General features: G+C 32.5%; 5 protein-coding genes and 2 long non-coding RNA genes across 7 annotated transcripts; 3 read left to right on the top strand and 4 right to left on the bottom strand.

Moving 5' to 3' along the window:
* Positions 1-3,622: 3,622 nt before the first annotated feature.
* LOC131638512 (replication protein A 70 kDa DNA-binding subunit C-like) lies at positions 3,623-6,006 on the bottom strand. The gene is made up of 11 exons (XM_058909073.1): positions 5,866-6,006; positions 5,507-5,774; positions 5,334-5,424; positions 5,123-5,250; positions 4,965-5,037; positions 4,732-4,879; positions 4,476-4,633; positions 4,268-4,388; positions 4,027-4,197; positions 3,884-3,940; positions 3,623-3,796 (listed from the first exon to the last, which is right to left on the bottom strand). Exons 1-11 carry the CDS (start codon positions 6,004-6,006, stop codon positions 3,623-3,625), a joined length of 1,530 nt encoding a protein of 509 aa, XP_058765056.1.
* Positions 6,007-23,327: 17,321 nt separating this feature from the next.
* LOC131638497 (large ribosomal subunit protein uL1y) lies at positions 23,328-25,536 on the bottom strand. Its single transcript, XM_058909057.1, has 5 exons — positions 25,401-25,536; positions 25,083-25,302; positions 24,663-24,828; positions 23,880-24,085; positions 23,328-23,579 (listed from the first exon to the last, which is right to left on the bottom strand). Exons 1-5 carry the CDS (start codon positions 25,403-25,405, stop codon positions 23,526-23,528), a joined length of 651 nt encoding a protein of 216 aa, XP_058765040.1. The 5' UTR covers positions 25,406-25,536; the 3' UTR covers positions 23,328-23,525.
* A 1,200-nt stretch (positions 25,537-26,736) lies between these two features.
* LOC131638504 (uncharacterized) lies at positions 26,737-29,468 on the bottom strand. The gene is made up of 10 exons (XR_009294681.1): positions 28,956-29,468; positions 28,761-28,824; positions 28,606-28,675; positions 28,418-28,480; positions 28,217-28,286; positions 28,077-28,116; positions 27,841-27,912; positions 27,653-27,761; positions 27,401-27,482; positions 26,737-26,907 (listed from the first exon to the last, which is right to left on the bottom strand). It is a non-coding gene; the product is annotated as an uncharacterized LOC131638504 (long non-coding RNA).
* A 9,422-nt stretch (positions 29,469-38,890) lies between these two features.
* On the top strand, positions 38,891-41,494 carry LOC131638514 (uncharacterized). Its single transcript, XM_058909074.1, has 4 exons — positions 38,891-40,065; positions 40,154-40,212; positions 40,270-40,418; positions 40,709-41,494. Exons 1-4 carry the CDS (start codon positions 38,891-38,893, stop codon positions 41,492-41,494), a joined length of 2,169 nt encoding a protein of 722 aa, XP_058765057.1.
* A 2,301-nt stretch (positions 41,495-43,795) lies between these two features.
* On the top strand, positions 43,796-44,283 carry LOC131638494 (uncharacterized). Its single transcript, XR_009294680.1, has 3 exons — positions 43,796-43,935; positions 44,031-44,135; positions 44,221-44,283. It is a non-coding gene; the product is annotated as an uncharacterized LOC131638494 (long non-coding RNA).
* A 1,291-nt stretch (positions 44,284-45,574) lies between these two features.
* On the bottom strand, positions 45,575-46,463 carry LOC131638501 (protein BIC2-like). The gene has a single exon (XM_058909063.1). It carries the CDS (start codon positions 46,233-46,235, stop codon positions 45,816-45,818), a length of 420 nt encoding a protein of 139 aa, XP_058765046.1. The 5' UTR covers positions 46,236-46,463; the 3' UTR covers positions 45,575-45,815.
* Positions 46,464-65,205: 18,742 nt separating this feature from the next.
* On the top strand, positions 65,206-65,835 carry LOC131638515 (uncharacterized). The gene has a single exon (XM_058909075.1). It carries the CDS (start codon positions 65,206-65,208, stop codon positions 65,833-65,835), a length of 630 nt encoding a protein of 209 aa, XP_058765058.1.
* The last annotated feature ends 6,254 nt before the right edge of the window (positions 65,836-72,089 follow it).

Here is a 72,089-nt window from a genome sequence, read left to right on the forward strand (position 1 = left end):
GGTAATCTTTTGTTTGTATTAAGTCTGTGTTTCTATTAAGGATCGTTTTACATATTTGTTTGTTCATATTCTGAATATTTGGTGATTGTTCAACATCATTTCCTGTGAATCATCAGTAATCTTGAATTTGTTCGTATCAAGATAATTTTTATTGAGTAATTCAAATGGCTTAATAATTTCGTTAAATTTATAAGACAAATATTTAACTATTGTTATGATTGTTTTTGGTTGTTAGCGACGAAGGAGCATGGAGGTTGATAGATGGGTTGGTTGTTGAAACGGGGTACAATGCAGATAAGGCAAAAAAAGCTTCGAAGAATGCGCAAAGAGTAAAAGAACATGGGAAAATACATCGGGTTGATCAAATGGCTACGACATCCGCCACTGCAGTTCCTCAACCTTCAAGTCATGAAAATGTTGTGATTCTGATTGTAAAGGAGGAGCCAATGGAAGAAACGATTGAGGATAAAACGATTGACAGTGTTAATGGGGATCCAGGGATGGTTTCAAAGAAAAATATGTGTGGTGAACGAAGTGTAGGAATTAAAGAAAAGGAAAAAAAGTCAGTTCGGGCAGTTTCATCACGGGGAAAAGTCAATCTGCATATATTGAGAAAGGGAAATCAATCAAAGAAAGGGAAAGGGAAGGCGTCTACTGATATTACAGAGGAGTTGTCAAATGGGGCAAAGAAATTCACTTGGAAAACTCGTATTACAAACGGCAAAAAAAGTGCAAAAAATGTGATGGTAAGATAACACAATCTAATGTGATTCGTATTCATTTAATATAGGAACAATATGAAATGTAAGCTAAAATATATGTGTATTTATGCAGCATTTTCCAAAGGAAATAGCTAAGAAATGCCTCCGAGTATATCAGGATGAAATTAAAGTTGTAGACGCGGCGACTCGAAATGTGTTCAACTGCAGGCTTCATAAGGCGAGGAGGAAAGGAGTCCCAAGCACTTATGAAAGGTACATGGCTCAGGGCTGGTATGATATTCATCTATTCTTTGAAGTTGTCCAGATTGTTTGTGCATTATTATGTCCCTCTTCTCAGCAGTGTCGACGTCACCAACAATTAGAGCAGCAACTTCGGAAACAGTTGGTTGATTGTAGATTCTTCCATCGGTTCGTCGCTCAGAAATAAGACGAAGCTTTAGGTCAGAAACATTGCCTTCAGAAAGAATATCCCTTGCCATCTTAAAACTTTGTGCATGAACGTTGTGTTGATATAAAATAGAAGAGAGTTTTTTCACTATGTTAACATCTATTCCGTCTTTTGTTCTGCAAATTATAACAACAAAACATGGAATGTCACTCATATGTCATACAACATATAATATTATTATACATGAATTAGTAAAGAAACATACTTGAATCCTTTTACTCTATGATGTATCTCATGTTCTGTATCAAATATATATAGTTGTGCAAATCGGGGATTTTGTCCTGGTAATGGTAACATGCTACCTATACGATGACATGATTGTCCTTGAATTCTATAATTCGGAGGACTTCTACCATTGTTAAAGAGGTTGTCCATTTTAGCACCCGGAGAAGTAAATGCAAACATCATATTGAAAAGGCGTATTTGCTGTTGAAAATTTTTTGATTCAGGGCTTGTTTGATCAAACAACAATTTTTGCAAAATTTCCGGAGGTTCTCTCAATAGAGGAATTTGAACTTTACCATCTCCGCAACACATTGTGAACTTGGGATTTAGAGATTGTCGATATTTGTTCTTCCTTTCTAAATACCACATTTTTGCACAACATTTTGGACATTCAAACACTGGATCGCCTATGTCGTAACAATCTCCTAAATAAATGCGTATCTAAGTTAACAACTAAAATGATGATTGACAATAAAACTTAACTCAAAATAATTACATAAATGTTACAAAACCTGTTGCTAGGGCATTGACAGATACAATATCAGTGTCCATATCATCTTCATCTTCGTCCATAACCATACTGTGATCTGAGCTCCAACCTTTGTAATACAACACATGCAAAGTTTATTAGAAATATGTAAAGCTTTAAATTCATAAGAATGTATATTACCACAAATAAATCATACTCTCTGAAGAATCATCGTGCATATTATCCTCTTCACTGTCATCTTCAAAAAGTTCATTAATTTGAGGAGTTGGTTCTGTTGAATTTTTTGAAGAAGTAGAACCAAAATCACCAACAACGTTATCAAACCTCCTCTTTAAATTCGTCCCTATATTATTAATGTTCCTGCAAGTAACGACTCTTGATCGTTTTTTATTTGAAGAAGTTGAAAGACCGTTCATCACTGAGGAGGCATGAGTTTTGTGCAAGCTAGTTAAAACCGATTTGCTTGAACTTGGAATGTTTGGAGAGATAGTAGAAAGTGGTATTCTGGTTTGAGGAGTATCGTGTCTACTAATAGAGGCAGTTTTGCCTACGTTCTCTTTCTGCACTCCATTCATCTTCTTTGCTCTCTTGAACTCGAGCTGACGTTTACGATGAAGTCTTGCTTCTGCTGATCTTTTTTTGTTCAACACATTGCTAAACCATTTATCTTCAAGCGCTTTTTGTTTCTGTTCATCCATATTTTTGGTATTTTGATATCTTTAGACAGTATTTGAAACAAATACTTATGATGAATAAAAAGACATGATACACGTATGCTTAAGAGTTCTGCGTATGAAATAATTATAGTAGGAATAGGAGCTGGTTTTCGCAGTCATGTTTCTTCTAAAACATCCTTTCATATGCACGCTTAACAAAGTTAATAATTAATTTTTCTCCTCCACACTTCTATTTATGTAATGGTGATGATTATTATTGCTGGTATTACACGTTAAGTGCTGTTAAAATCTCAAAGCATGATAAAAAGCAATTATGATTGTCTAAAACTTGAAAGAAAGAAAACTCGTGACCAATCGAAAGCATGCAACTTTTGAATTGGGTGAATAAATGTATTTATTAAAAATGAGATGTTTTAAAAAAACAGATCATAAATAATGGTATAGCAAAGTTATATTGCTTTCTGATAAAAAAAAATTGTTGAAATTATTAGTATGAGCCATTATTTAGAAAAATAAATATGTTCAGTGAATATCAGCATCAGAGCTGCGGCATCTCTTTGAAATCATATATTTGAATATAGTTGGAATATGAAATAATATAATTATGAATAGCTATGTGACAATACAGTTTTTGTTGAAATCGTATATTATAATATGTACAGTAGTGTGACAATGTATGTTGTATTAAGCATATAGATCAACCATAAGTTCAAATGTTTCAACTGATTTATTCAAATAAAATCTGGATATGTGATTAAATACAACATGTTTAAAATACTATTAATTTTAACTTGTCAAAAAATGATAAACATTTTTAATCATACAACACAATTAAACACAATAAAACAGTAGTAACAAAAACACAGCATAAGCATTTGACTAAAACATACTTCACTAATTTAAATTTGCAGTTAAATACCATGTGACAGTACAAATAAGCAGTGCTTGTCCAAAAGTCATAACAAAAAATACAACCCAATTAAGTTAAAAAGTCAAAAAAATACAGCATCCAATATTAAACAAAATATAAGTCCCAGCAAATAGTAAGTCTATCAAGTCTTCAAGCATTTGGTTCAATCTTCACTTTTTTGGGTGGTTTGGTTCCTGAGTATTGAGTAAGGCCTAAAACATGACAATCCGAATCTTCGGCATCAACGGCATGGGAGACGCTCTTTGAAGGGGTATTGGCCAAACTCTTGTCTGGATCATTTTCTCCAAATGCAGATAACGACTCCTTCAAATGTAATAAACGTCTTTAGTAAACATGGAGAAAAAAATACTTGATCTCTCGGTGAACATCAAAAAATAAGAAATAACATACCATGGAAGTTTCAACGTGATCAGAAACAGCATTTTGCGTGACAGGAATACTATGAGCCTGGGTTTTAAATTTTAAGAAATTAGTAATACAGTTGGAATTCATTAATTTAAGTTATTCAGGCAGTTTTTACTATACTGTCAAACCTCATTAGCAATATAATCCTTTTCAATTTGGTTGACAAATTCTTCATCGTACGACAACTTCCAAACAGATGCTTGCTCAAAGGTTGGCTGTACCTTAGCTCTCAAAGCCATTTTCTTTTCCAGTAAGATGTCAAGCTCATCAGGATAAACCATGGGATCATCTTCACCATTCTAAAATTGAAATTACATGTTAGATAGATATAATTTTTCTTAATAATGAGTGAATATAATAACAACCTACCTCCAACATTGATTTATGCATGCTATCAGCAGATTGTCCTATTATATGCTCACAGTCGGCATCCCAAAAGACAAATCGGAACTTTGATTCACCGTCATAAACGTATATATCAACTTTGTACCTGTTAGATAATACAGTTGATTAAAATGAGTGATCATAACCATAAAGCATTAAAATGTTACAAATACATAATATTATAACAAAAAACCTTGGTATGGGTTTGTTAACATTTTCGCCACAGACACACTTGTATGGATTGTTCAAATCAGTAGCCTTGACAGAGCACTTTGTACAACCATAGTAGAACCAACCATGCTTGGATACATAAAATTTAACAGTAGTTCCAATGGTCACACATAACATGTCCTAAGTAAAAAAAATAATTAGAATTCCATATAGATAACTGCAAAATTTAATGATCTGAGATTTAGCAAATGATGAAAAACACTTGTTTTGAGATATACTTGTTTGATTTTGGTTAATTCACTCAAAGGAATGCACTTTGCCTTATGAACAAATTTTTCAAGTGTTGTAAACTGAGATCCACCGGACCAAAGAGACATAGATTTGGCAAATTGGGAAGGCTTTTGATTTTGCTCATTTGCAGGCAGCCTAAAATATTAAAATAAAAAGCGTGTCATAAACTGGTAACAACAACAGTAATTAATAGAAATTGAAAACTGCAAAAAATTAATACTTTGATAAAAACTCGGAAATCTCAGGGATGTCTTCATTGATCAGCAGCTTAGAACCACTCCATGCATTGGATACTAATTGCAGGACAATCAAATAACAGTTTAAAACATTGTTAAAAAAATGAGATAGGGGAAAGAAAAGAAGAAAAAACAAACAAACCCTGGGATTCCTTTATCATTGCATGGGTTAGTATGACGACAATAGCACCGCTATTATTTGGGTCATTGTAGTAATCCAAAAACTTAGATCCATAGCTCTCCCATAATGTGCAGCTAACAATGTTACCACTAAGATTTAAAAAAAAGTTAGTTAATAAAATCATACATCGAAACATTCATATCTGAAGGAGTATTTACTGAAGAAAATATACCTCAAATCTTTCAGACTGAAGGCAACAAATGTCTTCTTCCCGGGCGTGTTTGATTGCATATTGTTGATCTCATGCACAACACCTATAATATCTGCAAAGATTTATAATATATTAAAAGTGTTAAAAGTAAATAGATTCCTATAAAAAAAAGTGAGGTTAATACATTTGTCTACCTTCAAGTCTGTTTAGTTGACAATTGCCTCCATTAATTTCAGAAAAGTCTTTGAAATAATACTTTCGAGGAGGAATATTTTGAACATCCATGTGTTTCATGGTCGTACCACCAAGGAAGACAAATTTTTTAGAATGGTCACAAAGCTTCCACTGAAAATCGTTATCAAATACAGTGCCGTTGTTTATTATGCAAGTCATATTTTCTTGAATTCTTGGTTTCCACTTATGTGTGTGATCAGCACGAATCAAAACTTGAATTCGATCACCCTACGAACAACGGTAAAAAATGGTTAACACACAATAACATATTTTTAATGTATAAAACACAAAAGATACAAAAATACTGAAACAAATTTACCGCAGCATCCATGATAACCATCTCCAGATGTTCAGCACCCTTACTGTTAACGACGCTCCATGAATCAATAATACGAACAGCCAGTCTCCACGTCTCCTTCTTGTCGGTAATGTCTTTGATGGAGTCAAATTTTCGACTCATGTTCTGGAAAAAAATGAAAAACAGCAAACTTAATATAAGATTCGTGTAACATGGAGAGGGAAGCACATTAACTCGTGAGAAAAAAAACCTAAAAATCGTGAGGCTGAGAGAATGGGAGATGAGCAAGATGTAATGGGTTGTACTTTAGGGTTTGCAAGCTGATAACAAAATCCATCATATATAGAGATGATTGACATAAGGTTATAGGGTTTTTCAGAAACCAAAGTTAAAAAGCGTGCAACAGGTTTCCCTGTACTCAAGAAAGTTTTCCACAATTCCAATAAAAATCTGTCAAGACATTATTAATTATGTAAGAAAATGGACAATTGAAAACTTATGAAATGATGAAAAAAATCTACTCATTAATAAAAGTATTATAGGAGATACAATGACCGCTATGTCCCCGAAAATCACCTTCAAATTGGTGAATATAGGGATATTGAAAGAATTTCATATGTCATGTACTTTATTATATTAAAAGTAGATTAATACTTTGACTCCGGTGTCGAATGATGTCATATGAATATTCTAAGTTTAAAAGAGTTACTCCAAATTTTAATCCTTGATCTTTAGTAATCTAGTAGTTAATTCATCATTTAATCTAATTATTTTTGGAATATTTTTTTATATAAAAAATTAATTAAAATCGTTAGATTAATGAAGATCAAGGATTGATATTTAAAGTAACTCTTCTAAACTTACTTATTCTTGGAGTAAAAATATCTCTTCTCATATAATGAGGGATATTCTTACTTGAAGAGTAAATTATTATCCGTTACTCTACATCCTCACCATTAATTCTTTTCAATCAAATAATTAAAAATAATAGTGAGGATTAATTCTTTTCAATTCAATGGTTAAAAATAATAAGTAATTGAATGTGGAGAGAGATAACTATTACTAATTATTTGTAATCATTAGGTTGAGAAGAATTAATAGCGAGAATGTGACAACTTACTCTTGGAGTAAGAATATCTCTCCTCATATATATAATTGTTTTAGACCATTGTTATGTTTTATTTCATAGATAAAAAATTCTTGTTTAGTTCAATGAAATTTATGTGGAAAAGTATTGAAATATCATTTTCTTAAGAAAGATCTAATAATCATCATTCACATAAAAAGTTTTTGGTTGTTTTTAAAGCAGCACATGTTTAAAAAAAATATTATTTTTGTTGATGGTCTAGGTCAACAGATGTCTTTAGTAAAATATCGCACCATTCTTAAATATTGATTTATGATCCTGTTATTTGTTGTTGATAATGTTTGTCCTGTTTGTAATAAGGTGTGATTTGAGACATTTGAGGAACACATCATTTATTGTAAGGAGTTTCTAAGATTTAAATACCGATATGAGTTTGTTAGGGATGTCTTATTTGATATATATTTTGGTGTGCCACAATATCTATTAAGAAATATGGGTCTGTGAATTTTTTGAGTGACCCATTTGAGGAGAGATCAACACTTAATCCAAAAGATGTTATGGTATACGAGTGGGTAGAAGAGAAACATGCATGTATAGACTTGAGTGGGTTTTCCCACTAGTGAGGTTGAGAACTTGAGGATTTACTATGGGACATACAACTCTCAAAACTGCTTCAAGTAAAGTGGTCAAGCATTAGAAAGTTTGTTCCGATAATCAACATGCTTTCATACAATTTTCCTTTGACAGTTTTGATTTTCTAACACCAGAAATAGTAAATCTTTTATAGAGAATGTAAAGGTTCATGCATAACAGTGTTGTATCTCCTAGGATAATAAGTGTAGTCTTTAAGATGATTGGTTTTGCTATCTAAAAAGGGTAGCGCAAAATTCATTGCCTAAAAAAATTCCTAAATTTAAGTTAGTATTAAAAGAGCTAGATGTTTTTATGATAACAAGTATCACGAAGACGAAATTGATGGAAAACAAGACATTAACTAGTTATATTTGCAAGAAGAAATTTTCAACATATAATGTTCTATACGGTCACATTAACTTAGAAATTTTCTAACTTCCTTCACAAATGCGGGGCAATAATTTTTCTATTGCTTCCACTTTGATTTTGGTTACCTTTATTCCTCCGTTGAACACTAAATATTTAAGTAATATTTTTTCTCTGATCATAAAATGATATTTTTCCTAGTTCAAAATTAAATTGATTTTTAATACGTTTTCTAGATTGACAAGACAATCATCAAACCTTATTTGTAGACCGATAAATTATTCATAAATTTTTTATTATATCTTCTAAAAAAACCGGAAAATAATTTACATCATACAACACTGAAATGTCATTGATGCATTGTACGACTCAAAGGATATTCGCCTATATGCGTATGTGCCATAAGAGCACATAAACCTTGTTTTCTCTTGAACGTTTAGATGGATTGGGATTTAGAAAATCCCGAATAAATGTTTAAGTAGAAAAAGTGTGAATGCTTTGTTAAACGGTACGATATTTAGTCAATAATGTGAGAAGGAAATGGTCTATCCAAATTACTATATTTAATTTTTGGTAGTCGATATACATCCTTGTCAATTTTTTATAATATTTATTCCCCCATTCTTTAGTACTACTTGCATTGGGCTAACATATTTATTGTTCGTAATAAGATAAATCACCTCAGTTTCAAGTAGTTTCAGCACCTCCTTTTTCACTACTTCTCTCACGTTGGGGTTCAACCTCCCATGTTGTTCTTATGAGGGCTTATAGTCAATTTCTAACATAGTTTTATGCATATTCCTTTTAAGTCTTTAATGGTGTACCCAATGGTTTTAGGGTACCTTTTTTAGCATGACAAATGGTTTTTCTGTTTTAATTTTTCCTAATACTGTGTTAACAATGAGAAGATGATTCCAATTTCCATCTAAAAGTTCGTATGTAAGTTTAAGAGGTAATGGTTTGAGTTCTATTTTCGAATTTTCCTACTGCGTAGATGTTGAACTTTGCGTCATAAGCAATTCAAGGCTTTGGTTTTTAGTAGTTGAATATTTATCCAATAATTTTCTACATGCTTCAGCATTTTCATTTTCAAGGTTAGCGCTATCAATCAGACATGCCTCTAACTCATCAGTCGAAGGTGGGTCAGATGAATACTCTCTAACACAGTCGTAGATAATATCGACTTTGCAATATGAATCTTCAATATAGGGATTTTTCATGAATTTTGACAAAAATAAATCATATCTTCTCATCTCCTACCTCAAAGTTAAGCTTTCCTTTCTTCACATCTATTATAGCTCCAGTGGGGACTATGAAAGGTATACCTAAGAAAATTAGTATTTGAGTGACATCTTTCATCTCCATAATCATGAATTAAGTGGGCATGTAAAGCTGGCCAATGTTTTCAAGATTAAAGATCTGAGTTTAGTAGTATCGAATCAATCCTTGGAAATTCCCTCAAGATTAATGATTTGGGTCAATTGTAGTATATTATTGAATTAGAAGTGGAACATTCCAAATCTTGAGTCACCATATCATAAAAGGAAATAATGGCTAAATTTTATAAAGGACTTGAGGCTTCTTGGCTCAAAATTTTTATTTACTCTTCTTTATACCTCTAGCAAACTGCACAACATGACAAGGAAACCATTTGAAAAAATATCAATTTATAAGAGCATGATTGGAAAGTTGCTTTATTTAAGCACAACTTGTTTTGACATCACTTTTGCCACTCAACAGTTGAGTCAGTTTTTGCATGCGTTTACATCAACAAACTACAAAATAGCTCAAAGAGTAATCGGGTATCTCAAGCAAAATCCAGGTCAATGTATTTTTTATAGAGGTTTTGAGCTGCAAGTTTTAAAATAATCATATGGAGATTGGGAAAATTACTTAGATACAATACACTCTATATTTGGTCACTACTTCTTTATAACTGTATCATCGATTTCTTGGTTTGCAAGATAATTTATTTCAAGCTCATCATCTAAAGCTGAATATAGAGTTATATCATCAGCAGTGCGAACTATAATGAATATTGTATTTACTCAAGGACTTGAACATGGATTGTACAAAAACCTCCACTTTTTACTATGATAAACAGAGTGCAATGCATATATCATTCAATTTTGTATTTCATAAAAAAAACTAAGCATCTTGATATAGAACGTTATCTTGTTGATGAAAAGGTACAAAAAAGGGGCTTGTAAACTCTTATCAATTTCTTCATCTGAACAACTACCAGATTTCCTTACCAAAGATTTTCTACCCCCATTATTCACTACTACATATAAATCATTTTACAACGCCTGGGAAAGGGATACCATCATGCCTTTACCAATATTTGTAAGGTAAAGGTGTTTGTATGTATGATTCTTTCCACCAGGGTCGTGCAATCGTGATTATAAACTAGGTGGCGTACTACCTATCATTACGATTACTTCAAACAACCGTTGTGATATATACACTGAGTTTATTATAAATTATGTGGAATGTTTATTTCGCCAATGCTCACTAAACATATAACCTTTCAATCTGATTTAGAATATTACAATATGACAAATTAAATTATATTAGAAGAACAACTTATATCGTTCAATGCTAAATAAGAATTCTCCAGCCCTTATCCGCATTTTGCTCTTTAATGGTTAGAACTTGATTTAATGGTCCTAGTTATTCAACCTCCTCTTTATTTACCTCTAAATTATTTTGCAAAATATTATTTACTTTGAAAATAAAATTAGAGGTGGAGAAAGTGGCAATTGAAGAACTAATGCATTAAATAAAGTTCTAACAATTAAAGAGCGAAGTGCACACAATAGCTTGGAGAATTCTTGTCTAGCATTGAACGATGTAACTTGTTTTATAATATAACTTTATCTATCATATTATAATTTTTAACGCAATTTGAAAAATTATATATTCGGTAAAGGGTTGGAAAAACACTCAAATCACATAAGATATAATAAACTCGTCTTTTAAACAAACATTAATAGCAACGTTCATCAACAACAAACCTTAAACAACATACATGATTCAACAAACAACTCTTATAAAAAATAACAAAATCATCAAAACATAGCATAAACTACATACAACATACAAATTTTATTAATAACAACTATATATTAACTCATAAAAATTTTAGAAACATACATGTCCCATAATGACATCCACAATGAAAGGATGATGAAGCTCAAGTGAGAGTTGCAAACTTGTGTTAAATTTCAATGAATGTCATTCTGGGTTTTTCACACAAGTCTGCAACATTCGCTTTAGTTTCATCCTCATTAATTTTTTCCATTCACCTTCCCTACCTACAAGTCAAAACAGACATAAAGTTCAAACATTATGAAACAGGTTATTGAAACGTAAACAATTATATATAAACATATTTTGAAACATAAACTATTATAAAGACGGACTTGTAAGATGGCTATTTCCTAAGATTTGATGCAACAATAGTAACCCTTCGAAGAAGACAAGTTCGCTGCATGAGTTTGGGGTTTCCGTATGAGAGAGATGTTTGGGTTTTGTTCTGAGAAAGACGAGTGAGAGTGAAGCGGGAGATAATTTCGCTTATAAATAAATATATAAGATCTTTCACCACAGTTGATAATATGAATTGTGATAAAATAAATGTACCTTACACCACGACTGATTATATGAGTTGTGGTGATATACAAAGACAAACACATTTTATCATGATAAATAGAAAATTGTTGGTACTGAAATTCGAACTCTTTCACTCCATATACATTTTACGATAATTGTTATTTATGATCGTAGTGAAATTTCTTTTAATAAATAAATAAAAATGCCCAAAAAAATAGTTATTACCACAGTTAATATATGAATACAGAGTGGTTTTATAATAATGGTTTTCTTCATTCATTTCCAAAATTAGAATAATTAGCATCTATCATGCTTCAACTTATGAGAGGTTATTGAAGTCACATAAGAAAACTAGAACCACACAAAAACTCTAATTCAATGACCACATTTGATGAAGAATACACTACTCATGGTCTCTTAGATGAGATAGAGAAAAATATTAAGTTAGATTATGTGCTTTCAGATCTTAACTATCACTATAAAAAAGAATTGTAACCTTCAATTCAATCAACCGATTATTTATGTTTTTCATTCAATATCTTTTTCTTCTCGTAATATAGCATAAACTTAACATTTTTCAATTATATATTAATAGATCTAATGGTGGAAAATAATCAATAATAAATGTGAAATTTGGGGTGCAGTTACCGTCTATAGATAAAAATCTATGCATCATGCATAGATTATTATGGAATCTTGGATTAAATTCTAGACATCAATTGTTATTACTCAATACTCAATACTCACCATTCAATATTCAATACTCAATACTGGATTAAAAAAATATGATCCAATTGCTTATGTAGTCTTATGCATGGTGCATAAAGAAAATCCTTATACATATTAGCCAAAGCCGTGAAATTTGTAAAGAAAAAAAAGTCAAAAATTATAAATAAATAAATAAATAAAATAAATTTTTTAAGTAGGAAAAATCCAACTATATTTAGCAATATGCATATAAGTTGGTGGGTAAGTCACTCGTGGATTAGTGGTGCACAGATCAGATTAGTTGCCGAATATTTTGTTTTTTTTAGAAAAATAAGTCTTCAAAAGAAAGGAACATGATTTGCAATCGGGATTCGATTCCTTTTGTTAAATAATGTTTCGTTTCGTGAGTATCGAACTAAAAAAATGATGATTAACACTCAATTGAATCCTGCCTTCTGGAAAAAGCAACCCCATCTCCACTTTCCTAAAGTGGCGTCATTCTCATCATATAAATAACACAACAACAGAAATTATATTCAATCATCCAATCCAATTATGCACTTTTATAATATTGATAGAAACGTTTCTATAAACAAGAAAAACTTTCAAACTTTCTTTACAGTTATATTCTACGAAGAAATTTTCAATGTTTTGATAATATTCTGTCATTTTCTCTACTCTTTTGTACAGCTGTAAAAACTAATTCTTCAATATAATTAAGAAGAAAAAGTTAACATGTCCCAAAGACTAGAAATATTCTCTTAAAATGCATGTATTTAATATTTTTAAAATTTAAATTTGATTTTATTACACTTATTTTTTCTAATTATAATATACCTAACATGTACGGTGTGCTCTAAGGGCACATGTTCGCATGATCCTTCGTATTTACCATTTGTGGCACACCAACAACATGTTGTTAGGGTGCTTGTGTTAAGTGGATTATTATTTCATTTTTTATTTGAGGTGAACCACTAAACATTCATTATATAATACTCCTCTCTCACTTGCAGCTACTACTGGTGCATATAACTCATTGGTCGCCCTCCTCTCAGTATATTTCACTCGCACATGAGATCTAGTTGATATCCAACATAAGGTTTTTGCATTAATGGTTTTATTTTATGTGCATGTTACAGCATAAATTTCATGAGTTGGGAAACAACTATCCATTTGTTACATATGTTTTTTTTTAAGTCCTGGTCTTACATGGACATCGTGGAAAGGAAAAAAAATAGGACCATAGAAAATATATTTCAGTGTTCGATCTTATACACACCGTGTAAAATTTCATTTTTGCCACAGCTTTCGTAGATGCACTTCCGAAAATATTTCATTTATTCAAAAAAAGTTGATTGGTTCCGTAGATACATCTACGAAAGTATAATAAAATACTATATATGGGGAAAAATACAAATAAATTTAGTTCAGAGATAGTTTCGTAGATTCATCTACAGAATGGCTTAGCACCATATTATTCCGTAGATGTACCTACGGAAGCATCTTATATAGTTTGAACCAGTATGATCACTCACATTTCTTCTCCAACACTCACTCTCACCACCCTAAAAAAGCCTACTTCATCAATATCATTTTCTACTTCAAAGTTCCAACTTTTTGGTGCAACATATCAAAGGGAGCAAGAGAAGACTCAATTTCAGGTAAATATCCATCTTCAACCACTACATTGTTCACATTATGCAACTAATTTTCTGCAAAAAAGTTACGCTGCTTCCGTAGATGCATCTACGGAACGTGTTGAGGAAGAACACTTCCGTAGGTGCATCTACGGAACAATCACTGAGTTGTTTTTTTCCAGTAGTTATGTAATTCTGTGTTATTTTGGCAATTGTTTGCAAATAGGTATGGTGCACCCCGATAATCTTCCAAGAGAATTAGCTCCTTTAGTCAATGTTTGTACGAGTGTTGATGGGGTAGTCGCAAAGATGGTAGATGTCGGAGGTGACTTTATTAGCAAGGAAGACTTTGATGATCGTGAAAGCATGCTAACATGGATTCGTAGGATGCGACTAACTTTGATTTTTGTGTGGTAATAGGAAGATCGGATAATGGTACGGCAAGAAGAAACCCGTTTGTAACAATGATGTGCGAAAGAAGTGGGAAATACCATCCTCCTCTAAGGAATTTTAAAAGAGACGACACGGGTACTAGAAAATGCGAGTGTCCATTTAAGATCCGTTGTTACATGTTGGCTAGCAAGAAGTGGATATGCTATGTTATTTGTGGTTTGCATAACCATGATTTGTGCGCAAAATTACAAGGTCATCCTAGTGTTTGTCGGCTCAATCTGGAAGAGAAGACATGTATTAAAGACATGTCCTTGAATCTTGTCCAACCGAAAAATATACTTGCCACATTGAAAAGGAAGGAACCCAACAACGTATCGAATATAAGACAAGTGTATAATCAACGGTACCGCAATAAAAAGGCGAGTAAGAGAGATAGGAGTGAGAAGCAATAATTGTTGAAAATGTTGGATGCTAACAAATACGTGTCGCGGTATAGAACTTGCGATGACAAGGTTATGGTCTGAGATATTTTTTGGACTCATCAAGATTCGATAAAGTTGTTCAACACTTTCCCGACAATGCTCATCCTCGATTCTACCTACAAGACCAACAAGTATCGACTCCCATTAATTGAGATGGTGGGTGTTACATCCACCGAAAAGACATTTGCCGTTGGTTTTGCTTTTTTGGAGTGTGAAAAAGAAGATAATTTTAGGTGGGCATTGGAGGTGTGTCGCTCTTGTTCCTTGGTTGGGCGCTTATGCGGATATTTGAAGATGAAACCAAATTTGAATCGGTCAACGAAGCTCTTATTGCACGCGCATATGACATGGTATGCGTTGACTTAACACAATATGGTTTTTCGGAAACCTTTTTTCTGCTCTGCACCTCATACAAATTTTGATTACCGTATTATGTGTGTTGGATGGCTCGCAAAACCAAAACATTTTGTGCAAGTTTACTTGAAACTGGGATGCCCCATACCACCTACGTCACTGGAATTGGCACTTCATCATACCGAAAAGTCAAGATTAGAACCTCCAATAGATTTAGCCGACGACGGTTCATTTGATGTATTAATCTGGTTTCAAAGTGTAATATATGCACTCTATAACATTGCAATATAATCCTTTTTTATGTTTTTGTGTTTGTGCCTATGTGTTTCAAAGTGTTTATGTTTTTGTGTTTTTAAACTGCTACTGCATTCAGTTCTGCTAAAAAAACTAACAGGGAAACTTCCGTAGATGTATCTAAGATAGGGTCTGATATTGAAAATTATGGGTGTTTATCGTAGATGCATCTACGGAACGGAGAAATCTATGACTCTTCTGTAGATGTAGATATATCTACGGAACGTTCTATAACAGAAATTGTATGGTCCATAAACACCAAAGGCTTCTATAAATTTGGGGTTTCTAGGGTTGCATTATTAGACACAAACACAAACCCTAAACACAAACACAAACAAAAAAATGGCTCACATAAGGCCTTGTTCATGGCAGTGAATATCATCCAAGCGTTCCGATCCTGAACCGATTTATCGCAAAAGGGATGGGCATGTTATTTTCTCTTCCATCAAACCCCTTATGCCGTTTAAATTTTGGAACATCCATTCCTTCGACCAACTCAAGAGGACTCTGATGTCTTTTTTATAGGCGGAGTACAAACCCGGCGAAGTCATCAGAAGGATCCAGAGGCTTAGAACAAGGACCTCGTCTGAGACCGGAGAAAATAAACGTTGGTGGAATGAAGTGGAAGGCGACGTTGATTCCATTCTAATGATGCATGGATCAGATGACATTGTTTTAACTGTTGTAATTTCTTAGATCTCTTAGTTTTCTTAATTTTCTGTTGGAAATTTCGATGTATCTTTTAATCAATGTTGATTTTAATCAATGAATGGATGTTTTATCGTTATAAATGTTGTTGTTCTGGTTTTCTGAGTTTTGTTTAGTTCCGTATATGCATCTACGGAAGTCTTCTGTATGTGCATCTACGGAATAAAATAACATTAAAACAAAAAAAGAGGTGCTTTCGGAGATGCATCTGCGGAAGCACAAGGGTATTTTGGTCAATTTGATGGTGCGTAAGAAGGTCATGGGGTGGGATGAGAAACTGTCCATAAAAAATTGGATCACTTCATGCCTTTTTATTGTAATTCAGTTTAATAACAACTTTTAATATAATAGTTTCTTCTATTATTCTTCTCATTCTCTCTCTTTTTCTCATTAAAAGTGTCTCACGCACTAACAAATTAGTATTTAGAGTTCTAGTTAGGTTTATTATGTTTTTAAAAATCACACGTCCTTGATCGTGTTTCCGGGATTGTGGGTAGTTTATCAATCGTTACAGAGATGAATGGCACAATGGCATTCCGAATTCTCTTTGAATCCTTGGTGGTAAAAATTAGAACCGATGGAGCAAGCAGATGAAGTCTTTGTTCGATTTTCATGAAACCCTTGAAGTGGTCAACAATGGCATCTCTGAGCCTGCTGACAACACAATTGATGCTTAGAGAGTCAATTACAAGGATGCGAAAAAGAAAGATTGCAAGGTTGCCTATTGTATTCAGTTGGCGGTAGATGTGGCAAATTTTGATCGAATTTCATATGTTGAATTGGCGAAGGAGGCGTGAGATATTTTTGTCAAGTATTATGAAGGAGGGAAGAAGATTAAAATTGTTAAGTTACAAACATTACGAAGGTAGTATGAATTATTGCATATGGGAGAAGAAGAAAATATTGCAGGCTGTGTCGCGAAATCTTGTTCATCTCATGAAAGACTGTGGTGAAACCCTTACCGACAAGATGATAGTTGAGAAGGTAATATGTACGTTAACCTTTCACTTTGATCACGTTATCGTAGTTACTCAAGAATCCAGTAATCATGACATCGTGAAATTGGAAGATTTGATTGGTTCGGTGGAGGAACATAAGTTACAGATTGTCGAAAGAAAGGGAGTTCTGGATTCGATACAAGCACTATAGACTCAGACATGGAAGAAACTTGGTGGTTCCAACAAGTTCAAAAGCAAAGGAGATGAGACTAAGGGAAAGAAGTCTTGGTCGAACCCTCAAAAGCATAAGAAGGAAACACCTATTAGAAAGACAAAGAAGAGAAAAAAATATGTACAGTGCTATAACTAGTGCTATAACTGTGAAAAATGAGGTCACATGTGTCCAATATTAAAATAAAAACCACACACTACCCGCATAATTAGTGGAGCAAGTTTAAAACATCTAAAATCTAAAGTTCTTGAAGTACTAAGGTAATTAAAGAATTTATAATATGCTTGGATAAGTTGAACAGAATGGAATAGACTATAGTGAAATAGAACAAAGTAAAACTGAATAAAAATGTCATTCTACTATTTTAATATTTAATATGAAATAAATAAATAAAATTAATCCATTAAATTGAAGAATAAATAAATAAATAAAGGAAAGTGATGGAATACATATTCGGCTCCATTCCATCATTTTTTAATTAATTCAAACATAAAAATCATTTCATTCTACTCTATTCTACTTTGTTCCATCGATAAAGATAAAGTTTATTATTAACCAATATCTTAATTAACTTAACTTTTAAATTGGACAATATAAACAATTTTCAAGTAGTAGGGACACTTGCAACGGCAGGCTGCTTTGAACGTCAGCTAGGCGTGCATGCTTACGAAAAGTTTGATAACAACTCGCAAAAATCAACTTCAGCTTACTCTTAATGGTGGTAAGATCTGTTTGGTAAGATGTATTATTTGAAAGAAAGAATAGAAAAAACAGAGGTATGAGTTAGACGCAATTAAACTCTATTTGTCGTTTTCACCAAACAGATAATAACTAGTTTAGCTCAAAGGCATTACCTATGTATGAAAACATTAACCATTAGTATTATGTAAGCCACCGCCTCCTATATGCAAATTGACCAAATGTCTATTTCAATTCTGTGACGTAATTCTTACTAGTATGTTGTATGTAGCAAATCTCAACTTGTGTACTCTAACCTATTACGTTTCTTAATCATGTTTCATTTCTGGGGTATATAGTCGTGATTTAATAGTCTCTCTATAGTGATAGAGATTAGGATTGGCCTATGTGAACCCATTTTTGGCATAGATATCATATATGAATTGAGTTTTGCTTGTGTATTAATGTGTGTTTGACCCAACTTCTGTTGGAGATATAATTTGTTTACACCAACTTTGATTCAATCTTTGCATCATAAGTGATATTTAGGGTGTGAACATAAATTAATGGTCACCCTGTAGAGATAGGATTTGGCTATGTGAATCCTATTTTTAGATTCATTATTTAAATATGCAGACATTCAATGAAGGTACGATTATTGTTTTGATGAAGGCACTATCTATGCATTTTAGTCCACTTGTGTTTAGGATAAACCTATGCATTACATGGAGTGAATTTTGCTTTGTATTAATGTGGATGTTTGACCCAACCAAACTTGATTTTAACTTTTTCTCTTGTTTCAAGGAAAAGCAGATTTTCTATAAACACTAAAATACTCCCTCCCAGGACCGTTTTTGAGGGCGTGCAAGGTGGGCTACCGCATAGGGCCTCAACTTTGTTAGGGTTAAAACTATAGTTGAATAAGGCCTCATAAAATATATGTCAAGTTAAATCGTGATTAAATAAGCTTTTATTTGTTTTGTCATAGTTAAAGCTCAGACTAACCTACACAGGGCCTCCAAAATTTTGTGACGGCTCTGCTCCCTCCTTAACGATTTAATAATAATAATAATAATAATAATAATAATAATAATAATAGAAAAAATAATATAGACTTATAGTGCAGTAAAATAATTTTACACTGTGAACCAATCACGACTATGTTAAATGTCAACTCACACTATTACTTTTAAAAAAATTATGTGACATAGTTGATTGATGAATTCTAATTAGATGACAGGTCAGTATACTACTTTTAACATCTAATAATAATAATAATAAAATAATATTTTACACTAATTATAAAATTTTATTTTTTTGTGTTTTTCTTTAAATAGTATGTCTTATGAGAAGATATAAAAAAAAAATTTGATTGATTGTTTATACAAAAATGAAAAAGGAAATAAATTAAATACAATAACAATTAAATTTAAATTGAATTTTCTAAAATAAATATTTAAATAAATTAAAAATGATGTTTTTTTCATATAATTTGTATAAAAAATTGATTTTTTTATTAAAAAAAAAAAGTTTATTTAGAAGAACATACAATTTACAGAAAAAAAGTTTCGAATTCAAAATAAAATATATTCGAATATATTCATGTGAAATTGAATTGAATAATATAGTTGATCTAAAAATCATTTATAAAATAAATAAATAATCTTGTAATTTTAATTTTTAAGTTATATTCAACTATGGAAGCTAAAAGTATTATATTCAAGAACAATGATCAAATTCAATTTTACATCTCTAGAATCAATTTTGACTAATTTAAAATTGAAACCAAATATATATTAAATTTATGTTTAGTTCCACATTTGGAGTATATAAAAGTTATTTTTGAAGTGTAACATATTTGAGTGATCTATAATTATTTATTTTTGCCTCAAGAATTGATTACAATTTGAAGTTAAAATTTGTATCATTGAAATATGATTTTAATATTAAAATTTATTGTTCAACTTATTTTAATATAAAAAAAAAAATACCCAAACATAAAACACTTTAAAATTGTAATGATTTAAACCCGACAAATATATTATAGATCGTTCACCAAAAAAGTTCATCTATTAATAAAGTTCATCTATCACAGGATAAAACTTATCATATAGTGAGGTCAACAATCATAAATATGAGGTGTTCATCTTAGCATAATAGAAGGACAAAAAATAGTAATCTACCTCGCAACAAATCTTGAAAACTAATGTGCCTAATATTCATGCATATAGAAGTAGTGATATTTTCATATTGCTACGAGTTATATGGAGTAAACTCAAACCGTATAGGTGCCACTACCTACTTTTGAGTATGTTATGATAACAAGTTTGTGTTTATTTATTAATGAAATCATATATCAATTGTGAAAATAGAAATTGCAAGGAGTGCATACGACACACTATAAATAAGGAGGTTCACACCTATAAGTATGACCACTCAAGTAAGGAGGCAAATACTAAATTCATAGCAGGTTGTGTGAGTGGAGAAATAGACTGCAAGAATAGGGGAAAGGCAGAGATACCAAACGGGGTTCGGGTTCAAATGTTCGTCCTCGTCGAGGATTTATCAAGGAGTCGCGTTTGGGAACGGGGAGATAAAAATTGTCCTCACTCCCATTATCGTGACTATCGACAAAGGGAATCAAGCATGATGCACACAGGAGGTTGTAGTGTGAAAATCACAGGATTCAAGCTCACTCATTGATGATTTGTTAGGGGTTAAAGTTATAGAAAAAGAAATAATTTTACGAATATCACTTACAAAAATATGTAGATAAAAATATCATCTTAAAGACATAGAAAAGTCTTAACCTCAGAGAAGGATTTTCATATCACTAGTATGTTAGAAGACATCAATGAACCTTGAACTAAGGTGGAATAAAGATGACATGAGGATTAACAGGTTAACACCTCAACCTAAAGAGATGAACGCCATCTCAACATGATACGGTGGAGATATACCTTCCAAAGGTTCTAGAAAAATCAATGCGTTCCCTCACACGGGACGAAAACATATTGCCTACAATTAAACTTTGTGAAATATTATATATGAATAAATAAACAACACCAGTACATCACTTTGGACAATCCTACAACGTGGAGTTTGATCCACCTAGAAGCTAGAATTACTTTGGACAATCCTACAACGTGGCATCGAATTCATACAAGTTATCATGACCATCATAGTTAACGTCAAATCTAAGTCGGTCAATACTAGGTTGTTGGTACTTTAAAATAATTTAACTTAAATTCTCATTACAGGAAGGCCTTTACTAGACACACTTATAGCCAACATATCAACACCATAATTGAATATGAAATTACCTTTAGAGAAAGATAAAATTTCTACCATGCACGCATATCAACAAATGGCTAGGAAATGTTACATCAACAACCTCAATAAAAATCAGAAAGCCCCTAGGAAATATGGAAATCTTCAATCAAGTGACAAAAGATAAGAATGCAAGTTTATATAACTAGACCAAGGAAATAAATAGAACACAAACCATAACATATGGTTAAAGTAAAAGAAATTGAGAGATCAAGTCAAGGGATAATCACAAAGATGGGCACTTTATTGACAACTAAGGAGGAATTCCCTTTGGTAACACTGATAATCATAAGGAGGAATTCCCTTTGGTAACACTGATAATCAACTTGAAGGATGTGTCTATATTACACTGATCTAAATAATGCATATCTCAAATATTCATATCCCTTATCAAATATATACATAATGGTAGGTGGATCATCGAGGTGCAACACTCTCATAACTCTCATATTTTTCTAAATATATTATTGCTACAAGCATATCCATGATGTGCTAAAGACAAATTTCATGGCAAATGGGCTAAATTTCTCTTACATTCTATATTTAATGCAATTGGTCAGGCCTTTTTGACTCTCTAATTAACGTCAATGTAAAATGATATTAATTCAGAACTTATTGAAGAAATGGAATGGGTACAGTACCCAATATACTTTGTAAGTAAGATGTAGCAAGGAGAAGAGGCGGACAGTTAAAATCTAGAGAAATTAGACTGTATCTCAGTGCTTTTATCTTAGAGACTAAGGAACCACTATCATTCCATCCAATATTTGTAAAAACCAACTTTCATATCTAGAAGATCCTAACCACTATCATTCCATCCAATATTTGTAAAAACCAACTTTCATATCTAGAAGATCCTAGAAAAGTTCGAGCTTTCGTTAAGAATGGTAATGTGATAAGTAGATTTTTTTTAGTTACAAATTCACCTGAGCCAAGAATGTAAATCAAGTTCCAAGTCTCGGCAGGCTTTGTGGACGAGATGACATGTCAACTAGATACTGGCCTTTAGACCATCTTCATTGATTTTTAATCCAACCTCAATGGAAACGGATGAGAGATCATCCTTAAAGGACCTGAAGACCTCAAACTTCAATAGAATCAATAATTAGGTGAAATATAAATCACTAATAACCAGTAAGTTCCACACCTCCAATGAAATAGTTACTCTCAACTAATTGTAAATTAGGTCAAAGGAGAATATAACACAATAGAAAATCTTGATCCGCTACTTAAGTGGAGTCAAATGACTCGAGTCACAAGTAAGTTTTAAGATGTCACTATCACATCCCTGAGGTGAAAACACTGATGCAGACTCGTTTGCAATGCAATACTTGATATCATTAAGGCAATAAGCCAGTAGAAATGCATAGTTTTTCATACTCTAGAAACAACATTTGTCACCAAAAAGCCAATATCTAATAAAATTGAATTTGAACGTCCAAACAAAAACCTATATTAAGATTCTAAACACTCCTATCAAATATTATTTAATTTGTACATTTACTAGTTATTAGTAGTTTCGTATTTAGTCATTTCACTATTATGTCCAAATGCACACATTCAAATACAGTGTTGGTCACTTCAAAAGAGGAGCTCAAATAACATTTCAACATTTCCCTAAAATAGTAGGCAAAATGCTCCCTTTTTCTCACGATCACCACTCCTTTTATTTCTTATGTAGAACAACTTACATTTCTTGTTTATATTTAAAGGTATTATAAGAAAATATAAAATAACACCATTAAAAACAATTTACCAACAGTAATGTGTGAAAAACAAAATAAATAAACATTTCAATCAACTTCATCTTATGCAGTTCATCATATGGATTGTACTAGTTCATCATATTTAAAGGTAAGATTAAGGGCTTTCGGGTAGTGACACCACTCACTAAAAACCTAAGTTTAGGAGTGATTTGTATTATTTATTATGAGGGAAACCTTGAATGCAGTTGAATAATATAGTATATCAATAGAACTGTGCTACAAAGACTACAGAAGTAAATAGGCATGAAGTGAGAAGAGAGCATAAAAGCTGTATAAGAGAGTTCAACCTTGCTAAGCAATTAAATACCATTCAATGATACAAGATAGAAATACTCAAAATCTTATCAAAAACAAAATTTTAGAAAGAGGAAAACTCCTGTCTCAGCTATTACAGCAACCAAAATATTAATCCCAAATTCAAATACACCAAATTTAAGAACCTTTTAAATGACCAAACCCTTTAGAAGACGCGGTAAGATTTGCCCATTGAGCTCTTCAAATACAAGCACCTAACCTGAAACCAGCAACAAATTAGATGTCATAAAGCAGAGCATAGAACCAAAAACAATTCATAGCAGCTTAACCAAAAAACAAGTATCGTGAATATTGAAAACAATGTGCTGATGGATGTCGAGTGCCTATTGTTTGCCATCATAGGTCTAAAGATTATAACATAATTACTTTATAATTAAACAATCAAATGGAAGTGCCTATTACTGTGTCGTCCATTGATGCATAAGTCAAGATAACGACACCATGAAATAGAAGGTAACAACACTATGTGCATACGCAATGTTATGAGTGGAATACTTACATTTTGCCAGTTCTTCTTCAACAAGGAGACGAGGAAGTTGACGCTAAGTTGTACATTTTGGAAGATCTGTTTTTCATCCATACTGACATTACCAACCGCTACTCCCATGCAAAGCACTTTCTTGAGCTGGAATTTGACCATAGCCTTAGTCTCATTAACCTTGGCTTCAAGAGATTCTTGGTGGGAAACAAGTGTGGGAAACTTTCCTGCAAAGCCATATATCAAAATCAGCCTAGGCAACAATTGAAATTCAAAAGGAACCTGTCATGGCAATTATCCAAAATAAACTTATTATAACCAAATGAATAAAAGTATGCAAATAGATAATGAACTGGATTGTTTTAAACAGTGATTCTCAAATGGCGGCTGTAATATTGCTGATGTGATAGCCTCTGCAACCACATCGGACCACAATTGCAATGTGAATTAAAATCATGTCTCTGGCATTTTGGTCATGTTTCTTCAGGTATTTTTATCGAAACTTAAAATAAAGTGATTTTAACAGTGTATTTCAAACACATTCTTATAAAAAATTCATGCCACAACGGCTGCAATGCACGTTGATGATCGCCATGACCAGAATCGCAACATCGACTACGGTAATTTAAAACCATGATTATTTACATACATAGAACTCAACACATGAAATTAAACAAAAAATAAGTGACCAATATAAATAAAATGACAGCAAAACAAACCAGAAAATAACAAAACAGTATTAAATGACATTTTTATTACAATGTAGCTAACAATCCAAATAACCACAAAAAATAAAATACGTGCCTGCTTTGTTGAGACCAGGACCCAACAAACGAGGAATCTGCTTGATAACAGCTTCAGAGGCTAAAAAAGCATGGTGCTTCTTTGCCAATTTCTTCACCAGTTTCTTGTTTTTGTTTAGCTTCTTCAAAGCCTCAACGTCCATTGAGTCCAATCCAATTTTCTCAGCCTTGAATGTTCAGATTAGATCATATTAGAGTACAAAACATCAAAGCAGAAACTCAGCAACAAACAAATAACAAATATACAATAACAAAAACAAAAAATCCAAGCACACATTGACATAACTATCAATAACTAAATGAATGTCATTACACTGTTGAATTAGGGTTAACAAATAACTATATCAAATAATAAATCACTATATGTTTAACCTAAGTATTGATTCAACCGAACAATTTGAGTAAAATATCAAATTGTTACCTCCTCAACGTGCTGGGCATCTCCAAGCATGCAAATTTTCATCTTGGGTCGCGGAATGTGAGGCAATTTGACAGAGCCACTGAAACGCTTATCCTTTTGTGGATCGTAGTTCTTAAGGCCAATCTGGAGTTCAATAGTCTCCACAAATTTACGGTTCTTCTCCTTGGAATCAGCCATGATTCCGGTAATGGCCTCTCTCACAGCATCACTCGAAAGCTTACTGCACAATCAATCGACACCATAACATTCAACCCATTTTTGTTTTCATTGAAAAAAAAAACGCATAAAAAAAAAGGTAGAGTAGAGAGAAACAAATACCTCATCTTCGATAGCTGCAAAGAGAGAAGAGTGAAAAGAAATGAAGCGGCGCAGGAAGGAGAAGAGATTAGGTTTTCTGATTTATGTTATAATAGGGTTGGGGGACTGGGTTATTAGTAATGGGCCGATCCATAAGTAACAAATACAGAAAAATAATTACTTCATACCCCCATATACCCTTATACCCTTTACTCTCTAAAATTATGATATCTCTAAAATTTATTTATTTTAAATTCAAAAAATAACTCTCTTTTTTCTTCTAAAAATCGTATACCCCCTTCTAATAAAAAAAGTAAAAGAAGCGTAAGTTCAAACAAATTCACATAAATTTGAAATTTTAGAAAATTTGGTTCTAAAAATATTTAAAATATAAAATCATTTTATAAACGCAAATTGATTATAAACCAATTTATTGTGAATTAGTTTTGAAAAAAAACCAGATTAGCGGTTAACTATATCTTTATAGAAGCAGTTATTACAAATTGAATCGAATCATTAATGTAGTTTAGTTCAGTGCATTTCGTGAACCATGAACACCCTACTTCTAAATATTTAATACTTTAGTTTTCTATTTAAGAGACGATTCTACTAATTTATTTTCATATGATATGTTTTGTTCGAAAAGAAACTCTTGTGTGTAATTTTGACTAATGGATAACGATGAAAATTTTGATATAAGAGAATTTTTTTATGTGTTACCAAGGTGGGTAAATAAAATGGTTTTATCATTACAAGATTAGATATATAATAAAAAGGATAAAAAGATAAGTGAAAAACATACAAATTTACGAGAAAGTTCGATTTCATATGCTACTAAAAGGTGGGTTGTTCGTTTAAACTTAAAGGGAGTTTGTTGAAGGATGATTGGTCGAAGTGGTGTTTGGACTTCACAACTAAGAGTTAGCTCATACATTGGTTTAGGGGTGGACAATGGTTCGGTTCGGTTCGGATTCGGGCCCAAACCACTGAACCGAACCAATCCACGGGTGAGATGGCTAGGCCCAACTTCCGACCGTTTTTCTCTTCGGTTTTTTCGGGTTCGGTTTAAAACGGTTCGGTTTGCAGCATCGGTTTTTTTCGGTTAACTATATTGGGTCAATTTGATTTTTAAGCCCAAAACAATGTCAATAAATTCTATTTTTTCAAGTTAACTTAAGTCAATTGTTGGGCCGGTTTTTATTTCTAGCCCAATTAAACTCATTTTTCCTATTTTTAAATTTATAATTATATTATCTTCACTTAACTACCATATTAAAAAATTTAAATTATTATATTTTGTTTTTTACATATAACAATATAAAATTATCTAACTTAAATCTTTACTAAAATTATTTTAATTAAAACATTAAAAAATATAGTAAAAACACAATATAAAGTGTTTCACATATATTATTATTACAACTTAAATAAACATTTAAATTGAATATCTATCCTTCTGTGACATAAAATGTGATATGTCCATACTTCCTCCTGTCATTTTTGAGATACTATTATATTTATGTTATACCTGTCAAACAAACATTTAAGAAAAGTAATAATAGTCAGCCAACAAAAATGATAAATTTATAATAAAACTAAAAGAAAAGTTAAAACAAAACTGTGAATAATAATAATAAAAATTATCATTTTGATAAAAAAAATAGAACTCTATTAATGATAAATTGATAGAATAAATGAATAAAATTAATGATAAAATTCAAAGTTAAATAAAACCCATCAATACTCAAACATTAAAACTCATCAATTCTCAATAACATTCAAAAAAATAATTATTAATGCAAATTTAGTATTGAAGAAATGATAATATTTTGATTCAATAACATTAAAGTTCAATAAATTCTCATAAATCATACATTAACACATAAAAAGAGAGAATGATTTATCAAAAAAAAAACACATTTTTATTGGTTTAATTAACATAAAACAATTAATGTTGATTTTGCTAAGTATTATCAATAAACTCTAAATACAAACAAAGAAACAAGTAGAGTAGAATTTACCTGAACAACACAATCATAGAAAATATTTGTGATGATTTCTTCAGTTTCAGTTTGAGGACATGCTTAAAGATATTATATTTTTCTGCAGTTGAAATGACAGGAAAAGTATTAGAATTTAGAAAGACCATAATAATTATCAAGCATAAGAAACAATTCATACATCCTATTAACATGATAATATGAACATGATAATAAACATCATAATAAACAATGAAACAAAAACATTTCCAGTGGAATAGTATAGTTCTATACCAACAATATAAATATGAAATGCTCAAAGGTAACAACTTTAGGCTTTTAGACCCCCTGTTGGTTGAAACACAAATCACTTGAACCATCAAAATCACAATAAACAGAACCCCTGTTAGTTGAAACACAAATCACTCGACCCATCAAAATCATAATAAACAGAAACTATAATCACAGTAAGCAAAACTTACTTGTATAAAAGTTAGATTTACTAGAATAAAGTGTAGCTCTCAACCAGGAAATCTTTCTTCTTGCAACCCAGCCTACATATACAATAAGACACTAATCAAACTATGAAATTGTGATAGTAAACCAGTTTTCCAAACAAGAAAAGGAAAATGAACTTTACTATAATTAGACAGAGAAATAGGAAAAATCTTAGACAACGAAATTAGAATACTTCTTGGCCTTAAGTTTTTATCAATACCTTTTCAAAATCTATAATTTCAGGAAACTTTGGAGATATGCTGCAATAAGATTAAACAAAATAGAAAAAAATCAAGAGTAATCAAAACCTTGTCAAAGATAAGAATCAAAGGTTAATGTCAAAACCTTAATAACTATTACCTTGAAAGAAGAATCACCTTCACTACACCTTCACTACATCACTCTGTGGAATCTCAAAATCAAAGCACAACTAAAATCAAAACAAAATCTGAGTTAATCCTAATGTTCTCAAAAACTCAAATGCTAACCATAGATCTACATCTCTTATAGAGAAAAAAAACTAAATAACAACCCTTAAATTAAAAATCAACAACAACTAACCTTTTGTAAGATTAACTTCATCAAAGTAGAACCACATATGATAGCTTCAAGTCAGCCAAGCACCTGAAAATAAAATACTGCAGTTGTTTCAAGTTTTTTCATACAAGTCGGTGTAGAACAAGAAGTCAAGAAATCAAAACACAACCAAATTCAAAACAGATCTAAATTTATCTTAAAGTTCAAAAAACCCATCACTTAGTTGAACCTTAGTGAATCTTGAACCTTAGTTGAACCCATCCAAAACAGATCTAAATGAATCTGAAAATAAAAAACCCATTACTTAGTTGAACCCATCCAAAACAGATCTAAATGAATCTGAAAATCAAAAAACCCATCACTTAACCTTAGTGAAACTTGAACCTTAGTTGAACCTTAGTTGAACCCATCCAAAACAGATCTAAATGAATCTGAAAATCAAAACACAGATAAAATCAAAACACTTAGTTTAACCTTTAACTCTAGAACACTTTTAGAGATACACAGTTAAATAAACCCTAAATAACAACCCGTACAAAAATTAAAAATCAACCAAACAAACCTTTTGTAAGATTTCTTTTCATCAGAATAGTATAACCACCTCTCGTAGCTTTAAATCACTTCAACACCTGAAAATAAACAATTTATGAAGACAACATTAGTATGAGAAGACTATGAAGGTAAACAGGTGGTGCGGTTATGATAAGAGAAGGAGGTAAAGGTGAAACAATGAAGGATGAATGAAGATTGACACGGCGGCGGAGAAGAGAAGGAGGAATACGAGTGAGAGAGTGAGAGAAAAAAATTAGGGTTTTTGTGTGTTGATAGTGAGAATGAATAGATATGAGAGAGTGAGAGAAGGAAAACGAGTAAAGTATGATAATATAGGAGTATATTAATTGGATTCGGTCGGGTTCGGTGACCGATGGGTCCAATATTTCCATCCGAACCGAACCGCTTCTATCCACTTAAAACCGAATGGCCAATCCGTTTGACCCGTGAACCCGAAATTGACCCGACCGAAAGCAATCGGGTAGTATGGGTCGGTCGGTTATTAACGGACGGTGGATTTTTGTCCACCCCTACATTGGTTGATCATTCATTTGTGGGGTGTTTGAATGAAGAAGAGTCGAGACACGTCCATAAATTTACAAAGTACGGCGTTGCAGCGAGACCGTATGTTGAATTCCTTGCGATACTGAAACAATGACCATCATATTACTATCACCCATATTTAAAAGAACTATAAGACGATTATATTACCTTTAAGAAATCTTATAACTAAAAAAACACCTAATAAAGTTGTTAAAAGTTGAGGAGTACATATTTTTGGAATAGAAAGTGTAAAGATTTGTAAGTTGTAAGTGACTTATTTTTGGAGAGTATGCACAACATGATAGAGTTAGAAATCAAGAAAACTAAAACATCATTTGAGAAACAGGTATAATGTTCACCCCCTTTCTATTGTTATGGAATCAAAGTCCAACTGAATTATATGCAAAATTGGTAACATCTGCACATGATATTTTAAAGTTTGAATCGTTCTAGAAGCGTTGATAATGGTATGGTGTGCCTAGTTGAACTTGATTAAATTGTCACTTCTTTAAGTCAAACATGATGACCAACCATAAAATTCATATGCATTTCTAGTTTTTGTTTTTCGTCGTGTTTAAACTATTATGCATTTTTAGATTTATTATTGTTATGGTTTTATGTATGCATTTTGAAATTCATATATATATTTTTAATACAGGTGTGTTAAAGTGTTATGTTAATCAATAAAATAAACAGCAAAATCGTTTAGAAAATTATTAGTCTATAAATAACAAATAAAATCACTAAAAAAGATCAAAATTAAACAAGTTTAAATTATGTTTCTCAGGGGACATATATCAAACACGATGTCGTGGCAACTGATTCGACAAGTTAAACCAGAATTACCACAACTTATACAAGATGGTGGAGTAAAAAAGCAATAAATAACACAAATAATTGGTAATCCAATTCGATGCAACCTGCACCTATGTTTGGAGGGTTGACTTCCAACCCAATAAAGGAACTTCATTATTAGTAGTTCAGTATACTTAGTCATACAAGCAACAACAAACCCTATGTTAGTCAATATCTCTTCCTTACACTACCCAATAACTTTCTATTAGGATTCCCTCTTAATATGAGACACCCTCTCACTTCTTTTCTCTCAAACACTAACCCTCTAGTGTTTGGATTTCAATCACTAAACTCTAGTGATCAACTTCAATCAACAAAATGAGTGATGTTGAATTTACAACTCAACTAGACAAACCTACAAATATGTCAAGTTACTCAAACAAAGAGTGATGTACATAAAATAACAAAGACTCTTGTAAACCTAACATTCTTAAATATTCAATGCGAATGTTTATCTTCCAATGTAGGTTTTGATCTCTTATATAGCATAAAATAAATATGGGCTTTTCTTAATGGATATTTGATTTGATTTCGTCCAGAAATAATGCATAATATGTTGGATATTATTTGTTCCATAAATCTCTCTAATAAGATATGATTTGTTACAATTGAAGTGTCATATTGAAGTGCTCGTAAAGTACATCATCATCTAGCTTCCTCTATAAGCCATGTTGGCTAATATCATTTACCATTTACTACATGTGATAATAAATATGAGATTGACCAACATTTTCATGACCCATATCCTGAAACACTATAGAAGTATGAGCATATTCGACACCTTTAGTGGGAGATACCATACGAAGATGTGAAATCATGTAGTACCACTAGAGATATTCCTTTTCAATCGTCTAGATGTGTCATTGGACGTATTATGTTGTAGAAATCACAAACGATCATCAAGTAACCAACCCACTCAATAGACTTCACTTGTATGACATGCATGAGAAGTAGGAAGAACATGTTATACATGACTATTATGGGCTGCTCACAAGGCCCATGACGAAAGGCCCAGAGGCGTAGAAAAGGAAGCAAACACGAGGAGTAAGTGTCCTTTTCAAATTAATTTTCACTCTCATATTACCTTTAATTTTCTTACGGGCTTGAGTGTTGGAGTGTTAACCTTGCAAGTCACAGATAAGTGGTAAATGTATGTATTTTCTAGCTTGTTTTGTATTTCATATCTTGGATAGTACCTAAGTGCCACCCTTAGGTTTCTCCCCACCATTAAGCACAAAATTAATGCATGTAATTAGTGTCATAGCCCTTGAATTAGTATAAAAAGAGGCTTAGGCATCAAGAAAATGGGGGAGAAACCTAAGGGTGGCACTTAGGTACTATCCATCACTTCTTACTAGAATACTTTGTACTTTGTTTTTTCGTTAGCTCTTGTTAGTTACTTTGTAACTAAAAGCTTTTGTTCTAAATATTTCAAGTGTTCTACTTTTATTTTGTCATTACCTTGTTATTTATTCATCTCTTTACTTACAATGCTTTATAATCTTGTTGTAATTTACTTTACCACGAGTGAGTAAACTCATAAGGACTAAGGGATTATGTAAGTCCATCTTATGATGAACTTCTACTAGTGTATGCTTTTGTAATCATGAAAAAGTTTAAAGGTAATATTTTATTTTAGAACTCAACTTCTTATTGCACATTTATGATTGTTGTGAACACAAGATCAATAGAGATGTCGTTCATGTATCGAGAGGTAATGAATCGACATCTGAAAGTGAGTTGTTAAACAATTGAGTTTGAGGCGCCACTAACAAGGCGACTTGGTCTCAATTGAGAAACAATCAAGAATACGGCGTCGCATGACAAAGCATATGCTCTTGATTGCAAATTAGCCATGCCTATAAAATATTTAGTTGCGCACGATACGAAAGTGGGTGACGTGCATTATTTTCTACTTCTATAAAAAAAATCCTAGGAACTTCTCATGATTCAAGACATATGCAAAAAGTAGACGTGAATCTAGATGGACAAAACATAATTCACTTGTTATGCTTTCGCTATTTTTATCATTAATTCTTTTTTTTATACTTAAAAACAACAAACCACTATTGATCACCTTAGATAAGCAAACTTAAGGTAAGTCTTGGTAATCAATACTTCTCTACGAGATCAAATTTTGTTTACTTGGCACAAACCCTGCATTTGTGGTTTGCACAAATTAGACAACCCCTTCTTTGTCGCATCGAAAACACAAGTCGTCCACAGTAAAACACTACCTCACCGTTTCATTAATCATTTCTAGTTCAAACTCAACATTGGCACTATTTATTGGAATCGACATATAATTCCCGCAAATTTCCACGTCTAGGTTTCTTATAATCTTAAAATTTGAATCTCCATTTCTAAAGGTTTAGATATCCATTTGTTGATATTCCTTATTGAAGTTTCAACATTTTCCTTTGACAGATCCATCCTAAAATTCATCAAGCATGGTGGCATCTAAAGCCACTCAATATGTGGTTCAACGACAAGCTCCTGATGCAGTCGATGAAGCTGGTAGAGCTCCACTTCTTCCTTCTCCTCAAGTAAAAGAATATCCAGTTCTGGTTGTGTGTCCTTTTAACCTTACGCAAAAAGATCTTGCTCCACCAAGTGTTGGTTAAAGAGCATTATAGGCTTTCCCGTTCTTGGGATCTACATAAAAAATTGACCAAGGCGAACCATCACATAAACCCTCTCCATTTCGCATTATACTCTGACAAGAAATACTCAACAACCTTCAATGGAAAGTAATCTCTTCAATGGATCCAATGCTCTCCAAAATCGCTCATAAAAGCACGTGGTCGTCAATATCTCTCCTAGAAATCGTCACTCCCAAAAAACTAGCAAAAATCACTTTAAAAAGTTGCACATGTGTGTCAGGAAAATGCGTCATCGCTACCACATTAACAAACATCACGGTCGGGATATGAGCTCATTGCACCCACGTTTAAAGCATCGTGACCGAGAGAAGGGATATCAGGAACACATGGTCCTTCCAAAAGTTTGTCATGGAAGGATATGGGAGGCTCCCTTTTGCATACATTATCTGACTTAGTTTGGATTCCAGGCTGTTGGCTAAGAATAATTCCACATATTAAAGTGGGAAAAGCAATTGGCATTTTTATCGCATAGGAGGTGCCTTGTTCCTAATCTGCTCAAAGATATAGGTTCCAAAATCATAATCTGTTCTGGTCCTAATAATGTAGATGAATATTCCCATACCAGTTGTAATAGATGAAGTGTGATTAATAGGCATCCAGTTGGTAGCTCCAATTTTGTGAAGAATGACATACTTCACACTCAGATGGCTTGTAAACAGTTTTCCTTTCTGATGTTAATCCTTAACATGTTCCCTATTAATCTCTTTACAAAGTTGTTCTTTTTCATTTCTCCCTAGAAACCTGTTTATTATCACTCGTGAAATTTCCACACACTTACCTCTCACAAAGACTTTCATATATTCCTTGTTTTCCTCATCACTTCATTCTTGAGTTATGTTAAGAACAAACTCTTTTACCAGTTTCTCATAGCATTGACCAAGCTTGGCCATAGTCTTCAGTAGTCTAGCATGACTAATGAGATCAATTACTTCCTTGCATTTCAAGTCTTCCTTTCTTAATTCCCTCTATAGAGCAATACGTCTGTGATGAGTGTATTTCCATTTTTAGGGAGGTGGAAGGACAAATTATCTAAGGGGTATCTAGAAAATTTGTAAGACTCTTCACAAACTTTCCTTTGATGTATTGCAGGATGTCTTGAACATCAGTATCAATATCAAGCTTAGAATCACTAGAAACATCATTCTTTCTTTTCAGGTATTTCTTCCTTGAGTTGGGAGGCAGAACTTTGCTCCAACCCTTGGTTGGTCCCACAACCGTGCTAGACTTGGAGAACCTTGAAATAGTATTCTCAGTGATCTTATTCTTCCTTTTTTTTCAATCTCTCAACTAGGCTAGGAGCTAGCTTTTCCACAATAGGTTCATCATCTGAAGCACACTCTTCATTGTTGAATGTATTGATCGGCATCTACCTTCTCACCTTTTCTTACGCTTGATTCATGCCGCTGTAACACGGTGGGAGAACTGACTTTTTGTTTTGTTATTTCATAAAACATATGTGGCGGTTAGCAAGAGTTACCACTAACTTTTATTTTATCCAATTAGGAAAGGCAAAAAGAACAGGAAAGACCTTTTTAAAGATTTAGTCCGGGGGTAGGTTATACAAAGGGAAGGTGTTAGCACCCTTTGTATCCATGGTTATCCCTTGTAGAACGAGGAGTAGAGGTAGACATATCTTGAGAGTTAGTGTTTGTCATGCGCTTTTCTTGATCAGAGATCAAGGGATTGAGGGTTGTTTCTTCAGAGAGAGTGGATAGATGTCCAGACTTGGCGAGATGAGAATTTTGAATAGTGCAGTCGGTGATGGGTTTTAAATGGCGTGTAAACTTGGAAATATCAATCCTTTGTAATGATGTTTTTTATTTTTTTTCATCCGCCCATAGGTACGGAAGAGAAAAACTATTTGTTGTCTGCTTCTCCTTATTAGTTGCCATAGTTTTTATAATAAATAAATGCCATTTTTACCCACTCGTTTCTCAAGTTGATTTACCACCATATCCTTGATAAAAAATTTGGCAAGATCTTTCCATGTGGCGGCAGCTTGAGTAGATACAACTTCTTCTCTTTTCAGATAATTGATGAGATTATAGGGATTACAACTCTGCCTTGTAAGGTCATGGTGACTGGAAATTTTCATGTTGTTAATGTTCTTCAAGTGCTCACATCCCAATGTCATAACATCTATGCTGACATTGCAATCTTCCTCTGTCATATATTCTGACCATCCATTTACACGCCCCTCATATTTTCTTGGAGTTTTGTAGGAGATATGAGCAAGTAAACAAGTGTTCTATGTTTTGAAGTTCAATTTTCTGCTCATCCTTTTTACTTGTTTAGGATATCCATACAGTTTGTAGCATAAAGGTCTTATTTTACTAGATTTTCTACAATGGTGACATTTTAGAATCTAATGTTTAGGTCTGATGTAAGCTTCTTGATGGTTACTAGGATGTTCCAAATTCTTTCCTGACATTTGATTGATAAACTTGGTCATGTTTTCAAGCTTATATGTCAGTAGCAAGACTTATTTATGAAGATCAGATATTTTGGTAAAGAGTTCCTTCTTATCACCCAATTTTCTTATAGTCTTGCATCTTCCTGAAAAGGCCTTGACATTCTCGGTAGATTCATTTTATAGTTTCTCTTATGACCAAGTAACAGACATACTTTTTCTTTATTTCTTGAGTTAAGTTGGCCATTCTGTTATAATGTGTCCAAAACCTTGACATCCATTACAATGAACTCTTTTTGTATTGTACTCATTTTGAGACTCATAATTTTTACTGATGTCAGATGGGATGTTTTTGACATTTAGTCTTCCTCTCATGCTCAATTTCTTTACTACCTTATTGATTTGATTTCCAAGTAGAACAATGGTATTTTATAGAACTTCATCAGTATCCAACTTATCTCGATCTTCTTCATACTTAGTATGGGACACAAAAGCTATGTTCTTGTTTTTTTCTCAAACTTGTCACTATTGGCCATTTCAAAAATTTGAAGAGAACCAATAAATTCATCAACCCTCGTAGTGCTGATGTTATGAGCTTCTTCTATGACTTTCACCTTCATATCAAATTTCCTAGGTAGAGACCTAAGAATTTTTCTTACAAGTTTTTGTTTTGACATCTTTTCTCCCAGGAAACTAGATGCATTTGCTATTTCAAGAATCTTCATATGATACTGCTGGATTGTCTCATCATTCATCTTCAAATCTTAAAATTTGGAAGTGAGAAGCTGAAGTTTATACATCTTTACTTTGGAAGTGCCTTTATAAGTTGTTCTAAGGATTTCCCAAGCATCCTTAGCTATAGTACAAGTGTTGATCAACCTGAAAACATTTTTGTCTACTCTGTTGAATAGAGCTGATTTATCATCCTCATCAGTAAAATCTTCTTCATGTTTTAAGAACACATTCCCTTCTTTATATTTATCAACATGATGTTCTCGTCCTTTTAAAACAGTCTCCAAAACTTTGTCGTCCATAGATTTCAGAAAAGCAACCATTCTGACTTTCCACCAGTCATAATTAGACACATCCAAAAGAGGTGGTCTGTTGTTGTATCCTTCTTCTTTATCCATTGTACCACAAAATATTCTCCCTGGAGCTTACCCAATAAACAGAATAGGATGTCTGCTCTGATGCCAATTGAAATTCTGGCACTTATAGAACAGATGTCAAGACAGACGCCCTAACAACACATAATGTCAAGACAGATGTTATAACATCTGCTGACTAACAACAAAATTATCAAAACTAAAACTAAATGTTAAATGATAATTAACACAGTAATTTTTAACCCAGTTCAGTGCAACAACACCTAATATGGGGGCTACCATGCCAGGAAGGAATTCCACTATTAACATTTCTAGTTTGAAGCCTAAACAGTCCTCGTTTACAACTTCTCTCCTAATCCTTACCTAGTGCAACTTCTACCTAGAAATCAACATCTAGATATGAAAAATCAACATCTCACTTCCAATCACCTCAGTAATAAACAACAGACACACATCCCGTGACCAAAGGAACTAAATAAAAAGATTACACTTTCAAATAAACAATACTTAGTTAAGAACCTTAACTGAGAAAAATACTTGATCTTGCTTAAAAGCTTTGATCAAGAACAATACTTAACTCTTTTGCTTAAAAGCTTCAAGAGTAAGAACACACATCCACCTCAATGTATCAGAAGATACATGAGTGACACAAAGAACAAAACACACGAAGAACTTGAAAGACTCCCAAAATAACAATCCTTATTTTGCACACACGGTTTCTATTTGTAAATGCTTGCAAAACTAGGTTTCCCAAGTCCATATTTATAGCCTCTTGCAGAATGGGCTTGGACTCTAAAACAAATCAAATCTTCTCCTTTTTGAAATAGCTGCAAGATCTTCACACAAAATAGGAACAAACCAAATCAAATAAAATCATAGTTTTCTAAAAGAAATCTTAAAGGTTATTTTTCTAAAAACCAAAATAAATTTGCATTTGTCTTATACATTCCTTGATTACCTGCACCTGTAATGAGTATCTGAATATTTCAGATTCTCATATTTTTCAATCAAATCTTTCAAGGATAAAAATTCAGTCTGGATTGGTAGGATGTTCTGGTGTAGAACATCACAACTTCTGGTAAAATATCTGTCAAAACACATAACAGTCGAACCTGTTATGATAATTGGCCAAGATGTTTCAACATCTTGCTCAACATCAGTCAAGAACCATGTTTTAGCAAAATAAATGCAATAAAAAAACCATTGAACTAACACATATTTTAGCATATTCTTCGCTTTGATTATAGAGTTCTAGGTGAAAGAGTCTATCATAGAAGAAATGGAGTAAACGGGCACCAAACAAATACTTGTGAGAGATGATACTTACCCAAAATTTATTATTATTTGAAAGAAAGTCCTAAACAAATTTGTTAATGAGGATGTGTTGGTATCTCTAATTGATAAAACCCTTATGCCACCCAACTTGTATTAAAATTAGAGTTTGAGATAACTTATATTCATACAAAGCCGACTAATAAGGCGACGAGTGTCACCCTATATAAATGTTTTTTTGAGTTTCTATGTTTAACCAATATTGAACTTGATATTTTCTTAATAAATCCCCTCACGTTCAACATTATTAAGCTTGGCTATCAACATTGGGTGGCTCATAGTTCGATCAATAGGTACTGATATCATATTAAAGTACGTGAGTATGGCCTAGCTAACTCAACCTTCAAAAACTGACTTTTAAGGTAAGTATTTACCCCACTTATAAATATATGTTTCGGCTATAGATTGTTCGATGTGAGACTCTTAGCACATACTTTCACACCTAAATTATTGGACTTTATGTGTGAATATAAATGGTAAGTAGCCCGATAGCAGAAACCTGGTAGCAACTGACCAAATAGATCTTAAAGCAGACTCTAATATTATATTAATATTTGAGTTTGATCTAACTCATTTTTACAAAATCGATTAATAAGACGGGGAGTATCATTCTACATAAACTCTTTAGAGTCTCCCTTCCTAACCAAAATGAGTCTTGACAGTTTCTAACTAACTTTTTGGGGCGTATAGTTTTTTTTCCATCCGATCCAATGAGTAACAACGGTGGTAGTGCCCTTCCAAAAAAAATCTAAATCATGCGATCAATTGTCTCACAATGTTTTTATTAAGGTAATTTGCATGTAGTAATGGGATGGGTTCACCAATGCATATATATGTAATCTGCACATTTTAGGGCTACAGTTGCATACATACATACATGTGGACAAGTGGTCTCGTAAGTAATGTGAAGGGTTCAATAAAAAAGGGTAGAAAAAATATCTAAAAGATGAGTTAATACTTACAATGATGTTCCAGTTAAGAGAATGTTCAAGTGGCCCGTGGTTGTGACACCATATAATCTCCCCCTGAATTGTGCATGACAAAACCATTTATGTTTTTAACATGCCTCATACCAGGACCACATAATCCAAAAGCTCATATTGATGTGTACTTACAGCCATTAATAGACGAGCTTCAGAACTTGTGGAATCAAGGGGATTTGACTTATGATATCTCCACTAAACAAAACTTTGTAATGAAGGCAGCATTAATGTGGACAATTAATGACTTTCTAGCTTACGGTATGTTATCAGGGTGGAGTACTCAAGGAAAGTTGGCATGTCCGGTGTGTATGGATGGAAATAAGGCTTTTACATTGGATTATGGTGGAAAAAATTTATGGTTTGATTGTCACCGTAGGTTCTTACCACATAATCATGCCTTCCGAAGAAGTAAGAAAAGGTTCAGGAAAAATAAAGTTGTGAGAGAAGAGCCACCTCCTTTATTGGCAGGAGAAGAAGTATATTGTTGGGTTCGTGATCTTTGGGAAATGGTAGATAATCGAGTTTCTAAATTAAAAGGATATGGAAAAAGCCATAATTGGTCTAAACGAAGCATATTTTGGGATCTTCCATATTGGAAAGACAATTTATTAAGGCACAATCTAGACGTGATGCACATTGAGAAAAATGTCTTCGATAATGTGTTTAATACAGTCATGAATATTAAAGACAAGACAAAGGACAATGAAAAAGCTAGAATGGACTTGGCCGTCATTTGTCAACATAGTGACTTAGAGTTGATTACACACGACAATGGAAAGATGACAAAACCTAAGGCAAATTACTGTCTTTCTTCTGATGAGGCAAAAAAAGTTTGTAAATGGATAAAGGAGCTTAAGACGCCGGATGGATATGCTTCAAACTTGGCTAGATGTGTGGATGTCAATAAAGGGAAAGTGCACGGAATGAAAAGTCATGATTGTCACGTGTTTATGCAGTGTTTACTTCCATTTGCATTTAGTTCATTGCCTGATCTTGTATGGAAACCACTTACAGAGTTAAGTCAATTCTTTAAGGGATTATGCAGCAATACCTTGAGAAAAGATGAATTGATTAAATTAGGTGATAACATTCCAATCATCATATGCAAACTTGAAAGAATATTTCCACCAGGATTCTTCGATTCAATGGAACATCTACCAATTCACCTTCCCTATGAGGCACTGCTTGGTGGTCCAGTACAATATCGGTGGATGTATCCATTTGAGAGGTATTTTGCAAACATTCTTAATTATTAAAATATTTTTTTAATGAAATGTTTTACAATTCATAGAAGATCTAACACTCGTATTTTTAAGAATGATGGGCGATTTTAAGTGGTCGGTGAAGAATAAGGCTAGAGTGGAAGGCTCAATATGTATGTCGTATTTACACCGAGAGACAACATATTTTTGTTCCCACTATTTCAAAACAGGCACCTTGTCTGCCACAAGTCAACGTAATGAAGCGTTAGGACTGAACGATGATGTAACACCAACATTGTCACTAAGCAACCCTCTAGGCCGTCCTAGTGGAAAACCCCAAATATATTGGTTGACGGATGCTGAATGGAGATCTGCTCATGTACACATTCTCATTAATTGCAATGAGGTTAAGCCATATATTAAGTAAGTAATGAAACAAAGTTAAACACAAAATAAACATATATACAATACATATATCACAACAATTCTCTCTTTATTTCTAGTATGTTTTTGCAAAATAAATCCACAAATGAAGAAGATCCTTCAGCTTCAACTCTTATACATCGAGAATTCCTAGAATGGTTTCGAGAGTATGTAAGTGTTTGTCATTCAAACTTGTTAAAAAAGTTTTAATCACTTTATCTTATTATGAATTTCATGTTTATATAGGCCACTAATGAGGGAAATGGTGTGACGGACAAAAAAATAATATCATTAGCTTGGGGTCCTGAATCAAATGCCATGAGTTGGCACAAGTACTTCATTAATGGGTACAAATTTCACACACAAGCATGGAGTCAAGGTAAAAAGACCATAAATAGTGGGGTTTATGTGAAGGGGATTACAGAAGGCGGGGAAGATGATTTCTATGGAGTCATTAAACATATCTTTGAGTTGGAATATCATGAATTGTCTCACAAAGTAGCCTTGTTTTACTGTCAATGGTTTGATCCAAAACGAGGTAAAGGAACAAAAGTTCATCCACATTATGATATTGTAGATATCAAGATGAACAGTAAGTATGATCGTTATGATCCATTCATAATTGCTCAAAAGGCCAAACAAGTGTATTATGTACCTTACCCAGAAATGCGTATAGACAAACGTGGTTGGAATGCAGTGATAAAGACAAAGCCTAGAGGTCGTATAGAGGTTGTTGACATTGATGATGATACACCCTATCAAGATGAAGAGATGGCTCACGTTGAACAAATAACCGAAATTGAAGATATGGCCGGCTTGCACGATGAAACACATAGTGATGAAGAAGTTGATGTTACATTAATTACTGCCATTCAAATGGGTGCTAGTGTAGACAATGATTATAGGGAAGATAATAATATCGATGACGAAGATACTAACACCATATTCTCCATATCTTCAACACCTTCCAAGAGTGAGTTGAAGAAAATAGCTAGAGCAACTTGTTTTACCATTCATGATTACACCTTATAAAATGTTTTTGACATTTTAGCTTGTGAATCATCATAAAATTGATGCTACTGTTGATAATGACTACTTTTTTTCATTATAATTGCATATATTTTTCAACATAATGTCATATATATTTTAGTCAATTGTTATTTTAGTATATAAAAACTAATAAGTATTTTTTTCTACAGATGCCTCCAAACGGAAAAGGTAGGGTGACTCTTCCAAAAAAGAAGAGGAAGATGGTTTTGCCGCATAAGGTGACTCAAGTAGCCAAGCATGCACATGATGTAAGGCAGCTAGAACTAGAACAACATGATGTGGAGCAGATGGATGTGGAGCAACAAGATGCAAGACAAGTGGAAGTGGAACAACAAGATGTGAGACAAGTGGATAGGGAGATACATGAAAAAGAGAATCCAAGAGATCCAACTATAATTATGGTGCCAACTCCAGGTTTTAGGCCACATGAAGCAGTGGAAACATCAGCTCAAGGTTCACGACACACGTCGAATTTGAACACTCAATCAGCTTCACTAAATATGCATACTAGTGATGATCTGGCACAAGAATCGAGACACTCTGGTCGTGAGATTTATAAGGCAGCTGATGGGAGGCCCTATATTTTTCCAGATGGGAGAGGGTGCATAATTTTTTATGTTAATTTATCAGTTATATTGACGCATTTATAATGTATTTTAATGTTTTGTTTATAATTTGCATGTAGGTGGAACCCGTGTAGGGTGGCCTCGAGGGCCCTTACCAAAGTAATTGAGTCACAATTCCGTAGGGCATGGACTAGCTGGGGGGAGATACCATCTAAAAGGGTGGATCGGATGTTCCTAAAATTTGGGGTAAGTTTGTTAATTTGTTTAGTTTTTCAAAACTATTGTTGTGATATTTATATTTTAGAAGCTAATTTAGCGTGATTTAGTTTATTTGTATTATTGCATATAATTCCCTTGCTTGATAGTGTCATTTTTCTATCTTCATGTGTAGTAATGTTGTTTTGGTGCACGATTTTGTTTTGAGAATTTTGTTCATATGCTACAACTTGTATCAGTCCACATGTTATTAATATTAAACATTAAAAAATATTTCATTGATTAATAGAGATTTAAAAGAAGGGCTGAAGTGAAAAAGTAGAGTTATCTAAAAGAAGGTTTGAAATAAAAAACAGGGCTATCTGAAATAAAATACAGGCTGAATGTTGTTAAAGTTGTATTCTTGTTAATGTGTATATAGTGAATATCATACTTAGCCAAGTATTTATATAAAAGTAAGTGGTCTTATTTGATTTTAGACTTTATTTGAAAAAAATTTATTGTGTGATAAAAGAAGGGATGTCTTCTCTTTTAAGTCTAAGTAGTTTAATTCTAAATTATTTTCTCATAGGCCATAATTATCTCCAGGACCTTATTATCTCAAGAATTTCTAACATATAGCAGCAGATTGATCTTTATTTCACCACAATTATCTCCAGGACCTTATTTTCTCCAGGACCTTATTTTCTCTAAGTAGTTTAAGTCTAAATTATTTTCTCATAGGCCATAATTATCTCATGTGACAAAATGATCTTTATAACTCAAACAGGACCTTATTATCTCAGGATTTCTAACATATAGCAAATTGAAATTTCACCACAATTGAGCTTATTTTTTGAAATTTGGGTTTTAAGTTTATTGGTTAGATGCAGATTGTGCATAAGAAAGATTAATGTTAGACTAAGATTAAGATACTTTGTTTTAGAAAAAAAAAATTAAGATGTCGAATTAAATAATGATAAGAATGTGAAATTGTTATATTTCATTTCATGCATACTTTTTTTTATTATTAATATTATTGTCATTATTAATTTTAATTTTATTGGTTGTTTTTCTTTCAAAAATGTCATAAGAATGGCAATGGTAAAAGTTTATAAAAGATACTGTAACATTTACGAAACATTTTTATTCAATAGAAAGTGAATGAATATCATTTCATTTTGAGAAAGCTGGTAATTATAAAAATTACAATTTGAGAAAATTTATTTATACAGTTTGAGATACTGGTAATTGTTAAAAATGTAGTTTATGATAACATAGTTTTTTGGAAGATTATTGATTATCTTTAATAATTCAATTGATTATACATGACTAGTTCACTTGTAGATTCATCGTAATTTGTTAATTATTAAAATATTGCAGCAAAAAGTTGCTTGGCGGCCTGAGGACGAGTTTGAGCTCAAGGCTATCTTTAAGAGCAAGGGCTCAAAGCGCCTCTCCGAGATTCTGATGGAGGCTAGGAAGAAGCAAGAACGTCCATCTTGGATGGGAGAGGGTGCTTGGAAAGGGCTCAAAATTAAATGGGAAGCACCTGAGTATAAGATCAAAGCTGCCAGGAATAAGAAAAACCGGGCATCTGCAAAGGGTGGATCTGTCCATACGGGTGGCTCCATATCCACAAATGAGCACATCATTCGAATGGTATGTCATTCATGCTAAACACTTGATTCCTTATACTTTAACTCATAAGTTAATTTTTCCAAAAAATTTGACATCAATTTTTTATTATGTCTAAGCGTCGAGAGTTGGGTAGAGAGCCCACATTAGATGAGGTCTTCTTAAGAACTCATACAAAAAAGAAGGACTCCTCATGGGTGGACGACAGATCAAAGAAGACATATGTAAGTTTCATTGATAAATTTTGTTTTTACTTTGATGTAAAAATATTGTAATGTATATAAGTTTTGTATATTTTTTTTTTAGCAGGAAACATTTCAAGAGAAGCTTAAACATGCCTCTCAAGTTGGAGAGGCATCAGATAGTGGCCCCAAGGAAGTTGATTCTGAACCTCGACTAAATATTTGGGCAGAAGCTGCTGGTGGCAAGACTAGAGGACGTCTCTATGGTGCTGGGGACAAATCCAAGCATTACAAGCTAGGTGTTTCCTCTTTAACCCAACAGTCACATGTATCTCCATATAACGGTCAAGTTTCTGCTAAGATTGCTGCACAAATGGCAACAATTGAAGAGAGAGCAAATGCTGCAGAGGAAGATGCTCGAGCTGCACGAGAGGAATGTTGTAAGGTAAATAAACGCACACAAGATTTGGAGAGACAATTGAGAGAATTAGCTGAAAATGTTGCTTCCATGAAGGGTGACAAACGCCGTCGTCATTCAGACTATGAAGAGTATGACTCCGACAATGATGATGACTCTGACAGTGATGACTCTGACAGTGATGACTCTATTGGTAGCACATAAGATTGTATTATTCTAGCTTTACTTTTATTGATGAGATTACTTTAAGAATCACATTATATTTTGCTTGAACTTGTTTTATGTTTTGTTTGAGTTTGTTTACATCAAACTTGTTGAATTGGAAGTTTTTTGAGATTTGATTAATATTAAGGTTTGAGTTTTGGTTTGACTTTAGATGTTATTTATTACATACAATAATAATGGTTATATATAATTTTGGTTTTGTTGTTGATTTTATAGATTATTATGAAAAATATTCATAAATCATTATTGTTACTAGTTCATTATCATCACTGTATTCAAAGAGGAAAAATACTAACTACATAGATATAACGATCAAATATTGGTATAACTTTTTATTTAAAAAAATTTAAAAATTACAGACGGCTTAACCGTCAATAAAGTATACAAAAAATCGAATCTTATCGAGGACTTGGCCCTTAGTAATTTACCGGCGGCTTAGCCGTGGATAAACATAAGACAAATATTTGGATGTTTAATCACCTATTACCCGCAAATTATTCAAGGTTTAGCCGTGGGTAATATCGTGGATTTACGTAGCCGTCTGTAGACATTACCAAGGAGAGAATTACCGAGGGTCTCGTAGCCGTCGTTAAGCCCTCGGTAATTTACCTTTACCCACGGCTTTTTCTAGTTACCGATGGTTTTTGGCCCTCGGTACTGACAGATTTTCTTGTAGTGATTTTAGAGATTGTCATTTGATCCAAATCTAAAAACAGATTCGAAAAAAATACAATGACCAGCTTTGAAACATGTCACAAAGTCTATTTTCTAGACTTGAACTACATGAGCAAAATGAAAATTAACATATGAAATATTAGTTCATAAACTCTCATAAATCTCTATATGAAATATTAGTTCATAAACTCTCATAAATCTCTATATGAAATATTAATTCATAAACTCTCATAAATGTCTATATCTCTATATGCTTGTTCTTATTTTCCCTTTGTTATGCCAAATATGAATTAACAAATTGAGAAAAATAGTAGCTAGGTCTAATTCATGAATGACCCATTAATTATTTTGCTGTAGTATATATAAAGGGCCATGAGAAAAATAAAAAATTTCAAAATAAATTACTAGTGATGGATCCTCAGTCTTTGCGATCTTGATTTACGTACATCAGCAATAAGGGCATCACGAGCAGTAACAATCAATGCATGAGGAACAGATATTAATGCATTAAACGTTGTGTAATCAACCCATTCCTTCAGCTTCGGTTCCTTCTCCCAGTTTTCTGGTATCTTAACCTCTCCCTTCACCTCTTCTCTATGCCTCTTCAACCTCTCACGCCCCGTAATCTCCTCAACCCTAGTACCATTCTCATTATTCTCTTTCTCTTTGCCCTCATCATCATGATCATTGCTTGTTTGATTTGAAGAGTTACACTTGAGCCTGTGATCATTTTGTTGAAGGGACAATGAAGTTTGAATATGGCAAGTGGGGTTTCTTGTCTTCCATGTTGAGGTGTTGTGGATCAACTTGTTTTCTTGATCCATACTTGAACAAAACAAAAAAGAAGAAGATGCTTAGTTGTTTATTGGAAGAAGAGTTTGAAGTATTATTTAAAAGACATGAGGTACAAGGAGATGAGTATATTGATTGAGTGGGGGATTTAGGGTACACGTTGTAGAAATGATGTTGTATGGCATGGAGTGTTACTACGTTTATGGAAGGGTGTTCAAGAAAAAGATTGTGTGGTTTAGTTCTTATTTACGTAAGCAAGAGAAAGAGATTTTATGTTTAGGTAGGGAGTGGTTTGTAACCTTAGGGTTTGTGAGGTGGAAGTGCAATGTGGAAATGTATATGAAGTTATTAGCTTTTTGACTAATTATAAATTGTCCTGGTTTCTTTGGTATTTATTTAATGAGAAAGACGTGGACATGCATTGTATAGGTACCCCGAACTTACTAGATATTTCTCATATTTGTCCTTTAGTCGGTCAAGCAAAATACACTACCAAACAAGTTATTTAAATTAGGACAAGAAGTATAGTGAAATAAAAAGGTAAAATTTCTCTCTATTTTTTCACTAAACTTGTGTATTTCACGGGAGTTGTTAACAGGGTGTTTATGATACTTTTTGGTTAACGGTGAAATTAAGAGAATTTTTTCACCCACCTCCCAACCTTCTTGGTCACCTCCGGTGAATTTACCACAATACCCCTTGTTTCGGAAGTTCATTTCCGAAACTGTACTTTTTTTCTTGAAAAAGGTGTTTTCGGAAATGAACTTCCGAAAACGTGTTTTTTTTAATATAAAATATTGATTTCGGAGATGCATCTCCGAAATAAAGTGACTTTTTCAGAAAATGTGGTGTTTCGGAAGTTCATCTCCGAACGCACCCCCCTGGGGAATTCGGAAATGAACTTCCGAAAATATGTCTGGACAGAATAAAATGAAAAACAACAACAATTCGCTTTATTTAATCGGGTGAAGATTACAACGATAATATTACATAAAATTAAAGTTACATATTGTTCAACACGGGTAAGTGGGGATGAGAGAGTGGTGGGGAGAAAAAAAGACTTCCAACGAAAATTAAAGTTACAATTCGCTTTATTTAATCGGGTGAAGATTACAACGATAATATTATCATCTTAGTTTTTGGAAGTGGTAACCCGGGCCGGAACATATGACGGAGGAGGTGGATGTCCGGAGGAAGAAGAACCGGAGGTACGTCCACCGCGACACAAAGGAGCCAATCAATGTAAGCTATAGTTTATCATTATCATCAGGGGACGTCATTACAAAAAATTGGGAAAAAAATCTTATTATTTTTAATCTTGATTTTTTAGAAATGACGTCCCCAGATGATAATGATAAACTATAGCTTACATTGATTGGCTCATTTGTCTCGCGGTGGAAGTACCTCCGGTTCTTCTTCCTCCGGACATCCACCTCCTCCGTCATATGTTCCAGCCCCGGTTACCACTTCCAACAACTAAGATGATAAATCCAATACAAAAACATTATTCGATACAATCCGAAATCAGAACAAAACAAGACACGTTAAACAAGACAAAAGCATGTTATTCTGCCCGACGAGCGTTACAAAATACACATCAAACAAAATAAAAACACGTTATTCTTCCCGACGAGCGAACTCCTCCGAATGAAGATAATTATACCAATCCTCATCCCACTCAGTATCAGAACCATCAGCGTTGATCACGCCTGAAGGCTGCGAAGCAGAACCAGTCAAAAGCTTCTTCTTCTCCTTCTTCTCCTTCACCTCCTTCACCTCCTTCACCTCTTTCACCTCTTTCACCTCTTTCACCTCCTTCTTTGAAGAACCCTTTCTTCCCTTAGCGTCAGTCCTGCGTGCTGGTTGGTTGCCTGACATGTTCCTGTAAACAATTGAAATTGATTAATATGAGAGACAAAATAAAAAACAAAAAAATTTGAACTTCTGATACATTTCGGAAGTTCATTTCCGAAAACTGGGATGGAGGTGTTTTCGGAAATGAACTTCCGAAACACCCCTGCGATGGGATTTTCTGCAACTTCCATGGCAGACCCCTAAACCAAACTTCAAAACAAATCAAAATGCTTCTAAACAACCTAAATACTACTAACAACCTAACCATATATCATTTATACAATTAAAACCCTAAATAACATGCATTTGAATAATAGATCTAAAAATTTCAAAACTTACAAAGTGTTAGGATTGAGGGCTTTTGAATGTTGTTTAGCAGTGTGATTGGAGCCTTGATGGAGCTTTGGAATTCTGTTTGCACAAATTTTCGCCTTTGCCACTTTTTGTTTTGATTTAGGGTAAATGATTGGGGGAGGGGGAGTGTTTTGATAAATCTGCAGAAATCGCAGTATTTCGGAAGTGCACTTCCGAAATGCTGTTTTCGGAAATGAACTTCCGAATTAAGGAAATTTTTTTTAAAAAAAAATAAAAAAAAAAAAAAAAAAAAAAAAAAAAAAAAAAAAAAAAAAAAAAAAAAAAAAAAAAAAAAAAAAAAAAAAAAAAAAAAAAAAAAAAAAAAAAAAAAAAAAAAAAAAAAAAAAAAAAAAAAAAAAAAAAAAAAAAAAAAAAAAAAAAAAAAAAAAAAAAAAAAAAAAAAAAAAAAAAAAAAAAAAAAAAAAAAAAAAAAAAAAAAAAAAAAAAAAAAAAAAAAAAAAGCGCTTCGGAAGTTCATTTCCGAAGCGTCATAGATATTGGTCGGCTCTTTTAATGTTAGAGGGTTGATTGAGAGTAAGAGTGAGAGGGTCAATTAAAAAAAAAAAGGTGAGATAGCTCACTCTAGTTTCTTCCATTCTTATGTCAAGAGTAAGAGTAAGAGAAACACTATTTTAGCCTAGAAAGTGAGTGAAAGTTGGAATTAAGGGGGTGTCTGACATTAGACAATAATTTTTTTTAACTATTTTATGACATCTTCATAGAGCCAAATGTGGATAGACCTCGTCTTGATGGAGTAGTCTTTCACACTCTTTATGAGGATAATCGTGCTTTGATAACTCCTTTTACCCTTCAAGAGTTATATGCATGGTAATATGACCCATTGTGATGGTAATAATAGTCATGTTCATGATGGTTTTTTCTTTCTCTTATTTGAGAAGATTATGGAATTTGTTTAAGGGAGACTTGGAGATTATGTTTTAGTAATTTCTTGTTTTTTGCTTTATTACCTCGTAGTTTTGCATCTTATTTTGTAGCTAATTTGATCCCTAAGGTGAAATTCCTCGGGCAATTCAGTAATTTTAGACATATTTATTTGGTTGACGCTCTTTATAAGTTGGTAGCTAAGGTGTTAGCTATTAGACTTGGGAGGATGATGGATAAGCTTTTCTATAAACTAATAAACTTTTCTTAAAGATAGATTGTTGGTGGATGGTGTGGTTGTTGTAAATGATGTGGTATGGTTGGATAAGAGATCTAGAAAGACTTGCCTTATTTATAAAGTAGATTTTGATAAAGTGTAAGATTCAATTAGTTGAGAGTTTCTAAATTACATGTTTGTCATATTTATGTTCAATGAAAAGTTGAGGTCTTAGGTGAGAGCTTGTGTGTTTGAAGGGGACTTGGTTGTGTCAGTTAATGAATGCCCAACCCAAAAAAAAATAAAATTCAAAAGGGGGTTGAAACAAGGGGATCCTCTCGCCCCTTTTCTTTTCCTTCTAGTGGTTAAAGGTTTAAGTGGCCCGCTCAACAGGGCAAAAGAGTTGGATCTCATCCCAGGTTTTAGGGTAGGAACCTCTAATTTGGTATTTTCTCATTTTCATTATATGGATGATAATTTTATCTTATATGCCTTGTTAGTGAGAATATTTGTAATATTAAGGCTATTCTTAGGGGTTTTGAGCTAGCTTCGGGACTTCAGATGAATTTTTCTATGAGTAGTCTGATAGGGGTTAATGCAAATCCTATTTTTTTGGATTTAACGAGGGACTTTCTTCACTGTAAGCTTGACTTCCTCCTGTTTAAATACTCAAGGTTGTCTGTAGGGGTTATTCTTAGCCAATAGGTAACTTGTGAGCCTCTTATTAATCTGGTATCTAAAAGAATTCATTCTTAGAAGCACATGTATGTTAGCTTAGGGGACCGAATTATTTTGCTTAATTTTGTGATTAATGTTATCCTTATCTTCTTCCAGTGTTTTTGTAAATTACCAGTGACGGTTTGGAGGAAGATTGTTAGGATCCAAAGAAGGTTTTTATGGAGAGGTGTGAAGGGAGAAACCAAAATCTCATGGGTAAAATGAGAATATGTTTGTAAACCTAAGAGAAAATGTAGTTTGGGGGTTAGAAATCTTTGATTCATTAACCAAAATCTTTTGGTTAAATGGAGGTTGAGGTTCATCTTAGAAGCCTCAAATCTTTGGACGAATATCATGGTTGCTAGATATAGTGACCTAGTTGTCTCCTCTTTAAGGGAATGGTAGAGTTTCAAGCTTAAAAAATGCTTCCTCGTGGTGGAAATGCGTTTTATTCCTTGGCTCAAAATAAGAAAATCCTTCAAACATCTTTGTGGATGCCATTACTAAGAAAATGGGATCAGGGGTCTCAAACTTATTTTTAGGAAGATCCTTGGTTTTGTAGTATCCCTTTTAGAAGTCTATTTCCTCAACCGTTTACAATTTGTGATTATCTTAAGGGGAATGTTGGAGAGATAAGGCGGTGGGTCGATGAGATCCTTACTTGGGATTTCAGTTATAGAAGGTTAATCTTCGTTCACGAGTAACCATCTATTACAAACTTTGTTGCTTTACTTTAAGATTTTTCCTTTGATAATGATTGATGGATTTGGAATTTTACAAAGGACAGTCCTTTCTCGGTGTCCAATGAATATCATGCTCTGTTGGATATTTCTAATTCTCTGGACCTCTCATTCTCTTATGCCAACCTGGTCATTCCATTTATTTGGGGTAGTTAGGCCTCATTTGAGGTAATTTTTTTCCTTGGACCGAACCATCCGATGAACCGAACCAATGGAAATAATGACGCTCTAAATATTTTATTCTACCCATCATTAAACTCAATTTTTTTATCGGTACAACCATTATCCATCTTTGTTTACACGTCCTTCCTTTAAGAAAAACACACATCTAGAACCAAACTCTAAAGTATAGAAAGTAGAAACCATAAGTCACAAAAAATATACTTTCATAGAACTGCTGCACTTGCTGCCCACAACTATTGTTCTTTTCACTACCGTCATTCTGATATGTTATGGTCGTCTTCTTCGTGTTCAAGTTCTCTTTGTTAATTTTCATGTATTTTTGTACCTTTTTCTTCTTCTTTTTCTTCATCAAAATTCATTCAGGTCTTGTTACAAAATAGTTTTGATGCGTGTTTGAGGTGTGAAACATGTTAATGAATGTGCGTTTTGTTATATTCTATATGTTAAGCTTTGAAATCCCTTTCCAAAATTTTTATGCTAAGTGTTAACGTTTATATTTGATAGTGAACTTATTTCATGATGCAATGGAAATCATGTCACTATTTCGTATAGAATAAGAAGATCTTGTAATTTGTTTATAATAGTATAAAATACACCAAAAACACGATAATGGAGAATATACGGATGAATATAATGTTTTAAAAAAAACATTATAAGCCGATCAACCAAACCAAACCAAACCGATTAGTTTGGTTCGGTTCCATTTTTGAAAAATATTGAAAATCGAACCAAACCAAACTGACGGAAATATCATTGGTTCGAACCTTTTTTTAACCAAAACCCAGTCCAAACCAATCTGATTTCACCCCTAGCGCTTTTATTTGTTATTGAGTCTTTGTGTTTATGGTTGTAATACTCTATTCTTGGGATATATTTCTAAATTAGGAGAATATAATATTTTTGTTGTAATTGTGATTAATCACTTCATATATGCTTTTGTAATTGTACAAACACTTGGGAGAGTGTTTGAGTGAAAGTGAGAGGGGACTCAAATTCATAGGGAGCCTGGATTGAAGTTCACGGGTAGTATTAGAAAAAAGCACTGAATTAGAAGAGTTCAGATGAAACCAACATGTAATATTGACTACTAAGAGTGACTTTACTTTCATTAGGTTGAAGCCCTCTAGACGTAGATGACTTTTCACTAAACTGAGGTAACAATTACTTCTGTTATTTATTCTATGCAATTATTTCCTTGTTAAGAAATCTTGTTGTTATACACTTTGTTTCAACATTGTGTGTGACATCTTTTCATTGATACAACATGATTTCATTTGGCATCAAAGCAGACACCCTATTCTGATTGGGTGAGCTCCATGGTTTTCTATACATCATGTTCATTATGGAAAATGCAAAAGTTGGAGAATCTGTGAATTGACCGCCAATTCTTGATGGTACAAACTATGATTATTAGAAGCCTCATATGATTGGTTTTCTCAAGTCAGTGGAAAAACAAACTTAGAAAGCCGTCATAAATGGATGGACTCCTCCAAAGGTCACAACTGATGATGACATTGAAACTTTGAAGCCTGGAAAGGATTGGTCAAAAAAAGAAGAAAAATAGTCACTTGGTAATTATTGTGCCCTTAATTCTAGTTAAAATTGTGTTTTGATAACGCGAAATTGTATCTTATATTCGACTTGAATCGCATGCATTTTTGTACCATTTTTGTTTATTTATGTCTTGTTATGCCGTTATTATTGTCATATTTCAGGTACCTCAAGTAGAAATGGCTAAAAATGACATTTGAGTAAAAAGGAAAATAAATGAAGAAAAATAAGAAAGTGCAAGAACAAGTACAAAGCAAGAAGAAATGAAGCAAAATTATTGAAGATGACCCCACCACACTACAACGTGGCCCCCGCCACATGGAAAGGGTGGCGCCCACCACCATAGGTAAGGGTGTCGCCACCACATCACTAGTGTGGCACCTTCCACATCAAGTGTGGCGCCCACCACCTTTAAGGGAGTGGCGCCTGCCATGCATCCACTTCTCTGTCATTCTCGTCCATGCCTTCAATTTCTCACGCGATTCTCTCAACTCATCGGTGATTCTCGTTCAACCCAACTATCCTAAAGTCACGCTAACCATAAGATTTTCAAGGGAATAATGGCAATATAAATAGGAGTTGACATTTACGTTTTGAGGGGGGGCAAATTATGTTTAAGTCCGAGGTGAGAATCATGATTTAGGCATAAAAATTATTCTTTAAAAGTGATGAATTGTCCATATTGGGCATTCAATACACCATTGTTATTGAATTCAGAATATTGTTGTACTTGGATCAAGCTTCTAATTTAATATTGCCGTTATTTTCCATTCAAAAGTTTTCCTTTCAATTCATTCTACTTAATTTCCTGCACCGCGTTATTCTTCCGTAAGTCTTCACTTACCTTTAATTTCCCGCATTTAATTGTTTCAGTTTTTAATTTCGTAAATCTCTATTATACTGCTTGTGTTGATGTTGTCCCGTATTTTATTTAAGCTTGAAATTAATTATTTTAAAAACCTTATTATGTTTATGTCTGTGATTTACAACTTTAATTGCATGTTTGTTCCTGAAATCATGTCTAGCTAAATTTCTAGAGGCCGAGATGTGAGGACCATCATTTCGACGAGACTAATTAATTGAAACAGCGTAATTTATCATTAATTAATTTTCTAGTTTTACCTTTCAAATATAATTAAAACACTTTAACACGAGAGTGAGAACCGATTAAGGTTTAGTCCAATTAGACCGAGAGGGTGAGGAACGAACCGGATAGTGAAAGTTAGGCATTGATCCTAAATACAGTGAGAGCACTTTAGGTATCAATTAGGATTTAATAACTTTCCAAAATATGTTTTTAATTAAAATGGGCGAGCGAGAGCAAAATCTCATGGTTAGGAGTGTGGCTTTAACCAATTAGACCGAAAGAGTGAGATTGAGTCTTTAGAAATGTTATTTTCTACTGAAAAACAATTTATTATCAAACTAACACCGAATCATTATTGAGTCCCCGAAGAGCGACTGAAAATCACATTCTAGTCTCTCTTTTATTATTATTTTACTAACCAATTTTATGTCTTGTTTTTGCAACTAAAAATCCTTATCGATAGCCTTAGATTTATAAAGCAATAGTAGATAGCGGTAGATTGACTATTGGTCTTTGTGGGTTCGACAATCTTATATGTTACTTCGATATTTCCGTGCACTTGTGGATGCATCATGTTGATAAAAATATCTTCAGAATCATTAACATTTTCATAAGTTCCAAAGAAGGTTGAGAAATTCTTAAAGTTTCTTATGAAGGCGCGTCATAGGTTTGTATGTCAGGTGTAACGCCCAGAAAAATAATTGTTCGCTTAATTTAGACATTTGTGATGTTTATCGAAATTTTCGCATTTTGGGATGATTTAGTCGGTATTAGTTTGGGATAGCGGATCGATATTTAATCGGAAATTTTAATATTTTAGTATTAGATATATTAATGAGCTAATATCTAGCGTTTTGGGAATTTTTTGGAGTAATTGAGATTAGACCGATAATATGAGGCTTTGAGTAATAAATCAGTATAGTAAAACAATCAGATTTTATTTTTTTAAGGGAAAATAAGTGGAATATCCTTAGAATTAGTATTTTAATTTATTTTGAGTGAGTGAGTTTATTGGGCCTATTTTGACAAAGTGAATAATAGAAATGTGGTATTAATTATTAAGCCCAATGTATAATAAAAATAGGTTTTTAGTGTAGAAAGGGGTTTAAAGAAGAGTAGAGAAAACCAGAAAAATATAGAAATCATTTTTGAAGAGAGGAAGCTAGGTCTTGAAGAGGAGAAGAGAAGTCTCAATCCAAGTGCTAGGGTTTGTAGAGTTTTCTTCAACCCAAACAAGGTAAGGGTGGAGTTCTCTTCCTATAATGGGGCTAATGAGCAATTGTATGTTGGGGATTGGGGATTTAGGTTAATGTTTTTCCGTGATAATTGTTACCGAGACTTGAAAATTTGGTTGTTGTTGTTTGTTGTTGCTTGTTGTCGTTTATTACTGTTTGGGTATATTGGAAATGTTGAGTTTGTGTGTAATAACCTAAGACTAGTATTGAAAATATGTGAGTGATGGAATGTGTAATAACCCACTGACGGGCAACAAAGAGGTTTGATTAGAGGCTTAGATTGTTATGTTCATTTTCGTGACTTTTTCCTACTTTAACCCATTAAACTACTTCCTCATTTCATTTTCATGTAATTAGTCCCTTATTCCTCTTCATGGCTGGAGACGCGGGTCTCCTTAGGTGGGACGGCCGCCTCATATAATGTTGTGCTTACTCCCTTTTTTTTATGGCTGGAAAAGTGGGTCTCTTTTAGTTGTGTTCTGTTTTGTAACTTGTAGCATTTTGGATATAACATATTGAATATGGAGTTTTGGTACAATATTATAACACTCAGTAGTCAATTAACAGAGAACAAAAACAATAGGAGTTGGTAAAGTATTACTGGAATAATATAATTAGTAGGATATTAAAGATGAAACAGGAGCCTATTAGACAATACAGTAGCATTTATAGGACGAATAAAATGCAAAATAGTCCCGTTTGATTGAAATAGCTGAATTAAGCGATATAATTAGTTATCCGGAATTTGATGAAAATTTACGTGGTAGCTAAGTTTAATTAGTACATTAACATGTTGGTGTTCTTTTGTCGAAATTGTGATAGTAATCGGTCGATTAAATTAATAATTGAATTAATTTTTTATAAGCCTATTTAATCGGAATAAACTTGAACTTATATTAAATATTTGGTTTAGCGGTAAATTACGGTATCTTGTGAATTTGACCGTAAATGTGATTGTTGTGAATATCTTTGTGATTCTTTTGCTAATGGTATCAACCGTTGACTTGATGTATTGTCAGAATTGTTCTGTTGTTATATGAAGTTGTTGTATTATGCGTGAAGCGTTATTATCTTAATAATCGGTAATAATTGTGATATGGGTGTGTGCCATGTGACAAATATTTTGTGAAATAAATGATGATGATGATTATGATGCTATGTGATGTTCGGTTCATCGAGTCACATACATTTGCATATATATTGTGACAGCCTGAATTTGTAAATTAGTGACGAAGGCTTATGCCTTGTGCCTCTAAATTGGGCAATTGGTGATGGGGGATGAAGCTCCGATTGGCACCACATGCATATACATGAGTCATGTCCCATATATTTTATGTGATTCATAGTGTGACATTTGTGACTATATGACGATTGTATTTTTGTGACTTGTTATATGACGAAAGTATGTGAATTGTGAATTAATGACTTTGCGAATAATATGAGGATATCAATGTTTGTAAATGCGATTAACCGAATATGTCTAGTTCTGATATACATTTTATCATGCGCTTAATTATATGAATTGATATCTAACCCTTTCTTCGTTGTTGCCTTTATATTGGTAACGTGGAGGTGATTCTCATTGAGGAGAGGTTAGCCGAGTTGGTCTTGAGTCGTTGTCGCTCTGATACGTAGCACTCGGGGGGGACGAACGAGTTGATTTACTTGCTTTTGGATTATTATGTTTTAGCAAATACTTGAGTTGTTTATTTGAGATTGTCACTTTAAAGTGTGTTAATTGTTGAATTAAGATGCTATGAATCCTTGAACTAATTGTTGAGTTTCTGTTGCACTTCTGTGGAGGTTGATTCATGTTAAAGACTATTATTTGATGTTTCGGTTCTTCTGTATTTTTTGAATGATATGTATCCGCTTTATGCGACGAGGTGATTCGCTTTTGAGAATGAATATGTGATACCTCAATTGTTTGTTTGTGAATTTTTATACTTTGATTTTATTTAAATTCTGTGGGTAGTATTTGGGTGTTACGTCAGGATTTAAACTATTCACAACAAAATTTGAAAATCTAAAGATGAAGGAGGAAGAAACCATTACTGAATTTAATGTCAGACTCCGTGACATTACCAATAACTCTTTTTCCCTTGGTGAAAAGATGTCAGAAAAAATTGGCAAGAAAAATCCTTAGACCTCTTCCAAACATGTTTGATATGAAAGTCACAACCATTGAAGAAGTTCAAGATGTAAGTAAATTGAAAGTTGATGAGTTGATTGGATTTCTTCTAACTTTTGAAATGGCGATCAATGACAAATTAGAGAAAAATAGCAAGAGTGTGGCGTTCAAAGCAAAAGTTGAAGCAGGTGATGACTAGTTAGAAGGTTATGTTGATGAAAATTTGATTAAATTCATTGTTCTTCTAGCCAAAAGCTTTGACAGGAGATCAAGGAACAATGTCACGACCAATGTCAAAGACATCCAACATCAGAACTCTAAAGGTGTTAATTTTCATCATAAATGACAAGATGGAGAAAAATAAAATAAGGGAAAAGTAATCCACTTTCATGAATGTCAAGGCTTTGGACACATTAGGGCTTAATGCACTAACTTTCTTAGAAAACACAAGCAGGGATACTATGCCACCTTATTTGATGATTAGTCAGATGAGGAAAGTGGAAATGAGCAAGCCAACAATGTGGTTGCATTCATAACTTGCCTAAAGACAAACTTAGATGTGGATAATGAAGGTGACACAAGTGATAACGAACTGTATGATGACACTCTTGTTAAAGCTTACAAGATCTTATATCTCAAATGGATTGAAGAATGTAAAGCTCGTAATAACCAAAAACAGAAATTTGAAGTTTTGTTTCAAGACAAAGCTTGCCTTATGGCTACTATTTCTGATTTAAATGAGGAAGTTCATTATCTAAATTCCAAACTTGAGCGCATGACTAAATTTGTTTGCGTGTTAAATTATGGATCTGAAACCCTTGATTAAGTTCTAGGGGTGGAAAAAATAACAAGAAACATGAAATAAATTGGATACAATTATGAGTCGTCAAAAAATAACATTTGTTCCTCCTGTCAAGAAAACTGAGTTCCTCATGTCAAACTATAAGTTTAACATCCTCTCAAACATCATATCCAACATTCTAATGTGTATCCAAAACTTCCTAGGTATGCCACTATTATGGCATACTAGGTCATATACAAGCATATTGCTACAAGTTATATGGTAGACCTGTCTATCACTATCAGTCCCATCCTACTAGGAAAGCAATAAAAGATGTGTGTCCTCAACAAGATGGTAGACCTGTCTATCACTATCAGTCCCATCCTACTATCATGAATATTGATACTTAGGCAGTGGTTGCTTTAGACACATAACATGAGATAATAATTACCTGAAGAACATAAAACCATACTCCAAGTCCTATGTAACTTTTGGTGATGGACCCAAAGGAAAAATTGTAGGAAAAGGAAAGTTAGTCTTCTCAGGTCTTCCATGTATAAATGATGTGCTTCTTGTTGAAGGTATCGCTTCCAATCTAATCAATATTAGTCAACTTTATGATCAAGATCTAAGTGTCAATTTCAATTGTTCTGAATTCATTGTCACTGATAAACATCAAGTTCAATTAATGAAGGGATCTAGATCAACTGACAACTGTTATATGTGGTGCCCACAAGAGAAGAATAAACATCGGTCATGCATGATCTCAATGATTAACTAAACTAAGTTATGTCATAGGAAACTTGGCCATTTAAATCTCAGAAGTTTGAGAAAGATTGTCTCTAAAAAGGCCATTATTGGTTTTCCCTACCTCAAGATTGAAAGTAAATTTATGGTGAATGCCAGATAGGAATTCTGAGTAAGATGTCTCATAAGAAGGTTCATATCTTACCACCACCAGAGTACTTGAACTTCTCCACATGGATCTCATGGGACCCATGCAAGTTGAAATCCTAAGAGGTAGGAGATATGTATTTGTGTACGTTGATGATTTCTCAAGGTACACATGGATTGAATTCATACGTGAAAATTTAGATACCTTCAATACATTTGAAAGTTTGTGTCAAAATTTGCAACATGAGAGTGGATAGTAAATTGGTAAGATTATTCGTATTCATGTTCTCATGGAAGAAAATTTGAGAACTTAAGCTTCTCACAATTTTGTATATCATAAGGTATAACTCGTGAGTTTTTAGCCCTTATCACACCTCAACAAAATGGGATCGTTTAGCGTAATAACCTTACTCTTTAAGAGATGGATAAAATTATACTTCATAATAAAAATATTCCCTTACACTTATGGGAGGAGGCAATAAACATTATCTGACACATCCACATTCGTGTAACCATTCGACTAGGTACTAAGGCCACTCATTATGAGCAGTGGAGAGAAAGAAAGTCAAATGTGAAACACTTTCATATGTTTGGTGAAAAGTGTTATATCCTTGCCAATAGAGAGCAAAGATGAAAGTTTAATCCTTAAATTAATGAAAGCATATTCTTGGGATATTCCACAAGTAGTAGATCATGCCATGTGCTCAATAATCAAACATAATTTATGATGGAATCCATAAATGTCATTGTTGATGACATCCAATATGAAGTTGTCAGTCAAGAAGATGAGAGTTTTTTATTCCAAAGCAACACGTCCTACCTAATGTTCCAAACAATATTACCATCATCCATCCACAAGGGCACAAAAGAATCATCCCATTGAAGACATAATTAGGGATCTGGATGAAGGAGTTACTACTAGATAAAAAGATCCAAACAATTTTAGAAAATTGATAACCAATATGTGCTTTGTATCCAAAAAGTTATCCCAAAAATGTAAAAGAAACTCTCAAGGATTAGTAGAAGATCAATGCTATGCAAGAAAAACTCACCTTGTTCTAAAGACACGAAGTTTGGGAACTAGTACTTAGATCTAACTCTGCCAACATTATTGGTAGTAAGTGGATCGATAAGAACAAAGTATGATGAAAATGGGAATGTAACAAGAAACAAACCTCGCCTATTGTCTCAAGGATATACTCAAATAAAGGGAGTATAATTTTATGAAACCTTTCCTCATGTTGCATGTCTAGAAGCTATAATATTGTTATTGGGAGTATTATATCTTCTGAAATTCATACTCTATTAAATGAATGTGAGAAATGCCTTTATGAATGGATACTTGAATGAGGAAGTGCATGTTAAACAAAAAAAAGGATTCATTGATACATGTCTTTTGGATCATGTGTCTAAATTTAATAAGGCACTTTATGGGTCAAAACAAGCTCCCATAGCTAGGCATGAGAGACTCATAAATTTTTTCACTAGCAATGGTTATGTTCATGTGGGAATTGACAAATAGGATATTGCACCAGAGGCCAGATGTGCACAAGATCAACCTCCTTAGCCATTTATCCAACATAGAAAAATTAACCAAGCAGAGATCCTAAACCCCCACACCACCTATTCCCTTAGGTTTGCAAACATCGTACCACATAACAAAAGACATCTTAAAGTTGTCATTCATCCATCCCCCGAGAAACCTTCTTTGAACCCTAACTATTCTCTTATAAAAAAATACAAGAAAAAATTAGGATAACATTAAGAATTGAATTGATCAAGACCATCTTCCCTCCAAACCAACATATCAATGTCTCCACGAGAGCAACCGTCTAGAAATAAGCGTAAGTAGTGGTTCTCATATAGTTTCTATGCAAGGGTTGGCCCCAACGGTTGATAAGTGCTAATTAACTTGTTTGATAAGTTTTTCTTATCAAAACTCAAACTATAGTGTAAATACTAGTTATAATAAGAAAATAGTTAGTTTCTACATCTTATACCTAATTCTAAGAATTTTTGTAGGTATTTATACTTGTCTCGAAGATTGATCATGAAAAGCATGGAATTGAGTTTCAACATTCTTGCTTATCTAGTTCAAAGCAAGCTCAAGTCACGACAAAATAAAATATCCAAGTTTCCAGCATTAGCAACCTCGCTTAGCCAGTTCAAAGTGAGCAGCCTCGCTTAGCCAAGTCCAAGCGAGGCAAAACAGAATGACAAATTTTTGCAAAATCAGCAGCCTTGCTTAGCCAACTCAAAGCAAGCTCCAGGTGAGGCAAGGCATAATGATCAAGATTCTCCAAAATAAAAGTCTTGCTTAGCCCATAAGAACAAGATTAAAGCGAGATAGCTCGCTAAGTATGCCAACTCTCGCTAAGCGAGATAAGGCAGTTTAAAAATGATGTGCAAAAAAGTAAAGAACATTGTTGCTATTATATAATAATCACATTTTCTTTCCTCTTTATCTGATCAAAAGTATAAAACATTCAATCCTTCCTCTTTGGACATTATGTAAATTATTTATAATTGAAGTATTTATATCTCAACTATCTTTCAATATAAAAAGGTAAGTTCTTTCAATGAGCCATGCACTTTTAAACCCAAATTGTTGAGCACCCACATGATGAAGAGTATCCATGAGAAAAATCAACAAAGGACGATGATTAGAAAAGTCTAGTCTAACCAACACTTTAACATACCCATCCAGAAATGCAAACTACCACCTGGCATTACTAACAATTTTATCCAACCTTTCAAATATTAGTTGCCCGAAATGAAAAATGGGATTTTACCGCGTAAATCTTGGTCCCACTGCACCAAGATCCATTAACTAATATGCGTCAATCATTTCTTTAAAATTACTAGCAAGATACTCGTGCGTATGCACGGATAATTTTATTTGATACTGCATAGATTTTATTTAAATATACATGTAAATTTGAAAAAATTATTTAATTATAAAATGAATAATAATAAAAATATAAATTCAATTTTGACATTTAAAAATATTTTTTGTCTCAAATAAAGATAATTGTTAATTAAAATAAAATATGTATTTTATTGATAGTGGCGCGTGAAAAAAATAGAAAATTTGACATTTAAAAATAAAAATTTTATGTCTCAAATAAATATAATTGTTAATTAAAATAAAATAGGTATTTTTCTCATAGTCTATGAGAAAAATAAAAATTTTGACATTTAATAATAAGAATTTTATGTCTTAAAATAAAGATAATTGTTAATTAAAATAAAAATATATATATTTTGCTGATAGTGACCCGTGAGAAATATAAAAAATTTGATATTTAAAAATAAGAATTTTTGTCTAAAATAAAGACAATTGTTAGTTAAAATAAAACAAGTATTTTGGTGATAGTGGTCCGTGAAAAAAATAAAAATTTTGATATTTTAAAATAAGAATTCTCTGTCTCAAATAAAGACAATAAAATTGGCCTTTTGCTCATAATGGTTCGTGAGAAAAATAAATTTTTTGAAATTGGAAGATAATTTTTTTAATAATCCTAAAATAATAATGTTTTGGGTTGAGTGAATTTTCATTCAATTTAAAAGATTCAATATATTTATTTATGTTTAGAAAATTAAAAAGGGAAAGAGAAAAATTAAAATAAAGAGAATGTGAAAGAGATTTGAAATTTTTGAAATTTTAATATAGAGTTGAGAAAATTTTGGAGATTGTCCAGTTAAAGGTAACATGCTCCCAATTCGGTGACAAGTCTGTCCATGAATTTTGATGTTAGGTGGTCCACTTCCACCTAAAAATCTGCTGTCAACTTTCATTCACGGAGACGTAAAAGCAAACATCATGTTGTACATTCTACAAAACTGTTGATAATTTTGACTTTCTATCTCACTATTATCAAACAACAGACGTTGTAGTAATAGTGGTGGTGTTTCCAAAAGTGGCAACACAACTTCCCCTTTCCATAAAATAGTTGAAACTTAGGAATTGCACTATGTTTTTGCTTGTCAGTTTTTTCTTCATACCACATAAATGTCCCACATTGTATATGCATTCAACTATAGGATCACCAATATCAGAATAACCTATTTAAATGAAATGTACTTGAGAAATTGGTTCATATTAAATAATAAAATTATAAGTAAAAGCCACATTAAATCATAGCAGCTATGAAGTGAAACATGTAATAGAGTACGTCAATTAAATATGTATAATGCATTTAAAGAAGAAATAAAGTTGGTTATAGCGATAAATACCAATATTGCAAGAATTAAGTGATGTAGAATTGGAGTCATAGACATCTTCATCATCATAGCTGGAACTTCAGTCATAATTTAAATCCGCAACATTAAATTCGCATGAGCTATCTCTGAGAGAATTATCTGTTACCATCTTATCACCAGAGTAACCACTCTCAATGTTAACATCTGGAGTAGAAGTGAATATTGTGGGTTATTGTATAGGAACATTGCTTGTGGATGAAGACGCCGAATTATGATTCTCATTTGCAAAATAACTGAAGAGTTTTACCGTCATGGATTGAATAACACCTACATTCAACTATTTTTATTTATGAATAGAACCACTTGGCTGTGCATGAGGGAAGATCTTTCTTGGATTAGAACATGAGGAAGTTATACCGGAAATGGGTGTGACAATCAACTATTTTTTTGATTTCTAAATAAAACTATTCGGCGGAGAATGAGGTTTTATGTTTCTTTGGTTAGAACACGAGGAAGTTATATTAGAAAGTGGTGTTTTGAAATGCGAAAAGGATGGAGAATTTGTCCTGAAAGGACCCCCCACTGTTATTGCTAAAGTTGTTATCAAGTTTGTAAAATTGGGGCATCTTACATTGCGTAATAATTTTCCTCCTCTGTCATACTGAAGTCGCGAGTTGTTTTGTAGAAACATTATTGAAACTCTTCATTGTAATTGAGTTGCTTGATGCAGATGTTGGTGAATGTAAACTCATATTTCTTTCATTAAAGATTGATGAAGTTAAATCAGATAGTGGTGTTATGATATTAACCATGGTTGGAACATAATACCTTTGAGAGCTTTCAATGGGGATGATTGTGTTTTCATCAATTCTGCATTTTTTCGATCTTTTATCTTTAAGAATATGCTTCCTTTTACGTCTTGCCATTGCTGCAACTTGTTTTCTGCACAAAAATTATGATTCCATAGTGCTGGTTAGCTAATGCAAAATGAATGGGTAGAAAATCACTTTGATTGTATGGTTGTCATTATCTCAACATCTTATTTCAGCAGTGTAAATATTAAAAAAATGGTATGAATCATTTTGATTTTAATGTTATGAACAAACATTGACACATTCTATTTTTTTTTTGTTAACCACCTAAAATGATTGTAGACATATAAGAACCCATAACATTCACTTCTACTCCAGATGTTAACATTGAGAGTGGTTACTTTGGTGATGATATGGTAACAGATGATTCTCTCAGTGATAGCTCATGCAAATTTAATGTCGCAGATGTAAATTATGACTCAAGTTCCATATATGATGATGAAGAGGTCTATGACTCCAATTATACATCATTTGATTCTTGCAGTATTGGTATTTATCATTATAACCAACTTTATTTCTTCTTTAAATGCATTATACATATCTAATTGACATACTCTATTACATGTTTCACTTTGATAGCTGTTATGACTTAATGTGGCTTTTACTTATAATTTTATTATTTAATATGAGCCAATTGCTCGAGTATATTTCATTTAAATATGTTATTATGATATTGGTGATCCTATAGTTGAATGCACACTGTGTGGGGCACTTATGTGGTATCAAGAAAAAACTGACAAGCAAAAACATAGTGCAGTTCCTAAGTTTCAACTATGTTGTGGAAAGGGGAAAGTTGTGTTGCTACTTTTGAAAACACCACCACTATTACTACAACTTCTGTTGTTTGATAATAGTGAGATAGAAAGTTGAAATTATCAACAATTTTGTAGAATGTACAACTTGATGTTTGCTTTTACGTCTTTGGGAATGAAAGTTGACAACATATTTTTAGGTGGAAGTGGACCACCTAACATAAGAATTCATGGACAGACTTGCCATCAAATTGGGAGCATGTTATCTTTAATTGGACAATCTCCAAAATTTGCTCAAATGTATATTAAAATTTCAAAATTTTTAAATCCCTTTCACATTCTCTTAAATTTTTCTCTTATTTTCTTCATTTTGTATTAGAAGTGAATACAAGCACATTGGTAAGATGTTTAAAGTCGAGAGAAATAAGAAGACACTTGAATGCTATCAAACCTTATTTAATAAAAGAAAATAAGAGAACTAGATTATAATTTTGCATTAATATGCCAAATAGTGATAGCATACATTATAATGATCCTATTTTTAAAGGAATGTATAACGTTGTTCACATTGACGAAAAATGGTTTTATATGAAAGAAAAGTCAATAATATTTTATTTGGTAAAGGATGAAGAAGATCCAATTCGTACTTATAAAAGTAAAAATTTCATAACAAAAGTTATTTTTCTAGTTGCCGTAGCTAGGCCTAGGTTTAATTTGCAACAAAATGTAGCACTCAACGGATTGATCGGTATATTTCCTTTTGTCATACAAGAGCCATCTAGAAGATCTAGTGTAAATAGACATGCAGGTACACTTGAGACCAAAGCAATGACATCAATTACTAAAGATGTCATGAGAACATTTTTGCTTCAGAAAGTGTTACCTGCTATTAAAGAAAAATGGCGAAGAGAAGAAATAGGACATCCGATACTCATTCAGCAAGATAACGCAAGCTTACACCCTAATTGTGAAGATGGAGAATTTCGTCTAGCAGCTTCATACGATGGACTTGACATTCGATTAATGTGCCAACCCCCAAATTCACCTGATTTAAATGTTTTAGATCTTGGTTTTTACATATCAATACAAGCCTTACAATATATAGAGTCTCCTAATTCTATAGATGAACTTGTGAGTGCAGTTGAGAAGTCATTTCAAGAATTTGAAATTGCCAAATAAAATCATATATTTTTAACGCTTCAATCATGTATGATTAAAATTATGAAAGCAAGAGATTCCCACAACTATAACATTTCACATATGAAGAAAAAAATGCTGGAAGTTAGAAATCAACTGCCAACACGACTAAAATGTGATATCCAATTGGTGAGAGATGTTATGGGATATTTAGATGTTGTTGGTGATGATTAACTATTTCATTCTTCGTAAAATTGCTCTAATTGTAATGGGGTATTGTTAAAAAAAATTGTTACGTTCATTCCTTATAAAACTGCTCTATTTATAAATTGTTACATTCATTCTTTATAAAACTGCTCTATTTATAAATTGTTACATTCATTCTTTATAAAACTGCTCTATAAAGTAAAAAGGCTAAAAAATGTAACTATAGTAAATAAAGATTTTAACTTACTGGAAAATATTTTCAAATCAAAATAATCATTTCAAATCCAAGATAATTAGAACATGATAGAAAGACAATTTTTTTTCTTAATTTTAATAAAATTTTGAAAGACAAATCTTGCGTAACTTCTTCCATTATTCTCTGCGATCTACTTCCTCTGAAGTTTCATCTTCCTCTTCTGGAAATTTGTTTAAATCTATCCATCCATTATCCGAAATGATATTTAAGTCAATGGGATATTCATCATCTTGTTCATCCATGGAATCTTCAACTATCTCTAAATCAATGGAATCTTCAACTATCTCTAAATCAATGGAATCTTGTACGATTTCTAGAGATATTAGGTCTCCATCATCTTCATTATCGGTAACCATATTAGAATCCAAAGAATCTTCTACTATTTCTATTGTTGAATCTTTAAGATTTTCCATTGCAAAAAATTTTAAGGTTTTTTTGATGAGAGGAAGAATGAATATAAAGTTATACTTAGGAGAGAAATTTTAGGAGAGAAATTTTAGGAGAGAAATTTTAAGAATGAATATATAAAACCTGAGAAGATTCAAGTTTAGGAGAGAAATTTTTTAGAGTTTTAATGAAGAGTTATACTTTTTGAAAAATCCACAATTTTAATGGGAGAGTTTGACTAGAGAAAATTTCTCTCATAAGAATTTGGACTAATGCATTGAAAAGGTCATTCTGCATTGGAATACCATATTAATTGAAATATGAAAATTATAGAAAAAATATAGAGTTTAGGGACATTTTAGGAAGAAAAAAATTAATTCTATATTAAAATTATAAAACGACTTATATTTAAGCACAATTTTCCCCAAAATGGCATATAATAAAAAACATAGGTAATATTTAATTAAAATTTTGAACTGAGATCTTAAATCAACGTATGAGATCTATGTAAAACTACTGGAAAATTCTACACGTAGGAATCTGAAACCCTCACCCAAGACCCATTATATTTTAGACACTCTCGTTATATTTTAGAAACTTTTAGTAGGAGAGAAGTAATATGTAATGTACCCAATCAGAGATCATGATGACCAATTAATCAATCAATTATCTATAATATAAGAACACAAATGTACATGGTTAAGTCTATTTTGCCATTTGTTCAAAAAATGTCACCTATTGAATTCAAGGTTAAATTGTGTCCAAATAATACTTTTTGTGACTAAATTATGACTTTGTTTCATCTCAACTTTATCAAACCATCTTCTAAATCTGCCACGTTTCATCTCTTTGTTTCCATCTCCAAATTTTCATTTTTCTCTCATACACAAGCCTCTTCAAATGCTTCAGCTCATGTTTTTCAACATTTTTCATGCTTCTACTGTTTCTTCTTTGCCAAAACGTATATTCTCTTCTCTCTGTACGCTCTACCATATTTTGAATATTTTTTTCTTCTTTTGTCACTTCAATTGTACATATTTTCTCTCACTTTTCACTATTTTGAATTCAAAATCTTCTTCCCCCCTCTTTATTCACTATATATTTTCTCTCATGCTTACAGTTCAGAATTATATTATCTCTAACTTTAAGAGATGTTTTATATTCTTCTCAATCTTTTCCTAATTTTCCTCTCCTTTTCATATTTGTTTTAACTTACCATTTTTACTACACTTTTGCTGATTTTTTCAAACTGTGTGTTAATTTATATTTTGCAAATCTATTAAAAGTTATTCATCTTCATCCAAAAGAGCTAAAAGAAGAGAGTAGGTAAATAATTATTCTTCTCTATCTATCTAACAAGAAAAAAGTATAGAACTCCAATAGTTATTTTTATTTTTCTAGATTTATCTTCTTTATGTATTTTTCTTCTACTTCATCACATGGACAATAACTACATCAACATGAAAGAGATAAAGATTATTTAAAGGTTGTAGGATATGAAGGTCTGTGGGTGATTTTTGATGACATCATATGAAGATCTTGAAGGTTTATGGATAGATAAAGTGATCAGATATTAAATATTGTTAAGAATTTTGGGCTTTCTTGGTTGAGGGTGGGTTGTCATTGTTGAATTTCTCGGTAAAAAGATGATGATGGATGAATTTTCGGGTTGAAACGCATGAATGGATGAGGAAAATGATGGGTGCAATGGAAAAGAAGAGAGCGAATGTGTTGAGTAAAATGCAGAGTTACCCTTTTTTTTTATGATCTTGATCCGATAGATACTCAAAGGCAATATGTAAATGGCCAATGAGGAGCAGACACAAAGTGAGGTGGCTAGGGATGGAGATAAGGTTGGAAAGAGTTTTCTGATTGAAAATTTCGGAAAGAGGCTAAGAGGAGGGATATAGCTAATGACTGATGACTGATAGCTTATAGAGGAGGGATATTCTTACTCAAAAAGTAAATTATTAAGACTTACTTCAAATCTTGATCATTAATTATATTCAATCTAATAGTTAAAAATAATAAGTAATTAAATATGGAGAGAGAAAAATAATACTCATTAATTTTAACAATTAAATTGAGAAGAATCAATGGTCATGATGGAGAGTTAGTCTTACTTTTGGAGTAAGAATATCCCTTCTCGTGTGTGTATATATATATATATATATATATATATATATATATATATATATATATATATATATATATATATATATATATATATATATATATATATAAAATTTCTTTGGAGACCCCCTATGGGGAGAACCCTCGCTGAAAACTTCTAAATACCCCTGCTTCGGAGATACATTTTCGAAGTATTTTTTTATAGATTTTTTCAAAATTTGGAGATGCATCTCCGAAGTATTTTTTTCTTCAGATTTTCCCAAACTTTGGAGATGCATCTCCGAAAGCACTTAAATTTCAAATTTAACGTTGGATTTAAACTGTCAGGTATTTTTTCGGAGATGCATATCCGAAAAAATTCTTCCCAAAATTTGGGATATTAATTAATTCGGATATGCATATATGAAATATCCCAATATTCTAAATTTGACGTATCAAATTTTATTAACTCACAAATTAAAATACAAACTAAATAAAATAAATATGATAAACCGTGCATTCAACCAAAGACCAAAAATACATTATAAAATAAAAGAATATTATTATTCTAAATATGTCATTGGTAAATTAATTAATCAATTAAATGCTACTATGTATATTAACACACAAATTAAAATATAAACTAAATAAAATAAAGGTGGTAAACCGTACATCGAACCAAAAACCAAAAATACCTTGTAAAATAAAAGAATATTAATATTTTAAATATAAAGGTGGTAAACCGTACATTCAACAAAAAACCAAAAATACATCGTAAAATAAAAGAATATTAATATTCCAAATATGTCATTGATAAATTAATCGATCAATTAAATGTTATATATATTATATTATAAAATAATTAATATTTCTTTTACTTTATTATATTAAATAGATATTTTGATTAAAATATATATTTTAATTAACACAAATAATTATACTATCGCACCTTGATTTTTATTTTTTAATAATTATTGAATTTTTCCTGATATGCATCTCCCAAACATTCCAAGACCAAAAAGTGGAATATTTCGGATATGCATCTCCGAAGACACCCCCTCTCCCAAAAAAAAGTGATTTCGGAAATGCATCTCCGAAAACACTTTTTTTTTGGTGTTTTCGGAAGTGCACTTTCGAAATCAACTTTTTTTTCAGAAAAAAATAATTTCGGAGATGCATCTCCGAAATATAGGGGCATTTTGGAAATTTCGCCGCAGATTTTCAAGAAGGTAGGGGGTCTTTAAAGAAACTCTCTCTCTCTCTCTCTCTCTCTCTCTCTCTCTCTCTCTCTCAAATTACACCAACAAGTTACACTAATTGTTACACTCTTTTATAACTATTGATGATATTTTAATCTAACGGTTATTAAAAGACCTCTTTTGGACTCATAATTCACATGATTCTTTCTAAAGATAGTTTCCTCTATTTTTAGTAATAAATAAAAAATAAATTTCTAAATATTTAATAAAATAAAAAATTAGATTTCTTAAATACGTATAACAAAAATTATTGATTATTGATATGTGGTTTTTACACATGTTTTTGCAGTTAATTTTAGTTGCATTTGAAGTATTTTAATTAATGTTTTATTTTATTATTCATTTTATGCTTTGGTTGTGTGTTTGAGTGTTTGTAGGCTCAGATGAATGAAATGGGAGAAATCAGTGCAAAAAAGCCAAAATTGAAGAAAAGTTCATAAAACTGGACAAACGCGTCACCAGACGCGTGTGATAGTTGGAAAACACCTCCTAATGCTGAAACGCGTCCCCAAACGCGTGTGGAAGTGAAAATGTGTTGTATGCTGAGCAAACGTGTCCCCAGACGCGTCTCCTGACATGTATGGAGCCAGAAAACATTCCCCTGCCCACACGCGTCCCCAGACGCGTGCCAGACCCCCTAACGCGTGCCAGAAGTCCGGAAATGCAAAGAAAATCTTTTCTCTGCTCAGACGCATCCCTGGATGCGTGTCATCCTATCAGACGCGTGTCCAAACGCGTGTGCACGTGAGTCGTTGGGCCTTTTTGCCTGAAAAGCCCCGAAACGCTGAAATAAAAGAAGGAAAATGCACTAGGACGAGGGTTGGACGATTTTGGAGGCAAAAATACACTGTAGCAGCTGGAGAACTCATATTTGATGCAAGGATTGAAGATTTCTATGAACTTTTGCCATTGAAGCTTAGATTTCCTTCATTTATTTGTAATGTCTATAATTAACACTATGATTTTCGTTATTGTTATGAGTAGCTAAACCCCTCATTGCTAGGGGGGTGACCCTGATTCGGATTGTGATGAATTTGTTCAATTGATGCAATAACTATTTTAATTTTCATATTTGTTGATTTGTTCTTTATCTGGTAGTAATGTTTTATCCGTCAGAAAAACGGATTTTGAATATGAATGAATAGTTTAGCTGTGCGGCAAATTATTTGTGGATACGATTAAGAACATATAATAATTCATATCTCATAGGACTAGGGATATCTTATTGTAAACGAAAATTCCTGTTATTGGAATGCTTGATCATAACTGTAATTATCTATGGACATAGTAATTAGGTTGTGAGGTCAAAGATCTCTTCTCTAAGGCCTTAGGACTAGAAACTCTAAAGAACCGGTAATTAACTATGAAAATTATGTTGTTGCATTGAGAGAGACAATTTGTTGCATGACGAATCATTCACCGAACCCTAGCAATCTACTCATCTCTGTTCATCGTTTGAACACTTTATTTTTCTTTAATTGCAATTTCACTATAAACCAACCAAAACTCCTTTGAACTTTTGTTTAATTGAAATATTGATAAAACTCTTATTCGTCAAGCAATCTTTGAGATTCGACATTCGGAGAATTTTCTCTTTATTACTACATAGGCAAAATAGCACACTTGCTATTTTACCGATCAAGTTTTTGGCGCTATTACCGGGGACTGTCGAAGATAACTGAGTTTTTTATTTAATTTCTTCAATTAGAATTTTGTATTTTTAAAAATAGTTTCTTCTTATTTTTAAAATAATGTCACGTTTTGTATTTTTTATATTAACTTTTATTATAAAGCAAATAATGAATTATGATTCTAAATATTTCTTAAAAAAAATCATAATTTTTAATAAAAATAGATTTTTTTTTTTAAATTTTAAATGAATTTCTTTTTTATTTAATTTCTTTAATGTTTTTAATACGATTTTATACATTTTATTATGTACATTTTTTATAATAAGTGATAATTTTTTCGATTACAACATAATTCTTATGTACATTTTATTCACTATTTTATTTTTTTCTTTAATATTTTCAATACAATTTTGTAATTTATTTTAAAACTTATAAATTTTATTG

The sequence above is a fragment of the Vicia villosa genome, unplaced genomic scaffold, assembly GCF_029867415.1.
Source record: "Vicia villosa cultivar HV-30 ecotype Madison, WI unplaced genomic scaffold, Vvil1.0 ctg.002324F_1_1, whole genome shotgun sequence".
NCBI lineage: Eukaryota > Viridiplantae > Streptophyta > Magnoliopsida > Fabales > Fabaceae > Vicia > Vicia villosa.

Excerpts from the sequence above, each read along its gene's own strand:
- LOC131638501 (XM_058909063.1), bottom strand. The coding sequence starts at position 46,235 with ATGGATCAAGAAAACAAGTTGATCCACAACACCTCAACATGGAAGACA.
- LOC131638515 (XM_058909075.1), top strand. The coding sequence starts at position 65,206 with ATGTATAACGTTGTTCACATTGACGAAAAATGGTTTTATATGAAAGAA.
- LOC131638497 (XM_058909057.1), bottom strand. Across the intron at positions 24,086-24,662 it reads TCCTGGTCTCAACAAAGCAG|GAAAGTTTCCCACACTTGTT; the intron begins GCACGTATTTTA and ends ATGGCTTTGCAG. Across the intron at positions 23,580-23,879 it reads TGAAGAAGAACTGGCAAAAT|GTTAGGTGCTTGTATTTGAA; the intron begins GTAAGTATTCCA and ends TGCTGGTTTCAG.
- LOC131638514 (XM_058909074.1), top strand. The coding sequence starts at position 38,891 with ATGACAAAACCATTTATGTTTTTAACATGCCTCATACCAGGACCACAT. Across the intron at positions 40,066-40,153 it reads TGGATGTATCCATTTGAGAG|AATGATGGGCGATTTTAAGT; the intron begins GTATTTTGCAAA and ends CGTATTTTTAAG. Across the intron at positions 40,419-40,708 it reads CTGAATGGAGATCTGCTCAT|GCCACTAATGAGGGAAATGG; the intron begins GTACACATTCTC and ends ATGTTTATATAG.
- LOC131638512 (XM_058909073.1), bottom strand. The coding sequence starts at position 6,006 with ATGAGTCGAAAATTTGACTCCATCAAAGACATTACCGACAAGAAGGAG. Across the intron at positions 4,198-4,267 it reads TGCATAAATCAATGTTGGAG|AATGGTGAAGATGATCCCAT; the intron begins GTAGGTTGTTAT and ends TTTCAATTTTAG. Across the intron at positions 3,941-4,026 it reads AGGATTATATTGCTAATGAG|GCTCATAGTATTCCTGTCAC; the intron begins GTTTGACAGTAT and ends TTTAAAACCCAG.